Source organism: Onychomys torridus, chromosome 2 (genome assembly GCF_903995425.1).
Source record: "Onychomys torridus chromosome 2, mOncTor1.1, whole genome shotgun sequence".
In the NCBI taxonomy this organism is placed as follows: domain Eukaryota; kingdom Metazoa; phylum Chordata; class Mammalia; order Rodentia; family Cricetidae; genus Onychomys; species Onychomys torridus.
The window spans coordinates 143,527,822-143,588,769 of NC_050444.1; the positions used below are offsets into that span (position 1 = coordinate 143,527,822).

Consider the following 60,948-nt stretch of genomic DNA (forward strand, 5'->3'; position numbering starts at 1 on the left):
AAATGAACTATTGAGCGGGTTACACTCAGGCAACTGGAGCTCAGACTACAGAACATTCCAGAAACCTCCCCTAGAGAGCAAGGAGGCTGGGGATTTAGCCTCTGGTTCCCACTCTGTCCTTATCTAGGGATGCTTACCTCCCAGTACTTCTTAGGACCAGAGAATTCCCTCAAGTGGCAGGTTCAGAACACACAGGAGAGTCTACTAATGACCTCCAGGACTGGCCATAGACATATGGCCAGGCAGTGCCAGCACCATTATGGGACCTTGTCAGAGGGCTAAACCTCGGGCTGACCTCTAGTTACTGGAAATTCAGGGAGGGAGGAACAAAGGAAGGGTGCCGTGAAGAATGCATTCTGATGGAGGACACTCTACAGGACACACGATCCTCTAACAGGGTCTTCTCTGAGCTGGTTCCCACTGTGGGCAACTGGACTTGAGCCCAGTGGGACCTCTCTGAGTAAGAGAAAGCCTTCACAAGGCCGGAGGCTGAGGCATCCCTCCAGGACTCCAGCCCTGGCCTCTACTCCCTGGATTCCCTAGCTGTACCTGCTCAGGGACTTCCCAGTTAAGCCCTGGCCCGGAAAAGCTGAGGAGAGCTGCAGGGCATGGTCCAAGCGGAGCTCAGCAAGGGGCAAGCGGAGGGTTCCCCAGTGTCTTCAGTGTCTTGACAGTCTCTCTCACATGAGCTTGAAACTCGGTCATTGTAGCCAAGTGGACACCCTCTGGACACCTCAGGCAGGTGTCTCCGGCCCTCACTAAGCACAAGCATTTCTTTAAAAATATTTTTATTTTTAAAGATAGTGTTTCTGTATGTAGCCCTGATTGTCCTGAATTCACTCAGGCTGACCCCAAACTCATGGGCTCCACCTGTCTCTGCTGGGATTAAATGCATGTGCCACCACCACCCAGCTAGTGGGGGCTTTTTCTAATTTGTAGAGCTATTTAGCCAGGGTAGATTTAGCACAATCTACTCTGTTGTACCTAGGTACAGATTGCAGGGAGATTTTCACTTCCATACTATGGCTTCCTCTGGGGATATCAACAGTTCGGCTCTCTGGTAGGGAAGGCTGATGAGTGGTCATATGCCGATGGGCTCCTCAGAAAAGCTTGAGCTGGTGGGACTTGGCAGATAGTGGAGGGCTCAGTGGTTAGCGTGGCTCTTCAGCCAAGGTGGCCTGTGGCAGACACTAGAGAAGCCACAGGAGGTAAGCCGGAAGTGGGGAGGGGGTGGCCTGGATCCCTGAAGTTCCAGATGCTCATGGAGGGGTTTTAGCGACCTCTGAGCACTGATTGCCCACCTGAAAGTCCTGCAGCGTGGATTCTTTCCTCCCACATCCCCTGACCTCTGCCAAGGTCGCTGCTCTCTCCCTCCTGTCTCCCTGCTCAGAGCCCCGCGCACTTCCCCAGGGGCACACAGCTCGGGGCTTCTCAAGTCTTGTGGGACCTCTAGTTAAGGCGTACATTTATCTCCAGCTTTCCCCGGGACCTTCCCTTTTGATTTTCAAGAACATTTTCTTCTCTCTGCCAAAGCAGTCCTTCCGAATCAAAGGCTTCGCCTTTCTAAAAGCGCCGTTTCTGAAGTGGGCTTCAGATGCACTGGCTGGGAAGTTAGGGAACAATGACATGGGAACATGGGCTGTTTCTCTCTCTTTATCTTCTTGCAGTAAAAGCTCTAATTCTCCTTGAGATAAACTGGAGCCTCTGATTGACGTGAGGAAGCAGGGAAAATGAAAGCCAAATTATTATTATTTCAAGTTGTGTTCTCGCAGCGTTCCAGAATGTCTGTGGTGGGTTTGTGATCCCGGACTTTGTCGTCTTTTTACTTTATACACGCACGCCTCTGTCATTTGCAAGTTAACTGTTTTCATGTAGTCAAGTCTAGATGTGTTTCTTATCTTTCTTCTAATGCTTTTTCTGGGGTTTTATTTTTTATGATTGGTTATTTCTATCAAAGGGACTTTGTATGGGTGTCGAGCGTGAGATGGAGTTCCAATTTTGTACTTTTCGGATTGTAGGGCCACTTATTTTTGTAATGTTTATTAAATAATACCTTCACAAAGAGATTGAAATCTTAGAGTACATAGATGGATAGATGGAGTTCGTCATGTTTTATAAAATATTTTTATTTATGGCTCGACCAGTCCCTCATTTTCCGTGTGTGTGTGTGTGTGTGTGTGTGTGTGTGTGTAGGCCCGAGGAGGTCAATGTCTTCTACAGCTCTTGGCTTTATTTATTTACTTCCTTGATATGAGACAGTCTCTCCCTGAGGCTAAAGCTTGCCTTTTTTATTTCCAGTTAGGCTGGCTGGACAGCTACTCCCAGCTCGCCTCCTGTTTCTGATACTCTCAGCAGGCACAGGTGGCCACTCCCAGTTCTTTGTGTGTGTGTTTGAGATCCAGACTCACGTCTTCATGCTTTTACCACAAGCACTCTTACCCACTACTGATCCATCTCTCCATTCCCAACTCATTTTAATAATAATAAAAAAGTTAGTTTTGTTTGAGACAGGGTTCCTTTACATAGCCCTGGATTGCCTGGAACTCACTATGTAGACCAAGCTGCCTTGGAACTCAGAGCTCCTCCTGTTTCTGCCTCCTGAGTGCTTCACTCAATATTTTTCCTTCGTTGGGCATGGTGGTACATGCATGTAATCCCACCACTCTGGAAGCTGGAGGAAGAGGAGCGTTGAAGGATTTGAGTCAGGCTTATATACTGAGCTACATAGTGAGTTTGAGGCCAGTCTGGACGACGTAGCAAAACCCTGTGTCAAAACACAAAAACAGGGCTGGGGCGACAGCTCAGTGGGTAAGGGCACTTATGTGAGAACCTGAGTTCAAATCCTCAGGACCCGTGCCACCTAGTTATTTCCTGTTGCTGCTATGAACACGGTGACCAAAAGCAACTTGGGAGGAAAGAGTTCATTTGACTTGCGTGTCCCCTTCACAGTCCACCACTGAGGGAAGCAAAGACAGGAACTCGAGGCAGGAACCTGGAGGCAGGAACTGATGCAGAGGCCATGGAGGAGTGCTGCTTACTGGCTCGCTCCCATGGATTGCTCAGTCTGCTTTCTTTCTTTCTTTTTTTAAATTTATTTATTTATTATGTATACAGCGTTTCTGCCTACATGTATGTCTGCAGGTCAGAAGAGGGGCACCAGATCTCATTACAGATGGTTGTGAGCCACCATGTGGTTGCTGGGAATTGAACTCAGGACCTCTGGAAGAGCAGTCAGTTCTCTTAACCTCTGAGCCATCTCTCCAGCCCCTCAGTCTGCTTTCTTACAGAACTCAGGTCTACCTGCCCAGGGGTGGTGTGCCCACAGTGGGCTGGGCCCTCCCACATCAATCAGTAATCAAGGAAATGCTCCATAGGCATCCCTGCAGGACAAGCTGATGGAGGAACTTCTTCAATTTCTGTTCCCTCTCCCCAGGTGACCCTGGTTTGTGTCAAGTTGATTAAACTAACCAGCACATCATCTGTAGTGTGTGACACACTTGTACAAGATGGAGATGGGAGGAGAATCCTTGGACGTTCAAGGGCAGCTAGCCAGTATGCACAGCCACAAAACAACAGGCGAGCAAGGTGGAAGGTGAGGTCATCCTCTAACCTCCACGTGTGCCCGCACTCACACCCAAGATTGCATACAAACACACGGACATACAGTAGACACACAAAAATAAATAAAAAGCACAAAAATAATCTTTTTTTCTTTCTTGCAGGAGACGTGTGGAATGAGAATCAATGTTTAACAGGCGCAGAGTTTTCATTTGGTTCAGGAGAGGATGGTGCTGATGACTGCAAGGCATTCGGAATATGCTGAATGCCACCGATTCAACAATTAAACAGGTTAAAATGGTGAATGCTGTGTGTGTTTTCCTATAACAGAATACTGTATATTTTTCTGGTGTGTTTTCTTCTTGTGTAATCGGCCTTGTATCTTTTTCCCCTTCCAGATTAACTTGAGAATCAGCTTGTTCCATTCTATTAAAAGTCCCTTTGATATTTTTACTGCAATTACATCAAGTTTATAGATTGCTGTGGGGGAGACCTGACATTTTTATGGCCCTGAACCTTCCCCTAGGTGGAGCGTCTCCCTTTGACTAGGATCTCTCTTTATGCCCTGCAGTAAAGTTGTGTAATTTTATTCAGCATATTCTTAGCTATGTGATGGTTTTAGTTGCCTCTGTGATTAGAATATTGGGTCCAGTACAGGGCTCCTGTTGTAGTGACCTCAGCCCGGCCAGGGGATGCTCGGCTGACTCTGCCAGCACCTGAGACAGAAAGCACGCGCTGCCGGAGTCGTTTCAGGAAGGCAGCAAGTGGGTCTGTGCTGCAAGGCTTCATGACTGAAGGGACAGGAGGGTTGGGCTCAGCTGAAGGAGCTGGCAAGCTCCAGAGGAGGGGGCCTTCTGGAAGGCTCTTCTAGGTCAGAGGGGCCTGAATGTGTCATCAAAGGGGTCATGAAGAGGACGAGACTGAGGTGCCAGAGATGGGAGCTGTTGCTTGCCACTAACGAGGACGTGGACAAGATGCCTCTCAAGTCATGGAGCCATCGTGGCCTTGGAGCTGGGAGAACCTGTCATACACTAAGTTTCTTGGTTTCTCAGAAGGGTGAATTCTAAGGGTGGGTTTCACTGTTTCCACTAGGCTGTCACTGCACGCAACGGGGACTGTGTGAGTAGGGTTCATTTCTGTGCAGGGCTCCTGCTGGTCCCCAGGGGACAGAGATGGCTCTGAGTCCACAGCATGGCCAACGACAGGGTTGGTCCTGTGCCCCTACTCACTCTTGGGCCAGGTCCCTACCCAGTACCCAGTGTGTGCACCCCATGCTGAGCACAGGGTGGTGTGTGGGCAGCGCAGGAAAGATGACTAGATGCAGGGCTTTGGAGACACCAACGAGGTCTTTTTGTTGTTGTTGTTCCTGAAGGGCCCTAACTTATGCTCCAAAGGAAGTCCCTGCTTCCTTTGGTAGAACACCACGGAATCTTCCATTTGTCTATTGTCATCCTTTTCTCTTTTTATGAGGGGTCTCCTGTGCCCAGGCTGGTCTCTAACTGATTGTTAGGTCTCAAACCTGGGACAAAAGGCTGAAGTGCCTATTTAACATATCAAAGCAGACAGTGTCTGGCCAGGTTCTCCTTGAGTGCCCAAATCCCTACCTGTTACAGGGTCCTCCTGGTCTGCAGACCCTGCCCCTACCCTAAACTTCTGCAGCCAGGAGTTGGGCTGCCTTTCCCCAGCTGCCCTGCCCTATAATCCAGCCATGTTGGTTACCCCTCTCCATTCCCCTCCCTCTCTCCCCACATGGCCAAGCTCAGTCTGGTCGTGTCCACTCTGGACTCTCCCAGATGTCTCTGCCCCTGTCTATGCTCTCCCTTTTATCTACAATAAACTTTCTCCTCCACCTTATCCAGGACCAGTGTGTTCTTTCTTTTATTTCTTTTTTTCATTCACTGACTACATAGCCAAGGACAGCTTGAGCTTCTGAACCTTCCAGTTTATGTGGTGCTGGGGATCAAGCCTGGGAGCCCATGCATGTTAGACCCACAGTCTACAGAATGAGCTATAGCTCAACCTCACTTCATGTATTTTTTTTAAATTTATTTTTATTCTATGTGTATTGGCATTTTGCCTGCATGTCTGTGAGAGGGTGTCAGAAGCCCTGGAACTGGATTTATAGATAGTGCTGGGAATTGAACCTGGGTGCCTTGGAAGAGCAGACAGTGCTCTCAAGCGCTGAGCCATCTCTCCAAGCCCCCTATTCCATGCATTTCTGTAGAGGCCAGGGATGGCAAGAGGCCTCTGTTGGAATAGGGAAGTCGATCTGGCAGGGTCGGTGCTCCTACTTACATTAGACATGGAAACACCCATGGAGTGCACTTCTTAGGTGAGGTGGGAGTCCAGCTTGGTTAACAAAGCTTTGAACAGTCCAGGGACAGTCATAAAGAGCACCCAGGGAGGGAGGCTGTATGAGAAGTAGAAGGCCAGGTGTGGTGGCGCACACCTTTAATCCCAGCCCTGGGGAGCAGAGGCAGGCGGATCTCTGTGAGTTTGAGGCTAGCCTGGTCTACAGAGTGAGTTCCAGGGCAGCCAGGGCTATTTAGAGAGACACTGCCTCAAATAAATAAATAAATAACAAATAAGCAAACAAATGAAAGAGAAATAGAAAGTCACAGCTGAAGGACAAGGAGGCGCCGGGCCCTGAAGAGCAGAGAAGAACATTCTAGGGTAAGGTCAGACACTCAAAAGACATGAGGCTGGATGGTGACTTCTTGGTGCCTTTGGAGAGCTCAACATTAGCCAGAGTGACTGACTGTCTTCCATAGAACTATCGCAAATAGATGTCCCTTGGGATGCCCGCAGCAGTCTTACCATCTACGAGCATGGTGAGTGTGAAGAACTGATATACACCCACTGTGTCCCTGTTTTCCCTTCCCCAGAGTGTACATTACCTCTGTGTAGGTTGCTGGGGAATATTGTTTTAAGGTGTGCTCCTTTTGTTTATGTTGCATTGGTTTAACTCTGTGAAGCTGTGTTACTGTGCCTGTGTAAAACACCTGATGGTCTAATAAAGAGCTGAATGGCCAACAGTGAGGCAGGAGAAAGGATAGGCAGGGCTGGCAGGCAGAGAGCATAAATGGAAGGAGTGATCTGGGGGAGAAGTAGCCCAAGAAGGAGGATGACTCCAGGGGTCAGCCACCCAACTCCTCAGCAAGCCACAGAGTAAGAGTAAGATTTACAGACGTAAGAGAATAGGAAAAGCCCTGAGGCAAAAGGTAGATGGGATGAGTTAAGTTAAGGAAAGCTGGCAAGAAATAAGCCAAGGTAAGGCCGGGCATTCGTAAGTACGAATAAGCCTCCGTGTGTGATTTATGTGGGAGCTGGGTGGCGGGCCCCTCAAAAGAGAAAAAACAAACAACAGTAGGTGTCTGACAGACTCATCCCACAGGTCAGGTGGCAATCCCAGATCCACCCTGTGCTACCTGAGGACCCTGTCAACAACCCCCACGGTCTCCTCCACCTGTAACAGGAAATAAGAATGGCAATGCCGATGAGTTATCAGAAGATTCTGCCATTAGTAAGTGCAAGGACAGGGACAGAAGAGCTTGCCCAGTCAGTTTCGGGAAGGCCGAGTTCTGTCCTCAGCCCCCACATAACAAGCTAGGCCTGGTGGTGCACACATGTAATCCCAGTACTGGGCACAGGAACAGGATGAGCCTTAGGACTCGCAGACCAGTAGCCATGCCTGATCAGTGAGCTCCAGTTCCAGTGAGAGGCCCTGACTCGAAAAACAAGCTGGGTGGCGCGCACACACACACACACACACACACACACACACACACACACACACACATGCAGATAAATACTTTTTATATAGACAAAGGAAGCACCTACCTGATGCCTCCTTCCTCTCTCTGTCAGACATCTCTTCTCGGACCAGCTACCCTTCCTTCCTCCTACCTTCTCCTCCAGCACAAGCCAGCTCACCTCTCACCTTGGTGACATTTAGAGAAGAACTCGTCTACAGCCTTGGATGCCGGGCCCAGCACGTCCTCACATCTCCAGGCATCTATCACAGAGATCCAGGGATGAACCTTGGACTAAAACTCCTGCACACCTTTAAACATTTGCCTTTTGCATCTATACTCAACAGTTTGGCTGAAAATTAATCTTACACACACACACACACACACACACACACACACACACACACACGACTTTGTAGGTTTTTCTTTCTTTCTTTCTTTTTTTTTTTTGGTTTTTTGAGACAGGGTTTTCCTGTGTAGCCCAGGCTGGCCTCAAACTCACAAACATCCCCTGCCTCTGCCTCCCGAGTGCTGGGATTAAAGGTGAGCACCGCCACCACCACCCAGCCTCTATTGTTTCTAACATCAGAGGCTTCCATGAAGGAATCAGAGGCCAGCCTGTGGTTTCCCACTTGCCTGTCACTTGTCCTTTTTGTTTAAATGGCCAAAGGATTATTTCTTAGCTTTATAACCTCATAACTTTTTATTACAACCAATTTTCCTGAGTCTCATTAACTTTTCAGTACACCTCCCTTTTCTCTAAAACATTTTCTTTATGTCTTAGGATATTTATTTTATGTCATCTTAGTTGACTTCTTCAAATACTTCTTAAGCATGCATGATCCATGTTAGGTCTTTGTCACTGTAACAAAACACCCAAGGCAGACTACTTTATAGAGAAAAGAGGTTTGTTTATTTCACAGTTCTGAAGAGCATGGCACAGACTCTGGTGAGGGTCCTCCTGGAGTATGTCCCATCATGAGAGAAACACCGACTCTGCCTCTGTGTCACCCCTCCCCATCTCCTTGTGAAGCCACCGGGATCCAGTCAGCAGGAGGAGGAAGCTGCAGTTGCTAGTCTGCTCACAAGCGTCAATCATTTACAGACAGTTATCCAGAGTCCTGTCCTCCGGAACCCAATTGCCATCCACAAGCCCCACAGCACCCAACACTGTTACACTGGGGGCCAGCCTCCAGCAGGTGTGCGCTACTCAAAGCTCCCCCAACCACGGCTGTCATTTTCTCTCTTGTCAACTAAACTTCTGTTCACTTCCTTTCCCCTCCCCTGGGGGCCGGGATTGAACTCAGAGCCTCACTCAAGCTATGCAAGCCCTCTACCCCTTAGCTTGACTTCCAGCCCGCTTCCTCCTGGCTTTCCTGTTTTGGCAGTTTTATTTTGTGCTACTTTTTCTCTGAGTTCCCTTCTGTGTGCCTGTCATCTTCCTTCCGTACTTTCCCGAGACCCTTTGTTATCTTGTTATTATCTCGGTGAGCTCTCCTCTCTAGGCTTTTGTTTTGTTTCTTTGCTGGCATCCCGGGTTTATTTGGTTGGTTGGTTCCTCTTTTCATCTCCTTGCTTGACTTTGCCCTCCTTGGCTCTTGTATCGGCGTTCAGATCTGGAGGTGGTTTGCTGTTGATTGCTAATATTTGTGGGATGTGAACTTTCTCTAGGCAAGAGGTCGTGGTGGGGAGGAACTAGGGCTATTTTGGGATAGGAGAATTTTCCTTTTTCGTGTGAATTCTCTGAGCCTTTGCTTCCCCACAGGTAATGACTGCTTGCATTTGAGGACTCTCCTCTTCCCTACGCCTCAGTTGCCTGGGTGTGATTTTTATTTTATTTTTTTAAGATTAAACAAATTTGAACTGTGTGTGTGTATGTGTGTGTTCGAGTGCATGTCCGTGTCTGGCGTGGGATTTTGCATGTTAGTGCAGGGCCCACAGAAGCTGGAAGAAGGCATTGGATCCTCTGGAGTTAAAGGTGATTTTGAGGCACTCAACATGGTTTCTGGAAAACAGATTTGGTCCCCTTGTAAGATTAATGTGAGTTCTTCACCCTTGAACCATCTATCTAGCCTTGGACAAGTTTCTTAAACGCATGTGAGTATGTGTGTGTGTGTGTGTGTGTGTGTGTGTGTACACATGTGTACGTGCAGGCATGTGCAGGTGTGCATGAAGGACAACCTTAGGCGTCCTCCAGGAATGCTGTGCATCTTATTTTTGAGATGGAGTCTCTTACTGGTCTGGAGCTCACCAATGAGGCTAGACTGATGGCTGGTGAGCCTGGAGGATTCTCCTGTCCCCACCTCCCAACCTCTGCAATAATAATAAGCAAGTGCTACAATGCCTTGTGCTTCATTGATGGGCTGTCCTCCCAAACACAGGCAGGGTGCCTGTGGAGGTCAAAGGACAACTTAGTGGAGTCAGTTTTCCCTTCCATGTGTCCAAGGATTCCAGACATCAATACTGGGTTGTTGGGTTTGCCAGTGCCTTTACCCATTGAGCTCTTCTTCTTCTTCTTCTTCTTCTTCTTCTTCTTCTTCTTCTTCTTCTTCTTCTTCTTCTTCTTCTTCTTCTTCTTCCTCTTCTTCTTCTTCCTTTTCTTCTTCTTCTTCTTCTTCTTCTTCTTCTTCTTCTTCTTCTTCTTTCTTCTTCTTCTTCCTTTTCTTCTTCTTCTTCTTCCTCTTCTTCTTCTTCTTCTCCTCCTCCTCCTCCTCCTCCTCCTCCTCCTCCTCCTCCTCCTCCTCTTCCTCCTTCTCCTTCTTCTCTTCTTCTTTTTCGAGACAAGGTTTCTCTGTGTAGTCCTGGCTTGTCCTGGAACTCTCTCTGTAGACCAAGCTGGCCCCCAACTCTCATAGGTCTGCCTGCTTCTGCCTCTCAAGTGCCCGATGAAAGGCATGCATTACCACCACCTGGCACTACCCTGTGCACCGCTGAAACATCTTACTGGTCCCGTTTTGGTTTTTGAAACAGCATTTTACTCTGACCTGGAATTCTCTATGTAGTTCCAGTTGTCCTTGAATTTACAACAATCCTCCTGCCTTAGACTTCCAAGTGCTGGGATTACAGGTATGTGCTATCATGTCCAGAAGGTGAATGGTTCCTAATTCAGCCATTGTCCCTCCGTTCATTGAAAACTGGTGAGGTCCTGGGAAGCCCCCACACACCAGGTGGGCCTCCACTTTGTGCAGCCATGCCCTCTCCCATCCTGCTCTGAGAGGGGAATTCCCCACCCACCTCAGTTTCCTTCTGTGGCTTCCCATTGTCTTCCTTGGGGCTACTTAACTCTGCATTCCGTTGACCTCTCTGGCCTCATTTTCTGTGGGCTGCACTCTGTCTACACTGACGGACATCCTTCCTTCCTTCCTGCCTCAGCTTTACCCCAGTTCTTCTTGCCTGCTTTGTCTGTCTCCGGGCCTCAGCTGAGAAGATTGTAGGGGTGGGGGTAGGGGTGGGGGGGTGAGGTGAAGGGGGGGGCGTGGGGAGGGAGGGAGGGAGACAGAGACTCCCAGCAAGACTCAGCCACCTGCCAATGTCCCAGGACTACACAGAGTTAAGTCACTTAGGGAGTGACTGGCCTCTTCACTGTGGTGTTCAGAGTACAAGGCCGATACCCACCAAGAGCAGCCTTGGGATTCCCACAGGCAGCTCCTGGCACAAAAGGAGAGTGCTGCTGAGTAAGTGAGTGGGCAAAAGGAAGCCCTGCCAGGTCCCCCACAGGCTGGAGTTTCCATCTTCTGTTTATTTTCTTTCTTTTTTTAAGAACAGGGCCTATAATGTAGCCCAGGCTGGCCTTGAACTCATGGTCTCTCTACCTCAGCCTCCCTGTTTCCTGGGGGCTGTAAACCAATGAGGAGGGACAGAGGATAACACAGGGCTTGTAGCATAGTTCTGGCCTAACCGTGGGTGTTGGAAATGGCAGGCTGTGGCTGTGGCCCTGGGAGATCTCTGATGGAACAGGATGAAAACAGAATCTGAAGACAGCATGTGTTTTCATTGTGCAAATGGCATTTGGGCAGCAAGAGGCTGCATTTAAGAAGCAGGAAAAGCCAGTGGCCCCACGGATCTTCTGCATCTGATGTGTCAGGAAGAACTTTGGGGTCCAGTACTAAGATTGTCACCCTCTGCCGGTTCCTACCTGGTCACCTCTGGCCGGCACTGCTTACTGCCCATCTCTGTGCCTTACTCTCTCCGGTCTGGGAGCTGAGGGAATTAACTGAGGCAGTGCATTTGCGAGCCCTGGGGGTGGGGGGCAGAGAGTTCAGCCGAGGATAGACACTCGGTAATGTTTTCATTTTCATCAGCCCAGGTGAGCATTTCGCACACGGTGGCCATGCTTTAAATGTAACTTTGCGGCTATCCTGGCTTACACCCAGGCAATAGCTTCGACATTTTCCTAATTATTTCATGGTGGAACACAGTGCCGCTGGATTGACCCACCCTTATTCATGCAGGCATCTGCCTGCTCTTGGACTTTGTCTGGCGCTATAAATCATTCTGTGCTGAGTCCATACCCTGTGTACGGCGATGCATTCATTTGTATGGTTTGTGCCTCTTCTGTTGAAACTGGATTATTCTGCTGTTCATAGTTGCTGCTTCTGTCTCCTTTCTGGAATTATCTGTTCATGGCCTTGGGATGGATATCTCTTAGCAACTCAGATTTTCTTTTTTTTTTTTTTTTTTTTTTTTGTGTGTGTGTGTATAGAATCTTTGTGTAATGCAAATGCTTGGGTGAGTTTTCATTTTAGGGCTTATTTTGTTTTGTTTTGTTTTGTTTTGGGTTTTGTACTTTGAGACAGAGTTTCTCTGTGTAACCCTAGCTGTCCTGGAACTCACTCTGTAGACCAGGCTGGCCTTAAACTCAGAGATCCACCTGCCTCTGCATCTCAAGCACTGGGATTAAAGGAATACAACACCACTACCCGGCCATATCTGTTTTATGTTAGCCAGTCTCAGACAATTTGTAGATCAGGCTGGCCTCACAGAGCTCTGCCTGCCTCTGCCTTCTGAACACTTGGTTAGAGATATCTGCCACCCTTTGCTTACCTGTGTATTCACCACAGGTTCTGTGTGAAATACTACGGATATGGAGGTGAGCAAGACACTAAGGTCCCTGCCTGCTTGGAGTTCACAGTCCAATTCTGGAAGAGGCAAGAAGGAAGCTGTTTAGAATACTTTTCAATCAATTCATCAATACTCAACAAACTCTAAGACTCCTTACTGGGGCTGGAGACATGGCTCAGAAGTTAAGAGCACTGGATACTCTTCCAGAAGACCTGAGTGAGTTTGATTCCCAGTGTCAACACAGTGGCTCCCAACAGTCTGTAACTCCACTCCCAGGCTGGAACTGCAGGCTCTGCATATGCACACGGAACACAGACATACTCAAAGGCAGAATACCCATTACATATTAAATTTAAAAAATTCAATATTTAAAAAAAGATTTCTTTCAGGTTGGGGATTTAGCTCAGTGGTAGAGTGCTTGCCTAGCAAGCCCAAGGCCCTGGGTTCAAGCCTCAGCTCAAAAAAAAAAAAAAAAAAGATTTCTTTCTGCATTTTATATTATTCCTGGGAACTTGAATTCCTCCTTCCTAAAGCCCAAGCTAGCCTCCCTTGCAGCTGTGTGCAGCTGTGTGCCCTAGACCCCCCCAGTTGTACCCCCCATCTGAGGTGTTTTGGGTGTGGAAGGCATGCTGGCATCTCAGTTGTGGAATCAGCAGCGGCTCTCCCTTGAGTCCCTGCAGGGTTCGACTTGGAGAGATTCTCCAAAGCTGCATGTAGAGACTGTTACACCCCCAAGACATCCTGCTTAAACCAGCTGCCCACAAGCAGGAGTAACACATGCAAAGGGAGAAAGCCTCTATTTAGAGACTCAGGGGAATGGAGGGGTTGAGAGCTAAGAACCTGGCTCCACCCACAGAACCCAAACGCTCTAGAACGCAGAGAACAGGTGTTCCCACCCCGGTGTGCTCAGTCCAGCTTACCCACTCTCAGTTGACCCCTGCGTCTCCCTTCTTTGATGCTCATCGTGGATGCTCAGAACAAGGCTTCCCTCTCCCTTGTGAGTCACACGGGCTGCCGCTGGCTGGGAAGAGCCTCTGTTTGCGGTGCCCAGGCCCCAGCTTTGGATCTTTTACAGGAACTGCTGTTGAGTGTGGGTTGTCACGTGATCCTGTATCCAGGTCAAGGTTCATAAATGAACGAGGGGCTAGGGTTTGCAGCCTGATGGACCTGTCCCTGAAAGAAAGGACAAGTAGAGTCAATAGGCTGTCAGCTCCAGCATGTCTTGCCGAAGGCTGGCTCAGTGCCCCTGGGGGCCAGACTTGTGCCCTTGACATCACTGTGCTGATCCGCTGTGGAGAGATAAACAACCTCCACCCCCACCCCCCCCCCAAGCCCACCAGTCTAGATCTGTTTTAATGAAATCAGATTCATGTCCTGGGGGATAAAACAACTAGGAGAATGTTAGGGGAGTCAATCGCACAGACAGGTTTATCCACTGGTCCACAGCCTGTTAGCAACCCGAGATGCAAGGCTTTTTCTGTCGGATATATTTCTCTGCATTTCCCAAGGCTGGTGGATCAATAGCTACAAACAGCCAAAATAAATTTCTGTCTCTGCTCCCCATGCCCTCAGATGGAGGGATGGACTACTAGAAAACTCAGACTCTGATCCGGAGCTACGGCTGCCCAGGGGTCGGCACTCCGGATCACCCCAGCACTTTGTAGGTCAGGGCTCCAGTGCCTATTTCACAGACATGGAGACTGAGGCTAGGAGAGGACAGACCTGCACCTGATCTGCTGTCCTCAAGGCCTCTGTGAGTGTCCGTTGTTCTGAACATTGTCAGTGTCTACAGCTGGAAGCTATACCCATCACCTGGGAAGGGAAGCTCTCTGTCAAGGTCACACAGCCGGTGCATGGAAGAAACCAGCATGTGGGTTGCAGTACCCTTGTCCGGAAAGCTTGTCCTCCTGGGCCATCTGGCCTCTGTACTCAGGCTGGGGAATCAGTGGGGGGAGAAGCTGGAGGTATTCTAGAAGTCTCTGGAGGAAGGAGGAGGCCCCTTCTGGCCACAGAACCATGAGTGCCGAGGGTGTCGATTCCAAGCTTCAGAAGGACCTGATCCCCAGGGCGGCAGCTCTATTTTTCATCTCAAATCCATCAATAAATGGAGCCTGGTGGAGCCAGCCATTCCTGGCCACCTGATACCAAGAAGAGGGAGGGCCTACCTCATTTATTAGGCATTACCCATGTGGGACATCATGTGATGTCTCATGGACTATCAGCTTCTGTCTGCATAACATTGCTGTGGTCACTATGATGATCCCCATCATTGTGTACACAGAAAGAAGATGAAACTCAAAAGAATTGGGAAGTTGCTGGAGACTGTATGCCTTATACACCAAGCCATGATCCAAATACAGATCATACTCAGGTCTGTGGGCTCCGAGTCCATGCCCCATGGTCTTCATCACCATGATGAAGTAGCCCTGGCTAGTGGCAGCCTGGTCTGTGAATAGTCACAATTCTTACACACAGGAGGAGGCACGAGCTGGGTAGGGAGGGTTTCCAACTGACTCGGACCTTGGAATCCCCAGATGGAGGGAGCCTGGTGGAATGAGGCAGGAGAACAGAGCGAAGGCAAAGATGAGGTAAGACGAGCCAACGCATGTCAGGAACGGGGAGCAGTCAACAGTCCAGTGAGATTGGGGAAACAGGGAGCAGGCCAGGACAAGACTGAGAGAGATCTCAAGGACGGGCCTGGGGAGACAGCTGCTGGGAAAGTGTTTACTGTGCAAGCATGAGGACCCGAGTCCAGATCCCCAGCAGCTGTGTAAAAGCCAATGAGGCAGAGCGCTCTTGCAGTCCCAGGGTTGGGAGGCAGAGATGGGAAGATAACTGGAGCTATAGTTAGTGAGCTGAATCGGGGAGTTCCTGGGTCAGTGAGAGACCCTGTCTCAAAGAATATGATGGAGAGTCATTGAGGAAGACACCTCTACAGGAACAGGCACACATATGCACATGCACGCACACAGATCTGGAACACAGGCAGCTCTCATGTCTGTGCTTTGTGTGGAGTGTCTGTAGAGGAGGGATTTGAGGGAAAGACTAGGGGGAGAAGCTGAGACTTACAACAGCAGCAGTTTACTCCCTACTGTGTGCCATGGGCCTCACGTTAGGAGCTTTCCAGAAGTTACCACCTGGTTCCGAAAGCAGGTGCTCAACTAACGTGAGCCATTTGGAGGCCGTGGTTACCCCTCATTGACAGATGAGGGAACTGAGGCCTTGAGAGAGTAACTGGTACACTGATCGCCTCAGTGGATTCTAGTCTGGATGATTCTGGAGATGCTGCTCTGTTAAACGGGAGAGTGTGTGACAGAGGCTGTTTACTTGACATCCAGAGATGGGGACCATAAAGCAGGCTTAAGAGGTGACTGAGGCCACTTCCACTGTCTACCTGCCTTCCTCTCTGTTCTCGCATTTTTTTTTAAAGATTTATTTATTTATCATGTATACAGGGTTCGTTTGCATGTATCCCTGTAAGCCAGAAGAGGGAGCCAGATCTTATTACAGATGGTTATGAGCCACCATGTGGTTGCTGGGAAGTGAACTCAGGACCTCTGGAAGCACAGCCAATGTTCTTAACCTCTGAGCCATCTTCCCAGACCGCATTTGTTTTTTTTTTTTTTAAAGGAAGGATCATAGCCTAGGTTTGCCTCAAGAGGATGGTGACCTTGAACCCCTGACCCTTCTCATGCCACACTCAGTGCTACCACACACAGTTTCTGCAGGGCTGGGGATCAGACTCAGGGCCTCCGGAACGCTTGTCTGTGAGCACTCTCCCCACCGAGACAAACCAGCTCCTGTTTTCTGCTTTCAGTAAGTTTGTTTATACCCTCAGAGGATGGCAGTTACACTCGGAGGAAAGATCCAGCAGGGGAGCTGTGCTTTTTCTGCAGGGGTGAGGAGGAGAGGAAAGGGCAGGGTCCCAGCTCTGAAGTCCCACCACAGAGGGGCAGCCAGGGGTCAGCAATCAGACCCAACAGCAAGCATAAGAGCTAGTGGAGAGAATCAGTCTTTTTCTTAGTTGTGTTGAGGGTGACATCAAAGGTCTCTGCGATGGTAGGAAATCTCTCTCTCTCTCTCTCTCTCTCTCTCTCACACACACACACACACACACACACACACACACACACACTCACAGACACACACAGATACACACATACACGGGGTTGTGAACAAATGTCAAAGAGATTAGTCAACTAAACAGGATTTTTTGGTTTGCTTTTGTTTTGAAACAGAATTTATGTAGCCCCAGCAGGCCTCAAACTTGTTATATGACTGAAGATGACTTTGGATGTCTGAGTCTCTGGCCTCCACCTCCTGAGTGTTGGGTTTGCAAGCATAGGCGACCATAACCAATTTATGTGCTGGAGATCAAACCCAAAACATCATGCATGCTAGGTAAATACTATGCTCTGCCAACCGAGCTACCCCTCCAGACCCCAGAATAAAGAATTAAGACCCATAGATAAAACAACCCCGAGTCCACTCTGAGAGAAATCACTGACTGATGTCATCAAGGAATCGGGATAGAACTTGCCCATGAAATTCCAAATGATGTATGAAGCCTCTGCACCTGTGGGGAGGTGAGACCCAGATCCCCATTGTGGAAGACCAGGCCCCTGCCTGATGGCTTCCCCATCATTGTGGGGAGAGGTAGCACAAGAGCCACCTGTCCCGTAGAGAAGGCTGATGAGGTGATCCACTTCATCCAGGTGATCCAGGTCAACAGTGATATCACGTGTGTCTCCTCTGTCAGCCTTGGCTAGGTTGCCAGCAGCACTTGGCCATCCTGGAAAAGGGCCACCTGTCATGTGCACACACATAGCCACCTGCAGCACCTTCTCCTGGCTGTGACTGTCAATGTCCTTGCAGGATGAGGACCCCAAGTCCCTGGCTGTGTCCTTGGCTGCTGTAAACCCAGAGGCACAAAGAGTCCAGTCCCTTTACCTCTGCTCAGGACTCAGAGGCACAGCCTTGTGTGTGACACCAAAGGGCCCTGTTGAGAGGACAGCATTGCCCAGTGATTTGTAGTTGTGCGGTTGGCAGTGTCCAGTTGTAGCAGGTGTGACCTTGAGTGCAAAGGAGCAACTGTGTCTAGAAGAGTCCTCCAGGGACCAGAGGGAGGACGTCACTTGTTAACTCCAGAAGTTCCTGGGTGCAGCTATGTCTGACTGTAGATGGGGAGTCGAGCCTCAGGATGCAGAACCTCTGGATAGGGGCTTCCAGGGTCTCTTTTTGGTTTTCGAGTTCATGAGTTTGACCACTGTGAGCACATCCTTCAGCAAGCGAGGGACCCTGGGAGTGTGGCCGCCTCATTGTCATCTGGGGTTGCTTCCTGGGGTGGTTTGAATAAGAATGCCCCTCCCCCCCTAGGCTCACAGATGTGTGATCATGTTGGAGGAAAGTATGTTAATGAGAGTGGGCTTTGAGGCTTCAAAAGCCCACACTCTGGTCCAGGCCTTGGCCCAGACCCAGACTCAGTCTCTGTCTCTTTCTCTCTTTGCCTGTGGCTTAGCATGTGCCTCTCAGATACTACTCCAGTGGCATGTGTGCTGCCATACCCCCCTCCACGATGATAATGGACTAAGCCTCTGAAACTGTAAGCAAGCCCTCAGTTAAAAGCTTTCCTTTATAAGAGTTGCCTTGGAGCCGGGTGGTGGTGACATACGACTTTAATCCCAGCACTCGGGAGGTAGAGCCAGGCGGATCTTTGTGAATTCGAGGCCAGCCTGGTCTATAGAGCAAGATCCAGGAAAGGAGCAAAGCTACACACAGAAACCCTGTCTCAAAAAACCTAAAAAAAAAAAAAAAAAAAGAGTTGTCTTGGTCATGTTGTCTTTTTATAACAATAGAACACAGTGACTATGACAGAAGTTGGTACTGGGAGTAGGTATTCTGTGACAGATCTGACTGTGCTGCTGTTGACTTTGGCTTGGGAAAGCAGTTGAACATTTTAAGCAGGATGTAATGGGCCATGCTAGTCATACTTGTAGAAGCATTGAAGACAGTGATGCTAAGAGCAATGTAGATTATGACAGCCCAGCTCAAGAAGTTTCAGAGGGGAAGAATGTTAATAAGTGGTCTAGAGATTTTCTTTTGATATTTTGGCTAAGAACGTGGCTGCTTTCTGCCCTTGTCCAAAAAATCTGCCAGAGGCTAAATTGAAGAGTTTTTCATTAATGGCATTGGCAGAGACTTCAAGATAGTTTAGTACTGACTCTGCCATTTGGTTATTAGTATCACACTTATGCAGGTCTATGATGAAAAGGAAGGAGCAAGCTGGACAAAAAGGAGAAAAAGAACTCCAGCAGAACATGTCTGCTTTAGCCATTACTTTAGAGTCAAGAGTCCAAGAAAGGGGTTGTGGAATCTTCCTCCATGGCTAAGGACAAGCATGTGTCAGGGTGTGTGTGTGTGTGTGTGTGTGTGTGTGTGTGTCTTCATGGAAGCCCAGAGAGGCCACTGCATGAAGCCTTGATTGTGTTAGAGATCCCAAGATGTTAGAGTTGCCAGAGTCATGGGATACCTGCCAAGGAGAGCTGCATACTGGGTGTGAAACCAGCCCAAAAGAGAGAAGTTGCAGTCAACAAAGCTGAAAAAGAGTTGGAGATCTGAACAGCCATTTTGACACCAGACATGGAGATGCAGAGTTTGGAGTTTGCCCTGCTAGGTTTCAGATTTGCTTTGGTCCAGTTTTTTCTCTCAATGCTGCCTTTTGGAATGGTAATGTATATTCTGTGCCAGTGTATATTGGAAGTGTGTGATCTGCTTTTTTTTTTTTTTTTTTTGGTTTTTTGAGACAGGGTTTCTCTGTGTAGCTTTGCACCTTTCCTGGAACTCACTTGGTAGCTCAGGCTGGCCTTGAACTCACAGAGATCCTCCTGGCTCTGTCTCACAAGTGCTGGGATCAAAGGCATGACCACCACTGTCTGGCTGTAATCTGCTTTTTTATTTTGATCTGTAACATGGGGTTACAGTTAAGGGATTTTCTTGAGTCTCAGAAGAGACTTTGAACCTTGAAGCAGTCTTGAGACTGAATACCACGGGGACTTTAAAGCAGGCCTGAATGCATTTTGCATTATGATATGGCTACGAGCCTATGGAGACCAGGGAGTGGAATGTGGTACTTTGAGTAAGAATGGCCCCTATAGGCTCATATAGGTGTGGCCTTTCTGAAGGAAGTATGTCATTGGGGGTGGGTTTTGAGGTTTCAAAAGCCTACATCTAGGCCGAGACCCAGGTTCAGTCAGTGTCTGTCTGCCTGTCTGTCTGTGGGTCAGGACACAGCTCTCAGCTACTGCTGTGGGTTCATGTGTGCTGTTATGATAATCATGGACTAACCTCTGAAACTGTGAGCCAGCTCCCATTTAAATGCTTTCTTTTATAAGGGTTGCCTTGGCCTTGAGGTCCTATCACAGAAATAGAAGGGTGACTAAGACACTTCTCCTTTGGGTGTGCATCCTGCCCTGTCCTCGGAAAGTCACCTCTTTGTGCCATCTCGTTCCTTTCTCTACCGAGCCTTCAGCTTGCTTCCAACTGCGGCACCCCTGTTTTCACACATTCCCCTCAGCGTTCTGATGTTCCAGCCTTTCCATCCACCCAGTTACTCTGCTACAGTCGCCAACAACCCAGGACCTCAGGATGAGCCCTTTTCAGTCTTTATTTCCTAATGCCACCATGGTTATTTAACAGGAACTACTTGGAAACAGAAACTTTATTTCTACTTCTTTAAGCTAAGCGTGGTGGCGCACGCCTTTAATCCCAGCACTCGGGAGGCAGAGGCAGGTGGATCTCTGTGAGTTCGAGGCCAGCCTGGTCTACAGAGTGAGTTCCAGAATAGTTAGATCTATATAGTAAGATCCTGTCTCAAAACAATTTTTCTACTTATAAATTTAAAAGAAATACAGCAAAAAAAAAAAAAAAAAGTGAGATGTCTTCATGGCAGGAGAGGAGGGAAAAAGAGAAAGGGGGTTTAGTGGAAGGAGAGAGAGAGAAGGAACATACCACATTTACCATGTGCTGTGTAAGCCCAAGGATGCCAAGGTGCAGAGGGCATGAGGTCACTGCTGATAGAGTGCAAACTGGCACAGCCATTTGGGAACAGAGTTGGGTTTTAGTAAAGTCGATCATTCATCACTGCCAACTGGCCATCACCTCCAGTGCCAGTAGTGCCCTCCTCAGCTCCCCTCTAATTTAAGCTGTTAAGAGCGTTCCATTCCCAGCATCCATGTCTGGCATTTCCCCCCACCCCACCTATAACTCCAGCTCTAGGGGATCAGTCGCTCTTATGGCTTCTGCAGGCACACACACACACACACACACACACACACACACACACACACACGACATATGTAGACACAGAGACACAAATATATACATATATTTGAAAATAAAGTAAATCTTTTTAAAGATTTATTTATGTATTATGTATACAGTGTTCTGCCTGCCTGCATGCCTACATGCTAGAAGAGGGCACCAGATCTCACTACAGATGGTTGTAAGCCACCATGTGGTTGCTGGGAATTGAACTCAGGACCTCAGGAAGAGCAGCTGGTGCTCTTAACTGGTGAGCCATCTCTCCAGCTACAAAAATAAAGTACATCTTAACAACTACAAAAACAAACAAACAAAAAAAGAAAGGAAAAAAACCTGCCGGGTGAGGTGGCATGTGCCTTTAATTCCAGCACTCAGGAAGTAGAGGTCTGGAGAGCTTTTTGAGTCTGAGAACAGCCTGGGCTGTTCTAGGACAGCCAGGGCTACGTAGAGAGACTCTGCCTCTAAATAAATAAATAAATTCAGTCAATCGAAATAATTTTTTTAAGATTTATTTATTTATTATATATACAGAAGAGGGCGTCAGTTCTCATTACAGATGTGAGCCACCATGTGGTTGATGGGAATTGAACTTAGGACCTCTGGAAGAGCAGTCAGTGCTCTTAACCTCTGAGCCATGCCTCCAGCCCTGAAAATAAATTTTAAAAATTTCATTTCATATATATTAATTGTGGGACAATAGAAAATATAGAAAGCAAAAGCAGAATCTTAGGAAGAGCCGGGCAGCACAGAGCCGTCCATCCAGACATGGCCTTCTGCTGTTTTCCTGTGTCTGACATCACAGAATGCCACTTTGAAACAGCCTTTGAAAATCCTTCCTCTCCATCTTAATACTCTTAAAATAGTAACTTGGCTGTGACCAAGTCTGGGAAACTCTCCACCCGTGGTGAAGGCTAATGTCACTGGTAGTTGTCACATGCCCCAGGAGGACGTGACAGAAGATACTTTCCCTCAGTGGCACTCTGAAAATGTCTAATGTCAACTTAATCAGGAGGAAGCCATTGGAGGAATCCCAGCTGATAAGCACAGGACAGGGGTCTCCTGTCAAAAATGTCAGCATCATGGGAAACAAGGACTGACTGGGACTCTCCAGAACAGGAGAGAGACGAGAGAGTTAAGTGCTCTCTGCCGCCTTGCGCTGGAGCCTGGACCCAAAGGACAGAGGGGATCCAGAGGTCAGTGGACAGCCCTACCCTGGAGCTGGCTGCTTAGCTGTGGTCAGTGTTCTTCATAACACACAGTGCAAATAAGCAGGGCAACAGGCGAGGCGTACACAGAGCTTCTAGAAATATACACATTTGCACCTTTTTTTTTTTCCAAGATGGAAATTATGCTGAAATAAATAAGCTTTTAGGACAAACATTATCCTTAGGTTCCACATTAAAAAAAAAAAAGTACGGTTTTAGTAGGTTCCTAAAAAACGGTTATGAAGTATCTAAAGCAGGAATCTACAAACATAAATCCACAATTGTAATGTGAGATTTAAAAATAACGCCTATTAACGTGAGGTATTTTTAACCCATGACTGATATTTAAAAATACCCCACTGAGGGCCTAGAGAGAGTGCTTGCCTAGCACACCCGAATTCCGGCTCCGTGCCTAGCATGGCATAAACCCAGGTGTGGTGGTCCAGGCCTGTGATCCCAGCACCCTGGCTACTCACTGGTTCCTAGGCCAGCCTGGGATTCATGAGGCCCTGTCTCAAAAAACCCAAACCAAAGCAAACCAAAAATACCACGAGAGAGAAAGTGCTAAGATTAATTAGATGAAAACTATTTTCAAAGACTGCTTCCATTCTCCTATTTCAGTGTGCCTTCCCACTCTCTGGAGAGGGTGGGAGGCAGAAGCGGCTTCCCTGGGCCCCTTGCAACTGGTATTTTATTTATTCATATCTGTTTAATTTGGGACAGGGTTCTTGAGCCACCTTCACTTTTCCCTCCCTCCCTCCCTCCCTCCCTCCTTCCTTCCTTTAACTTTTTGAGACAGATCTCACCACAATGACTTAGCTGGTACCAGTGGTACCACCACCTAAGTCTATGTGGTACCTGGTACCTACTATGTAGTCAGGCTGACCTCGAACTCACAGTCTGCCTGCCTCTGCCCTCCTGAGTGCTGGGATTAAAAGTGTGTGCCACTATGCCCAACAAACTCAATTTTCAAAAATTAAAAAAAAAATATTTTAAAATAGTGGGAGGAGGGGGGAAAGAATGGTCAATGAAATCATCGCATGCGGGAATAAATACTATTAAAATTTAAAAACCAAGTGATATGGTTATGAGACTGTTACTCACAGTTATGAAATTAGGCAAACTAAGTCGACCTCAAAGAAAACCCCCAAAGTTCCCCAGAGTGGAGGGTGAGAAATGAGAAGTCTTTCTATTTCTAGGCGTTCTATTGGGCTGGAAGGCACACGTGCAGCTAGATATATTGTATTCCAGACAATCTTAAAATAACTAATTAGGAAAAACGTCAGATTTGAGTCTAACACCCCCCTGGGGTCTCGACACCTCCCCCACCCTGTTTACGTTCTCAGGCAGCTTTCAGGATCCAGCGGGCCCCGGGGCTCCTTTGCCCACGCACCCTGCCATTGCTGGGAGCCAGAGCGATTGGCACCTCCTCCCAGAAGCCCTCGGCAAGGAGCGAGCGCCGCCTGCTGGAAATGAGCGCCAACACCCCTAGCGAGCCGCTGTGGAGCATCAGTGGGCCCCGCCCCCCGGCCCCACCCCAGCCCGGGATCCTGGACCCTCTCCCCCGCATCACGTGCTCCTACCTCGCCAATTTCCCCCCCCTCCACACACACACACTTGGAGTTTTAGGCTTGGGGTTCTTGTTTCAGAATGGGCTCTGTAGGAGTGGGGTGTAGAGGTGATGGCTTTCTGCTCCATGCAGAGTTTAGAGCTTGCCTTTGCATTTCAGAGAGAATCTCCTCATTTCTGCCCTCTGGCAGTCTCTGAATTAGCTAGGCTGAAGTGAGATACTAAACAGTGTCATTGATAAGTAGTGATTTTTTTTTTTTTTTTTCTTTCCAGACAGGGTTTCTCTGTGTAGTTTTGGTGCCTGTCCTGGATCTCTCTTTGTAGTCCAGGCTGGCCTCGAACTCACAGATTATCTGCCTGGTTCTGCCTCCCGAGTGCTGGGATCAAAGGCGTGTGCCACCACTGCCTGGCGCGATAAGTAGTGATTTTTTTTTTTTTACCCTATCCTATGTAAGAGGATACTGCAAAGTTCAGAGGAACTGGCCCTGAGGGCCACCTTCTCCCCTGGGATCGCTTCCCTCCTGCAGGGCTTGAGGTGGGGCACTTCTGAGAGGTGAGGTTCCTAGCTGGACTCTAAGGGTTACTAGCACCAGGAATCTCTGCATGACTTTTTGGCCACCGGAAGCTTCAGAAATCTTTGCAATCACGGACCTTTCCAAATAGAGTGCTGGTCTGCACAGAGGGGCCAGCAGGGATGGAAGGGGCCAGCAGCCTCAGGCCTGGACAAGCTACCATGATTGAAGGAATGGATTCCCCAGAGGGCGATGGAAGAGTCTCTGCACTCATCAAGGAGGGGGTCAGTACAAGGGGCCTGTCCCCTTCTCCAGCCCCATACCCTCAGAGGGTCCGGAGAAAATCCAGGAAGTGTGGAATCTGTCCGCAGGATGAAGAGGAGGCAGGCTTTTTCTTGAGGCTTGGTCAGAGCCTTGATGGGGACTGCCATCCTATGCAGAGTGCATCTCTGGAGTCATCTGCAGGTCCCCAAAGACTTATTTCTTCTAAGGACACTGGTCCTGGAGATCCAGGTGGAAGTTGGGTAGAACCTGCCCCAGAGGCCGCGTTTGAATGCATGCTCTTTTCTAAGAATGTGGCTCAGGCAGGCAGCCTCGATCACCTTTTTGGATTCCCAGAGCTCTTTGGAGATGGGTCCCTTAGTCTGGTCATAGAGGACCCTCCCCAGAGCCCAGCGCTATACCCAGCAGTGCTGACTGAGGGTTCTACAGAGCAACAGGAAGCACAACCTGCGTTTGAGGTTGGCAGCTCTGGTTCTCCACCTGACCCAGAGGGGCCAGAGGTCAACGCCCAGCCAGTGTCCAGGCTGGGGCTGGGACAGGGACTTGCTGCTCCAGCTGAGCCCTTGGGTGGTCTAAGTGGTGCATCCCTGGGGCAGAGAAGACCCAGGCATGGGAATATGTGGCGACAGACTGGCCCAGTGTCCTGTGCCCAAAAGCAGCATACAGACAACTCCAGCCAAGATCAACCTGAGGAAGTCATTCAAAGAGGTTGCCCCAGAGTGGTAAGTTGAGCCTGATAGTTTAGTATGGGATAGTACCTGTTTCTCTCCTCAGGCCATGACACTTAACGGAGGTAACCTCCATTGTTTCTTAGTGAACATTTTCTCTCATACTTGGGCTGCTTGGTTAGCTGGGGTTCGACCCAGGGCCTCATGCACACTAGGCAGACACTCTGTGAATGACTAAGCTATTTCCCCAAACCCCTTTTACATTTTAGTTTGATAGAGGGTCTCTAAGTTGCCTAGGCTGGCTTTGAACTCACTGTAGCCTTCGCTAGCTTTGAACTTTTGATGCTAATGCTTCAGTCCCTCAAGTTCTGGATTACAGGTGTGTGCTGCTGCACCCGGCTTCCCAGATGATGCACATTGAAATTCTGGTGTCAGGAGATGGAAAAATAAACTATATTACTGAGTTCCTGTGAGGGCCATTATCTTTTGGAGGCAGCAAGTCCTGGGTTCAAATCTTGTTTCAGCCTACATCCTGGAGGGATCACCTTCTACTATTTTAATAAATTTTCTCTTATTTAAAAATAGGAAATATTGCTGGGTGGAGGTGGCACATGCCTTTAATCCCAGCACTCGAGAGGCAGAACCAGGCTGATCTCTGTGAGTTCAAGGCCAGCCTGGTCTACAGAGTGAGTTCCAGGATAGGCTCCAAAGCTACACAGAGAAACCATGTCTCAGGGGAAAAAAAAAAAGGAAATATCATAACCTGGGTGAGGTGGCTGTCTTAATTAGGGTTTACTATTGCTGTGAAGAGACACCATGACCATGGCAACTCTTATAAAGGAAACATTTAATTGAGGGTTGCTTGCTTACAGTTTTGGAGTTTTAGTCCATTATGATCATGAAGAGGAGCATGGATGGCAGCGTGCAGGCAGACGTGGTGCTGGAGCTGACAGTGCTATGTCTTGCAGGCAACAGGAAGTTGGCTGGCTGTCACATTGAGGGAAGCTTGAGCAAAAGAGACCTCAAAGCTGGGGCCCCACAGTGACACACTTCCTCCAACAAGGCCACACCTCCTAATAATGCCACTCCCTTTGGGGGCCATTCAAGATGGGGGGCATTCCATAAAGTGGAATTAGCTCCACTTCATCAGATGGGGAAACTGAGGCTCAGGGAAGTTAACTTTTCTGGCCCACACAATAATGGACAGTAGTTAACTATATTCCCTCTATTCACAGTTTCTCTTTGATTCATTGTCTGTTTAATTATGATACTAATTTTGTTAATAATCATGTCTATAAACCAGGGGCGAAAGATGGCACGTATTTTTCCACATAGTTGGCTGTTTTACAGTGCTCGAGTGTGTATGATGTGCTAGGTATTTTTGATATAATTATGTGAAGCACAGGAAGGGAAGAAAATGAGAACTGAGTCACAAACCCAGGTAGTGCTCCTGTGATCTTGAGGTGCTGCCTGCTCCCACATTTTCAGTGTTGACATCCTGGGTGCTGGGTGCTGAGTACCTGATCTGCAATCTTTGTAACAACCTTGGAGGTAGACACTGATGATACATCCATTGCACCGATGTGGTCACAGAGGCTTTCAGAGATAAAATGACTGATCAGGGCCAAGCAGCTCATTACTAAGATTGAGACAGGAGGCAGCGAGCTGCCGTGTGTTCATCCCTATTTGTAGGATAATCACATCCCAACACTATGATGTTGTTCTTGCAAGCATCTGTATTTTGGCACTTTAGGTGGTAGTTCAAGGTCTTAGGTAGCCCAGACTAGTCCCAAACTCCCTATGTAGCCAAGGCTGACCTGAATTCCTGACCCTCTAACCTTCACCTCCTAAGTGGTGGGATTGTAGGCATGTGTCACTACACCTGACTCAAAACCACTGATGTGTTTGTCGTTGTTTAGACTTATTATATGATTTACTTTGCATGTGTGTCTGTGTAGGGTGTGTGTGTACATGAGTGTGCAGGAGCCAAAGGAGACCAGAAGAGGCCATTGGATTCTGGAGCTGGAGTTACAGGTGGTTGTGAACCTTGAAATGGGTGCTGGGAACTGAGCTCAGGTCCTCTGGAAGAGCAGCAAGCAGGCTTAACCTCTGAGCCCTCTCTCCAGGCCCACCATTCATCTCTAATTTCAAAAGAATTATGAATACATCTTAGAAAATAAAGAGGAGCTGGGTGGTGGTGGCACACACCTCTCTAATCCCAGCAGAGGCAGGCAGATCTCTAAGTTTGAGGCCAGCCTGGTCTACAGAGCTAGTTCCAGGACAGCCAGGACTACACAGAGAAACCCTTCCTAAACAAACAAACAAAAACAACAACAAAAAAAAAAAAAGAAAGAAAGAAAGAAAAAAAAGGGGGGCTGGAGAGATGGCTCAGAGGTTAAGAGCACTGGTTGCTCTTCCAAAGGTCCTGAGTTCAATTCCCAGCAACCACATGGTGGCTCACAACCATCTGTAATGAGATCTGGCGCCCTCTTCTGGTCATACATGCTGTATACATAATAAATAAATAAATCTTTAAAAAAAAAGAATGAATTTAAAAAAAAGAAAGAAAGAAAAAGGAGATGAGAACCCTGTATGCTGCAGTGCCCAGCGCAGCTCCTGTGGACATCTGGAACAGACCTTTCATACATCTTTTTCCTGCGCTTATGTCTTATCTTACTCAAAACTGTGATAATTTTACCATATTTTATTTTTCTTTTTGATACTTAAAATATTTCACAATTAGAATGAAATTTAGGTCAGTTGGCAGAGCGCTTGTCTACCATGCACAAAGCTCACCGTTGGGGAGCACTGGATAAACAGGCTGTAGTGGGGTACACCTATAATTCCAGTACTTGGGATGGGGAAAGGGGATCAGGGAAGCTGAGTATGGCGTACTGTGGAGCATGGGCAGGAGGCTCATTGGAGCTTGCTGGAGACTGTCAGCTTACCTCCAGGTTCAGTGAGAGACCTTGTCTCAGGAATAAGGTGGGGACATTGATAGAGGGGGACATTGTGCACCCTCCTCTGGCCTCTGCACATGTACAGATGCTCATCCCTGTGCACACACATGTGTGTGCATGCATATACTACACAAAAAAATCATACTTAATGTTTTAGTAGAGTAAGCAGCTCTTTGAATGCCTCGGAGACTAAACACTGTCTTGGAAGTGACAGGCGTTTGAGGCTGGTGGCCTTCAGGCTCCTTTTCGTGAGTGTCTGTACAAATAGATACGGCCTTAGCCTTTTTGTGTGTGAGTAGGAGCCCACACTACATGGTATGGTTGGTTTTAGGCTCTGGACTATTTGAACCAGATCTTTCCAGTGGTGCACGCTGCTCTGCAGGAGTTCTGCCTTTCCTGACCCTGCGTCAGAGTCATCTGCAGCTGTATTTGTCACGGCCATGGGCACTGAGATGAGAGGCTGGCCAGGGACTTGCTCTTCTCATTCCCAACCCCTGCAGGGTACCTACCGAGAGCTGCCACTCTGCCTCCCTTTTCCTGATGACCCAAGCAGGTGCCTTTGCCTTCCTGGATGCCATCCTTTTATATGGAAGACGTGGGCATTAATAATACCTTGTGGGGTGATGGCGAGGAGTCAGTGCGATGACAATTTGGCATTTAACTCGGTGCTTGTGACAGGGGAGCTGCTCCGGGTTGTTCCTGAAATACGTGGTTTTGTTGTGTTGTAAAGGGTGCTGGGGGGAGGGTCCTGGTACATTTGATTTCTCCCCATTCAAGGTAACTTACTTGGATTGGATGCCAGGGTTGGGACTGCTAGTGCTGCAGTTTTGGGGGGCTTGTTGGAGTGGAGCGGTGTGACCAGGTTTCCTGCCTGACTAGATGCAGCCCACAACTGCGTGCTGCTCCACGCACCATCCTTGATAACTGCAGCATAGCCTATCATCCCACAGCTGCCCAAACAACCCGTTGCCATGGAAACTGGTGCCAGCTGCAGGAGAAGAATTGGGGCTGGGTTGTGACAGGGACAGGCAGTGGGTGGTTGAGGACAAGGCTGAGTGGGGTGTGGACAAGCATGGGCACAGAGCCCAGCGAGTTATCTACCCCAGCCTCTCGGGGACCCAGAACTTTTTCCTGGAGGTTGCCTGGGTGGAAGCAGGGGCAGATAGAAGAGTTCAAGGTCAGGCTCTTAGTACACAAAGACTCCAGGTAGAGATTTTCCTGAGTTGTAATTGCCTTCTCTGATAGACAGCATCCGCTCAGCCCGAAGGTCACTGAGCTCCGACAGGAGACCTTGGCCATGTTGTATTCCTTGAAACAGACTCTTGGAGGGGGTGGGACAGGGAGGGTGTCAGGGCGCCATTCTCTTCTCTGTCTGGAGCTCTGCGGTACCCAGAGAGGTCAAGAGCTGCTCTGGGCATGAGGTAGGAGGTGTGGGGAGGGCGGCTCTGGCGGTTTGCCCTCTTCCCTTGGATGCTCACCATAGTTCCTTTGTCCTGACCCAGACACCCTGGCCCAAGGTGCAATGGAGGCAGAGCCGGGGGGGGGGGTGGGGGGAGGTGTGTTCTCAGTGGGTGACCTAAGAATAGCTTGTTTATCTGGGAATGTAGCTCAGGGGCGGAGTAGTTATCTAGCATGCACAAGGCCCTGGGTTCAATTCCCAGCTCTGCAAACAACCAAACAACCAATTTCTCTCTCTCCTTCTCCACTCAGCTTTGTGTGTGTGTTTGTGATACAGAGTCTCATGTAGCCCAGGCTGGCCTCAAATACACTGTGGGGCCAAGGATGACTTTAAACTTCTAATCTTCCTGCTTCTACTTCCTACATGCTAGGATTGTAGGCGTGTGAACCAAGTCTGGTTTGTGAGGTGCTGGGGGCTGAACTAAGGCTTCATGGGAGCTGGGCAGATACTCTACTGGCCAAGCCACACCCCAGCTGCAGCTCTTTTTTTTTTTTTTTTTTCTTACTGTGAATTTATTTGCTCTGTCAGGAGCGTCATACTCATCATCTCATTTAACCCCCACAAGAGCACAAAAAGCCAACGTTAACATCCCCATTCAGCCGAGAGAGAAAACTGGCTTCTGGAAATTAGTGACTCACTCAAGCTTACAGGGCCACAAGGGGTGAAACCTGTGCAAGTTGAGAGGCTGGCAAAGGCCTGGATAAAGGGTTCAGATGTGTAAGGAATTGTATTGTAATTTGTGGAGTGATTAGAACGGAGCGGAGGTGTGGGGGTGTGGAGTGGGGTGGGCGTGTTCCTACCTGGATCCTGAAGGTGGATCTCATGGCATGGACGTGGTAATCAGAAAGCTGAAGTTCAGAAGACCATGGATGCCCAGAGGTTAGAGTACGGCAGAGGACCAGCCTGTCAGAGCTGGGTCTGGACAAGGGAAATAGATGCTCAGCACACAGAGGAGGTAGGAGAAACATGCGGGAAGAGGTCATGTCCGGAAGACTGAGGTGGGCATCTGGGAGTGGTACAGGATAGAGTGGTAGGTGGGGTCGGGGAGGAGTGAGAAAGACCCGCACAGGCAGCGTTGTCTGGAGGAAGTGTAGAGGTATCTGTCAGGAGGGAGTCCTTCTGGGGCAGGAGCCAAGGAACCTACAGCATCAGTGTAGAAAGAGCTTGATGTGTCTTCAGGTCATGATCTTTACATCAACACTCTGAGGTAGATGCTGGTATTATCCCCATTTCGCTGATGGGGAAACTGAGGCACAGAAAAACTGAGTAGCTTTCTCAAGATTGCGCAGATCCTAAATGCTAGCAACAGGTACTCAGTGCACACACATGCCACAGTTATATTTGCAGCATTTGGGATTTATTCCTTCCTTCCTTCCTTCCTTCCTTCCTTCCTTCCTTCCTTCCTTCCTTCTTTTCTTTTGCTATTACACATGGAGATGCTGTGCAGTTTAGCGTATGTTCTTTGTGAAATAGTCCTGGCTGTCCTAGATCTCTGTAGACCAGGCTGGCCTCAAACTCACAGAGTGCTGGGATTAAAAGCATGTGCCACTACCACCTGGCTGGTGAAATAAATTCTTAATTTTTTTGTGTGTGTCTGTAAAATATGAACAACTGCCAAGTGATGGTGGTACACACCTTTAATCCCAGCACTCAGGATGCAGAGGCAGGTGGATGGGTCTTATTGAGTTCAAAGCCAGCCTGGACTATAGAGTGAGTTCCAGGACAGCCAGGGCTATACAGAGAAACCCATTCTTGAAAAACAAAACAACAACAAAAGTACACACAATATAAAATGTTGGTCTTAATAATTTTTTAAGCATACAGGTCAGTGGCATTCATTACATTTATATAGCTGTCAGGACCTTTACACACACACACACACACACACACACACACACACACACACACACACTCCACAACTGAATCTCTCTACCTATCAAGACAGTAATTCCCCATTCCTGTTTACTTCCAGACCCTGGTAACCATATTTTACTTCTTTTCTTTCTTTCTTTCTTTTCTTTTTTTTTCCCCAAGGCAGGGTTTCTCTGTATTCCAGCCTGTCCTGGAACATGCTCTATAGACCAGGCTGGCTTCAAACTCAGAGATCTGCTTGCCTCTGCCTCCTGAGCACTGGGATTAAAGGCGTGTTCTACCATTGCCTGGCACATTTTAGTTTCAGTCTCCCTGAATTTGATTACAGTAGACACATCATTGTTTGGAGACTGAAGCTGCTTCACTTTGCAGAACATACAGGAACAGCACACTGCTGTGTGCATATACCGTGGTTTGTTTAGCATGGCAATGTATCTGCAATTGATTTTTGACTGATATGGACTAGGGATCCAGGTACAGCCTTTGTATGGAAATGTAGCTGCTCTAACACCACTTCCGGACCAATCCTGTCTTCCCTTGCTTACATGCTGTGTGAGCACCGTCACAGAACGAGCTGCTGTGTGTCGGATGGGAGTTCTAGTTTTCCCATGCTGCCCCTGCCTATGCTATGTTTATGCTGGCTCTTTCTTATACATATTAGAACTTGTTTGTCCATTTATAGCCTCCTCTGAACCTGTTGGGACTTCAGTTGGTGTAGTATTGAACTGTCAGCCAGTTTGAGGAGGAATAACATCTCCATAATACCAACCAAGTCTTTGATCTTTGAACATGGATCTCTTGCTTGTTCGAATTTTCTGGAATGTCTTTTAGTAGTTGTTGTTTTTTTAATCTTATGCATCTTTTCCCCCCAGATTTATTCCTAAACAAAATATTTATAGCTAAATTTTTATTATGGAAAATTCTCAATAGGTCTAAACATAGGTTGTAAGTGTTGGTTGGTGTGTTTTGGTTCATGAATTGGCTATGTCACCTGGCATGTAAGCAAACATGGCTATATGTTTACAATTTGCTTGTGGCTGAGTTCATGGTGGAGTGTCAGAGTTGAGCAGTTTTTGCCAATCATGTAGCCAATATCAAAGATATTTTTAAACAATTTGGTGCTGGTTAGGTGATCAGGACAGATTTTTGTCTAGTTCAGTAGAGGGAAGTATACAGCGTACATTGAGCTTCGCTCCTTTCTGTACAAAAAGCAACTGTGCATTTTAAAGAATGAGGAATACAGATGGGGCAGGCAGGGACTTAGTCTAGGAAGTGAAAATCCCAAAGTGTTGGTTGGTATAAATGTCAGCAGAATAATTTTTTTCTAGATGACAGATATCAAGTCTAGGAGCTGGGTCCTTCAGATGTTGGTGGGAACAAGCAGTGAACTTGAGGGTCTCCCGTGGGTCTCCTCGGGCAGGTGATTTAAGTCTAGGGCCATCTTAGGGATGTAGCCTTGAGCTTCTAAGTCCTTATAGACATAAGTTTGAGACTCAGTTTTGAAGAGCCCTCGAAGGGACTTGTGTAGAGTTTGGTCAAGGAGACACCATTTTTTGTTGCTGTTTTCTCTGTGACAAAAATGATTTCTGAGTCCTTTGTGTGCTCACCCACCTATAGCCACCATGTGTCCCCTTACCTTCAAGCTGGCAACAATTCCTTAATGGTATTAACAGTTCAATACTCATTCAGTGCCAGACTTCCAGCAGGTGCTCATTTATTCTATTTAGTTAATAATAATTATTATTTTTAGATAAGATTTTATGTGTCTCAGGTTTGGCCTTGAGTTTATTATAGAGCCAATGATGAGATGGAACATTTTGAGACAGGGTCTTTAATAGTCCCCACTGTCCTGAAGCTCACCATGTAGGTGAGGATGACATTGAACTCCTGATGCTCCTAAGCTGGGATTCCTGGAATGCACCGCTGTGCCCGGTTTATGTGGTGCTGGGGATTGAACCTGGGGCTTCGTGAATGCTGGGCAAGCACCTTACAATTGAGCCACATCCCCGTCTGACCTTGAACTCAGATCCTCTTCCTCCCTCCTCCTGTTATGATTATATGTGTGCATCACTGTGCCCAGTTTATGTGGTGCTGGTGATGGAACCTGGGGCTTTGTGCATGCTAGGTAAGTATTCTACCTACTGATTGACATCCCCAGCTCTAATTCTTTTATTTATGTATGTTATTTTTGAGATAGGGTCTTCCTGTGTACACCAGGCTAGCCTCAAACTCATACTCTCCCTGCCTCTGCCTCCTGAGTGCTGGGATAAAGGTGCGTACCACCATGCCCAGCTCCTGATTGATTGTTATAGTTTGCCTTTTAATGTTGGATCCAAACAAAGTCTGCACATTTTAAGTGGTTGATAAGTCTTTCATGTCTTCTTTGATCCACAGGCTCTCCCTGTCCCTTGATTTTTTTTTTTCTAGTAAGCTGAAGAAATGAGGTTGTTTAATCTATAATTTATTGCATTCCTGTTTCATAGTTAAACATGGCCCTTGTGTGTGTTTTTCCATCACTGTGAAAAATCCTGGAGAAGAGCCTCCCCAGAGAGGATTTATCTTGGCATGCGATTTCAGAGGTTTTCCGTCCGTCACATCAGGGAGGTCAAGGGTGGAGCAGAGTGGGCACACAGTGACCAGGAAGTGGAGGGATCACCATTGCTACGGACTTCCTCTTCCTCTTTGGTTCCATCTAGGCCCTCAGCCAAGGGGATGGTGCTGCTCACTTTAGGGTGGTCCTCTGGGAGTAGTTATCTTCCCCAGGAGACCCCTCACAGGCCACCTCACAGAGGTGTTCTTTGCAAGCTGTCTCTCAGTACAGTCAGGCTGCAGTCCGACTAACTCCCTCTCTTCCATTCTCTGTAGTTCCCGCAGAATGCCGTTTGAATCAGAAGTTGGGTTAGAATTAGATGCTGTTTGGGGCTTGTGCCTCTCCCTAGGTGGGGGTGTGGTGTTTCCATCAGAGGGGCCCACAATAGCTGCTTGTACGACTTTATATTCTTGATGTTTTTCTAATGTGGTAACTTTAAAAACTGCAATATCTGACTGTTGCTAGCATTAAAAAAAAAAAAAATAACATGATTGATTTTTGCCTATTGATTTTTGTGTGTAGGAATCTTGCTGAACTCTAACTAATTCGTATAATTTATCTGTTTGGCTGTTTCTGTGTTCTACAGAGACAGTTCCATGAGGACAAATGGCGTTTCCTTTACAGTCCTTTGTACCATCCCTTCCCTTCCTCACCTGCTGCATGGTAGCCCCGGGGAAAGCTGCTCTCGGGGACTTTGGTTTGTTCTGGGTCTTAAGTGAAATTGTTCATGGTTTCATGTCTGAAGTGTTTTCCTACTGATGCCCTTAGCAGGCTGGGGAAGCTTTCCTCTGTTCCCAGATTGCTAATCATTCCGGCTGCACAGTGCGTTTGGGGAGATAATCATATGACTTTTACCCCCTAATTTATTAATATGGAGAGTTAGTGAGTTTTTAAATGTTAAGCCTAGCTTGCCTTACTGAAACAATTGCAACTTGATGGTGTCCTGGCGTGTATTTGCCTGTGTGTGCGCGTTTCTTATTTTCCGAGTTCTTCTTATTAATTTGCTTGTAGATTTGCACTTCAATTGATGAGTTAACTGTCCTGAAATGACTGAACTGTGGGCTGCGTTGTCTTCTGGAGTCATTTGTATGAGGTTTGAATTATTCGGGTTTGGAACATTGTGGGAATAGAGTGTTGGTTTAAGACAAAGACCAACCCTTAGCATGGTGTAGTTCTTCAGGAGAAATGCGTCTGCCCTGTGGATGTGTCCTAGGGATGAGGTTATGTCACAGACTCAGCTAGCTGGCCGTGCTTTGTTTCTATCCAGATAGAAATGTGGGTCTCTTGAAAAACCAAACAACAACAACAACAACAAAACAAAAGAAAGAAAGAAAGAAAGAAAGAAAGAAAGAAAGAAAGAAAGAAAGAAAGAAAGAAAGAAAAGGAAAGGGAAATGGTGGGTGAGATGCGGGTCTCTGGTAGCATTAAGGGGGGCAGTGGGCAGATGGGGGTCACAGCAAGTGGTACCTTCTGCTCTGCGGTTCTGCTGTAGCCTCAGGTATTGAAACTCTTTGTCCTAGAAGGTAATGGTTTGTGGATGGGTCTGAGAAGTTGGGATTCCTTGGCCCTTGCTTGCAAATGACTTTGTGACTTCCAGATAGGCCTATGTATTGAGATTCCTCAGCCTTTGGCAGCAACCAGAGTTCCAGCCCTTCTGTAGGTCCAGGGAGGCAGGATTCCTTGGCCATTAACACCACCAGCATCCAGTGTTAGATCTCTTAGCCTTGGGCTTGAGGCCCTTGGTTCTAAGGCTCAGCTTGACAGCCTCATGGGATTCTGCTGGCAACCGGGGCCTCTAGTCACACTTCTCTGGGTCTTTACAGTCTTTTATCCACCTTCAGCCTCGGCTCTTGACCCTCTCTTGTCTCTTGCCTCCACTGTCCTGTTCTTTCTGGACTGATCGCTCTTGAATTGTTCAGGCTGCTGCTGCTGAAGTGAAGGCAGCCTGGTATGCTGGTTGCTGCCGTTCGTGCCGGCTGCTGTTTCCGCTACACCTTCCCTTGTGTTACCAGCTTGGTCTGTGCTCACAAAGCTAGACACGAAAAAAGCATTGGAGAGAAGGCTTTATTGGGCCTCATGTCACAGCATCAGAGAGGTAGCACAGGCTAGTGTCTCCCAACCACTTCTCTGGGGCTGAGTAGCTTGCTTCTGTAGATTCTAAAGCCTGAGAAAGGGTGTTTGGACCGATTACAGCTGTTTGTTTTGGACCAATCATAAACATTTCTTTTTTGGGATGCTCATAGGTGAGCCTCTTAACACCAATCACAATCATTACAACTTTTGGGAGGACCAGTCACAGCTATCTGTTTTGGATCAGTCACAAACATTTGGGTGGGCCAGTCCCAGCCTTTCCTAGCACCAGTTATAAACCTCCTTCTGACGGCACACTGGGAAAACTGCTCCCTTCTGGCCTCTGTGGAAATAGCTGCAGGGTGGTCTAGAGTTCACTGGGATGTGTGCTGGAGTCTGGTAGAGACCGTGCCTTCAGGCCCTCGGCAGTGAGCAGACATAGCCTGTAGTTGGTTTGTTTTCAAGATTTATTCCTTTTTATTTTTTATGTGTATGGTGCTTGCATATATGTCTGTGCACCATGCACATGCGTGATGCCTACAGGGGCAGGAAGAGAACATCAGATCCCCTGGAGCTGAAGTTACAGGTGGTCGTGAGCCACCATGTGGGCTCTTGAAATCAAACCCCTGTGTCCCTGGAAGAACAGTCGGTGCTCTTGCCTGCTGATCTCCCTCCAGACCATGCTGTAGCTTTTTTTTTTTTAATTTAATTTATTTATATGTATACAATATTCTGCCTGCATGTGTCCCTGCAGCCAGAAGAGGGCACCAGATCTCATGACAGATGATTGTGAGCCACCATGTGGTTGTTGGGAATTGAACTCAGGACCTCTGGAAGAATAGTCGGTGCTCTTAACCCCTGAGCCATCTCTCCAGCCCCCTGTAGCTTTTTTCAAAAGATGCTCGTGGAGCATTCTGGTACTGACAAGAGGCAGACAGGCTGCCTGTTGGACTAATAGTCTGTTTGCTCAAGGCGGCAAGCTCGAGTCCAGGGGCTGTTAACTAGGGCATCAGGTCGCCTCATCACCAGCATCTTGGTAACAGGAAAATGAACTTCAGAAGAGGTACTTAGAGTATAAACTTATAGAAGATGGGTCCAGTGAGATGGCTTAGGAAGTCAGTCAAGGTGCTTTCCTGAGTTTGATCCCTGACGTCCAAATGGTGGAAGGAGGTCACACACAAGTTGCCATCACCTCCGCATCATGCCCCCTACATAAATAGATGTAATAAAATTAAAACACCCCCAACTTATCACTAACACTAACAGTGACTTGGACAGATTTTTAGAAGCACCTTACCATTGCTTCCCACTGCCCAGTGCTTTGGGAAAGGTGAGCCAGGCTCTTGTGTGTCTCTATTATATTAATTATGCTATTAATTAATAAATAAAAAATATTTTTATCTTATGTGCATTGGTGTTTTGCCTGCATGTATGTGTGAGGGTGTCAGATCTTGGAGTTACAGACAGTTGTTAGCTGCCATGTGGATGCTAGGAATTGAACCCCAGTCCTCTCTCCACCCCCCAACTCGGAGCCACTTTTGTTAAGTTATATTTTTCTAGATATGTGTCCATGTTATCTGCGTTTACAGATTCATTGGCAAATTGGCATAAGTATTTATTTCACAATGGTGTCTTGCTTTTAACTGCTGTGTGTTCATAATTGCTCATTCCAGCTCTGTCCAGCTGTATTCTCCTCTTCTGTAATCATCCTGGCCAGGGAATTGTTTTCTTCAGAGAGTCCATGTTTCCTTTTGTTGTTCTGTTTTCTGTTTCTAATGTCTTTCTTCAGCACATTATTTCATAACACCATAAAATGGCATTAGTTCATAATTCCCCTTTTTTCCAATAAAGTCATTTAAAGCTATAAGTGAACCTTTAGAATATCACTTTTGCAGCACCCACAGACTTTAGCCTTTTCATCAGCCTCAATATTCTGTAGCTTTATTACAAATTGTGTCTGTTGAAGTCAGAGTCCCACTTTTTCCTTATTCTCCTGTCCTGGATCTCGCTCTGTAGACCAGGCTGGCCTCGAACTCACAGAGATCCGCCTGGCTCTGCCTCCTGAGTGCTGGGACTAAAGGTGCACACCACCATTGCCTGGCTTCCCTCATCTTTTTAAAAATTTATTTTTATTTTGTGTGTAAGAATGTTTTGCCTGCGTTGTTTGTAGGTGTACCATGTTGTGCAGTGCCCTCAGAGCCCAGAAGAGGGCATTAAACATTAGAATGAGTGTTCCAGACAGTTGTGAGCTGTCATGTGGATGCTGGGACCTCTGTAAGATCTGAAAGTGCTCTTGAACGCTGAGCCTTCTCCAACCTTTAATTACTTACCTATTGCTGTGAGGAAGCAACATGGTCAAGGCAACTTATAAAATAAAGTGTTGCATTTGGTTTATGGTTTTAGAGACTTCAGATTTGATGATGGGACCTGGTGGTGGCGCACACCTTTAATCCCAGCACCTGGGAGACAGAAGCAGGAAGATCTCTGAGTTCCAGGCCAGCCTGGTCTACAGAGTGAGATCCACGGCAGTGGATTGATGGTGGAGCAAAGGAACAGTTGAGAGTTCACAACCTGATCCAAAACCAGGAGGCAGAAACACACAGAATCCCACAGTCTTTTGAAACCTCAAACCTGGCCCCTAGTGGCACACCTCCAGCAAGGCCACACCTCCTAATCCTTCCCAAACAGTTCCACCAATTGGAGACCAAGCATTCAAACCTATGACCCGATGGGGCCATTCTTATTCAAACCACCACAGAGGGCTTAGTGTTCAAAGTGTTTGCTGCTCTTACAGAGGAACCAAGTTCAGTTTCCAGCACTCACCTGGGGGTTTACCTGTTAACTCCAGTTCCAGGAGATCCAGTGCCGTCTTCTGGCCATCTTACGCAATAGGTGCACACGTGGTTCCCTTACATGTAGGCACACACTCATTCAATAACACCAACTTACTTGCTGATCTTTGGTTTTTGGCCCAGCTGTGCAGTATTCTGTTCATGTATGTTACATGTACATTTGAAAAGAATGTGTGCCCTGTGGTTGTTAGGGGTAGTATTATCTACATAGGGTAAAGCGGTTGTTTGTTTTGTAAAATCTGTTTTCGTTCTTACCGATTGTTTTGTCTGCTGGATGCAGAGGTACACGCTTGTTGTGATGGTGAAATTGTCTTTTTTTCCCACAGCTCTGTCAGCGTTCACTTCCTGGCTTCTGAGATTGTGTTATTTGATGCTTGTAAGTTCCAAGCTGTAGCTCTGTGGTGGACCTGCTTGTCGCTGAGTTGTGAAGTCTTTGGTTTATATTATCCTGGCTCTGCAGTCTCTCATTGGCTGTTAATATTGCTCCAGTACTTTGTCGTGCTTGGCATATGCCTGCTCTCACATTCTCACTTAAGTCCATTTGTCTCTTGGCTTTTTTCATCATTGTATTTTAGAAATAGTGCTTATACTTCATAATTGGATTTCTCCCCTCCCCTCCTCTCCCCTCCCCTTTTTCTTCCTCCCTCTCCCTCTCTCTCTCTCTCTCTTTCTTTCTTTCATTCTTTCTCTTTCTCTTTTTCTTTTCTTTCCTTTTTTTTTTTTTTTTCCCAGACAGGATTTCTCTGGATGTAGCCTAGGCTGTCCTGGAACTCTGTAGACAAGTTAGCCTCAAACTCACAGAGAGCTACCTGCCTCTGCCTCCTGAGTGCTGGGATTACAGGTGTGCAACACCACCACCTGCCTGGATTTTCTTTCTTTTTCTGCCCTGCCTCCTCCTTGCAGTGGAGCAAATGAACATCTTTTCTAATAAGTGAATAAATAACTAAAATAAGCCAAAACTACTCAGAGAAACCCTGTCTTAAAAACAAACAAACAAATCCTAAAATAAAATGTGATAATTTTTGTGGTTGTCTGAAATATTAATTCATTTTGGTATTACTTTTTTCATTTGAGACATGATTTTATGTAGCCCAAGCTGACCTCTTGCCTTGGCATCTGAGATTGCAGGCATCTGCTACCATACCCGAGTGCGTTCTTGCAGCTGCTGGCCCTACTTGTACCTCTCAGTGGCCCTCTCGGGGATTTTACACTAATAATTCACTTACCAAAGGATACATCTTCCCCTGAGGAGTAGAAAGGCCTTGAGATGCTTTCATTCCAAGCATGCATCCTCCCAGTTTGTGTACTATTCTTACCCGGTAAATTGGTCCTTTCTTAAGCTTTTAATCCCCCAAATTACACACCATCATTGTAATTCTAGACAATGTTTAGGTTCAACACAATATTTTTCTTTTTCTTGGCTCCAAGTTCCTCATTACACTCATCCTTTCCTGTGTAGAGTATTTTTTGTCTTTCCTTCCAATTCAGGTTCCTCCTTTAGCATTTTTAAATTTTTGGGTTATTTGGGTTCATTTTGCCTTAAGTACATTTTGTTTACTGAGTAGCATACAATTATCCAGAAAAGCAACTTCTGTTTTTCTCTACGGTGCTTTTTCTCATTTTATGCTCAAGAAAGATTTTGCCATGGTCTACAGTGGACTGTGGATGATTGCTTTATTTGAGCAATTTGAAAATAATTTCCTGCTGTCTTCCGGCTTTCCTTCGCGACATTGGGGAGCCAGCTTTGGGTAAGCACGCATCCCCTTTGTAGGCATGTGGCATTTAGTGAATGAGTGAAGGCGGCATCTTCTAGAATCAGACTGGCTGAGTTTAAATGTCAGCTCTTTGGCTTGCTAGGTAATTAATCTCTGCGCCTCAGTTTCCTCTTGTGTCAGATGTGTTAATGACAGTATCGACGCTGACCTGAAGATGGAGAAGGGGGTTCAGAGCACCAACACTGTTCTCCACAGTAGGGACCATTTTAATGTTCTTGCTGGCCATTATTTTTTCTTTTTGGTTTTTAAAGTTATATGTTTATTTTTTAAAAGGTTTCTGTGTCTGTATGTGCACTATATGTGTCTAACTGCCCCATGCATGCTGGTGCCTATGGAGCCAGAAAGGGTGTCAGGTCCCCTGGAGCTGGAGTTACAGGTGGTTGTGAGTTGCTTAAAGTGGGTGCTGGGAACTGAACCCCAGTCTTCAGCAAGAGCATTAAGTTCTCTTAATCCACGAGCCGTCTCACCAGCACCCCCACCCCTTTTAGACTGTGTGCGTGTGTTCGAGAACTTTTGGAAGACGAAGAGGGCATCAGCTCTCCCTGTAGCTGGAGTCAGGGGCATTTGGGGGCCGTTCGATGTGGATGCTGGAAGCAGAACCCAGGTCCTCTGAAAGAGCTGTTGAACCCCCTCCCCAGCCCCCTCTTGATGCTTTTTGAATCCCCTTACTGGGGATTGATGTCTGTAGGTGTGAGATTCCTTTAATTTCCTGTTTGAACTCCACAGAACTTTTCAAAACTGTGAATTGTTCTCTTTTACCATCGGCCCTGGAAACACCCTTAGCTGTGTACCTTCAAGTGTTGCTTCCACCGAATTTTCTTTGCTCTCTCCTAATTAGTTAGATTAATTAGACCTGCTCACTCCCATCATTTGCATCTTCTTGACTTTGCTCCACAGTCTCAGTGCTCTGACTAGTCTGGATAATTTCTTGAAATCCATCTCCCAGCTCATTAATTGGCTTCAGCTGTGTCTAATGTGCTATTAAACCTATACACGGAGTTTTTTATTTTAATTATGTTTTTATTTCCAGAAATTGTGTTTGGTTCCCAGCTGAATCTGATTGTTTTGGTCTTTCCCTTCACTCTTTTCTCCCTCCAACTGTAGTTCTTGTACATTCATCCTGTTCTGTGTTCTGTTGGCTACGTCGAAAGACTGAGCCTCTGGGGGCTGGCAGAAGGACCCCTGAGGCCAGAGCCAGCCAAAGGCCTTCGACTGTGAAGGAAAGCCTGGTCTGTACCTCTCCTGCTCCCCTGCCCCCAATGTCCCCTTTTCCTTTTTCCTCCTTCATTCTCAATTACTTTTTTTTTCCTGAAAGGCTGATTCATCCCATGGTTTGAAGAGGAAGCCAAGGGTAGAGTCTCTCTCCCAGCACCCAGTGCCTTTCCCGCCGGCAGCCAGGACTGTTAGGATCTGCAGAGACTTCCAGATATATTTTATGTGTAGTCAAGCAAATACACATTTAAAAATTCATTCTCTCTGTAACGCAAATGGTAGCATGCTACATATATTGTTCTGCACTTGCTTTTTAATAAAAAATATGTTTCTGGTTATGAAAGAAATACATGCTCATTTTGAATAACATCAATTCCCAAGTGTACACATGTAGAGAGTGAAAGTCTCCCCGGAATTCATTCCCTAGAGATAACATCTATTTTGCATCTATAAATATATATTTACATAAATGGGCTTATGCAACAGACACTATTTTCTAACCTATTTTTCCCCCTTTTCTCCCAATAACACATCATGATATCGTTCCATGAATCTTTCTTTCTACAGCTCCACATAGCCCCACAGTATAGGGCTAGGGTGTGGAATGGGAAAGAATTAAGTTCCAACATTAACTGCGCAGGTCAGTAGCGCAGGACTTTTTATAGCCGATTAAAGCCTCAGTCTCCTCATCTGTGAGGTGGTAACATAGTGTACACTTCGTCATGGTCTGAAACAGCAATGAGACCATGCAAGACATGTGTACCCTCCAGGGCCCCAGGAGAATGTCTTTTCTTTGTTTTGTTTTGTTTTGTTTTTTTTCGAGACAGGGTTTCTCTGTGTAGCTTTAGAGCCTGTCCTGGCTAGCTCTGCCTGCCTCTGCCTCCCGAGTGCTGGGATTACAGGCATGTGCCACCACTGCCTGGCGAGAATGTCATTTTTAAATGACTCCCTCCCCTGTTAACAATCACATAGAATTTATAATCTGGATGTGTCCTAATGTATTGACAATGCCCCCATTAGAAGACACTGGGTTATGCCCAGTGTCTTTGTTACAAATGCCAGCACACCATTCCTGTGAATTCTCTGGGAGTGGGGTGGGTTACTGGGTCCTCTGGATTTTAATCTCTGTACCCCTTTATTTTTTCTCCAAGGAGAAGATGAGAGTGCCCTGTGGAGTGAAGCTCGTGTACTATGTAGGTGTTCATCATCACCGCCCCTCCTCTTTGTTTGCCCTGGGATGTGGGTGGGCTGGTCCTCCTCAGCAGAGGCTCTGAGCCCTCTCCCCCTACCCCCTTACCTCAGGGATGCTGAAGCTTAGACTTCCGTTTCTCTCCAACCTTTCAGCCCAACTCCCCCCTACACACAGACACACACACACTTGCTTCCAACACAATTCCTGTGATTTCTAACATACTGAAAAAATTTAAATGCACCTTTTTTTTTTGAGCTGAGGATCGAACCAAGGACTTTGCGCTTGCTAGGCAAGTGCTCTACCACTGAGCTGAATCCACAACCCTAAAATGCACCTTTTAAAAGGAGAGAAAAGTCCAAAGGAAGCAAGAAAAGGAGAAAGCACTGGGTATCTTGTACAACAAGCCCCTCACCCTCTATCTACCAATCCTGAAAAGGCACAACTTGTAGGCTCCAAAGAAGCGCTGAGTTTCCCAGCAGTAGCGGTAAAAAGAGAGCAATATGTCAGACATGTCGAAGCTACTCATCACTTCTAAATAATTTTGAAGAAGTTTCTCTTAGGGACACACACGGTGGTAGTTGCTTTAGCTTCAGAGTTCCTGAAAGAGATCTTTGAGCAGGAGGAGGTGGAGTCAGGACAGGTGTGTCCTATCTGATGGGGGGTCAGGAGGACAGTGGCAAGGGTCCTAGTGTAGAGCCTGTTTATGCAGGGGCGGGAGGTTAGAGGGGAAGTAGAGAGAGTGGGCACAGAGACAGGTGGCTTTGTTTCTGGGCCAGAGGCTGGCCAGGCAGCAGACACTTAGTGAGCCCTACTATGTGCCAGGTCTTTGTGGACACTGGGGGTATAGTACTGACCCTGTCTTTATGGAGGTCTGGCTGGTGGAGGCCAGCGACAATAAGTAATAGAAGCCGAGGCAGGGACTAGTTTGGACAGAGCGTGCTCTGTTCCTGCAGGTCTGCTCTGGGCCAGTGATCCAGCTCCTAGGGGCCTTCAGCAACAGCCATCCAGGGAGACAGCTTGAAACTCTGGAGGACTTGAAGGTCAGCTCAGCCAAGAGACAGAGAAAGCCCATGACTTCTCACCCCGCCAATTATCAGGTACAAAGCTAACTTCTTTGTCTAGGTGCTAGTGATTAATCTTGCTTCCATGAGTACCTTCGACATGATGTCACTGAGGCCCAGGATAGGGTTAAAGTCACACAGACCAGTGTTTAGAGGTAGGTTAGCCCCACTTGGCTGCTGGCCTGGGCTCCTGGCCTGGGCTCTGTGGATGGTCTTCTTACTAGGTATGGGAGTTTGGGGGCACAGGGGAACTGGGCCTCCATTGTGTTTGGAAAGGTTCTATTGTGATCTTGGCTGACCCACACGTCCCACTGCACCAGGGTTCCCAGCCATCTATTGGATATAGGACCATAGAGTGCTCTTAGATGCCTCCTTCACCCCAGAGCTCCTTGGGGAACTCTCCGTAGAGGCTGAGTGGCCATGGGTAAATGGAGCCCTCCTGGTACAAGGTAGCGCCGGCTGGAGTAGTCCTCTTTACCTTGTTCATCTCTCTTCACAGTGTGACCTCATGGAGACTGAGAAGCCTCTTCAGGAGAGGACCGAGGACCCAGGTGATGGTCCACAGAGCCTGGGGGAGGATTCTCACCCCACGCCTGGCTTCGGCTAGGATCCTTTTCTTCACTCACCATCAGCCCAAAGTTCTCCTCCAAAGGAACTGGGGTCCTAGGTCCTTAAGGAGGGATCCAAGTCCCCTCAAATCTGCCCCTCCTCATGTTCCATGAAGTCACCTGGGATCACATGGCACATTCCCCCTACCCCAGGTGAGCAGGAGTCTGTGCTTCTGGATGCTGGAGTGCGCTCTACCGTGGTCCGTGCCATGCAGGAGGTGCTGTGGACCCGGTAAGGCTTTGCTCCCTACCTCCCAGATGTGCTGACAGCTGTCCTGTGTAGCTCTGGGCCAGGCCACATTTGAGAGAGAGAAGGGGGAGGGAGGGAGGGGAGGAGGGAGGGAGAGAGAGAGAGAGAGAATGAATATGTGTGTATCTAAACACATTTAGACATTTAGTACATGGAGGTCACTGACTCCCACAGCCAGTAGTGAGCTGAAATGTAAACCTGGGTGTCTGTAATACATGGCTTCAGTTGCAGTGTGAGTGTGGGCTGGGAGGGTCGCAAAGATCTGAGCTGAAGGTTCTCGCTTACAGATGGTGAGACCAAGCTCAGAGAGGGCAGGAGTTGGCAAAGGCCGCCCAGCAGATCAGGAGTAGATTGGGGGTTGATGTTTCACTTCCGCACCCCAGCTTGGTTCTGTGCTCTAGTTGATTCCTTATCCCCCAACTTCAGGCTTGATCCTTTCCACACAGACCCAGAGGCCTGGCTTTGACACTTGTATTGCCCCTGGCCCATTGTGTAGCCTTAGGGTGAGCCCTGAACTCTGAGCTCTCCCTTTGTAAATGGAAGATATACCATTTCTTCTTCACAGAGCTGGGGTGGGAGAGTCACCAGGTCCATGGGGAAGCACCTGTAACAGAATGGAGGTAGCCCAGCCTCTGTCCCCTACCCCTGCCTTTCCTTCTGAGGCTGTGAGTGGACAGCTTCCCTGCTCAGGACTTTCTTTTGCTCACAGTGTCCAGGAGCTTCCGGACCTGTTGCTGAGGGAAGAAGAGGTAGCGGGCATTGCAGAGGGCATTGAGGCCGCCCTCTTCCATCTGACCCAGGACACCAACCTCCGCTACAAGACCAAGTTCCGCAGCCTGCTCTTCAACCTGAGAGATCCCCGGAACTCTGTGAGCTGGGGGAGGTGCAGCCGGCTCAGCCCTCCCTTGGGGACACTCAGAGCAGACAGCAGGTTGAAGTGGGTGCTCCCAGGGTGAAAGGGTGCATTCTTTTTCCCCCAGGACCTGTTTCTCAAAGTGGCTCACTGTGATGTCAGCCCTCACGACCTGGTACAGATGAGCTCAGTCCAGCTGGCCCCTAAGGAGCTGTCCCGCTGGCGGGACCAAGAGAAAAAACGGGTGAGCTGTGGAGACAAATTACATGAAGTGGGAGGGCCTGTGTGTGTGTGTGGGGGGCGCTAAAATGGAAGATAGTAACAGAGGAAAAAGGACAGATGGACAGTCAGGACTGAGGAGGAGCTGGAGAAACAGAAAGCAGGCTGGAGGGAGAGAGTCTTCCAGGACAAAGGTAAAAAAAGAGCCACACTTGTGTTTTTTCTGTGGAGTTAGGCTGGGTGGGGGGGTGGGAGGACTTCCATGAAGAAGTTCCCAGTGCTCTTCCCATCTCAACCTCAGGTTTGAAGGAAGGGATCCTACAGCTCCACCCTCCTCGGGCAAATCATCCTATGCCCTGCCCATGCCCGTGGACCTCGCCCTGCGAGGAACTCTTGGGTGCAGGGAAGGCGTGACATTGAGCGGGCTTTTGGGAAGGCTGGCCTAATGTTTGGTGGTCAGAGGTGGACCGAACTGGTCCAGGGCTGAGGTGCTGAGGAGGAGAGGGTCCTAAGTGCTCTTCTGGGAGAGCTAATAGCCCAAGTCCAGCCAGTGACTCCAGTTTCTCAGCTAAGTTTCTGTCCAGGCACTGGTGGTGTCGTAGGACGGGAACAGCTGTGTAGTTCAGAGGTCAGTGCAGCCTCTGTGCAACAGCCATTAAGAATTCCAAGGTGGGGAGCTGGCCACATACGCATGAAGCCCTGCGTTTGAGCTCCAGCATCCATGCAAAAAGTCTGGCATGGTGGCATGTGTTTATAATCCCAGGGTTGGCTGGGCGGTGGAGATAGGCAGATCCCTAGGGCTTGCTAACAAGCCTCGCCTAGTGAGAGACCTTGTCTCAAAAAGTAAGGTGGATGGCTCCTGAGGAAGCACATCAAAGATCAATCTCTGGCTTCCACGAGCACTTGTACACACGTGCACATGCATCCAGCCAGCCACTAACATGCGTGCCTGCATGTGAAGAATTTCAAGGTAATGAACACAGAACCTGAATTGAGTGAGGGCCTCTTGGAGTACAAGGCCCAGCATTCATGTCCTCATCGTGGAGCCCCCTGCCTGGGAGTGGGGGTGCAGGACCCCTGTCTTCCTGCACCATTAGAAAAGGAGAGGCAGGCCTCCAGTTTAGGTGACATTGATCAGCAAGGAGAATGACAGCTAGCTTGGGGTTGCTATGAACCTCGGAGTAGGCTGGGCCTTCTCCATGTGCTGTTTAATACCGTGTTCTTAATCCCCAGAGAATAGATAAACTGAGGCTTAGGGCCACTAAGTGGTGGCCCAAAGTCAAACTAATCCTTAAATCTTTATTAATGGCCCATCTGGGACTCAGCCTGTTCCAGACGCCACAGCTTCCCCCCTGGGGTGGAGGTGGGAGGGGCAGCCAGAGGCATAATTGACTTGGGCGAAGGCCAAGTCCAGGAACACTTCCTAGAGGAGGCAAGGCTTCAGTGAGTGGAACCTGGAGGGGAGGTAGGGCTCAGGGAGGGGGGCTTGCTTTCTAAGTGAGCAGAGAGAGGCTGGAAAACAAGTGGGTGCCAAGGGAGGAACTTTGGGGGAGGGAAGGGAGTTGACTGGTTGCTTGGGGGCCCTGGCTGAGTCTGCCATGGCCTCTGTAGGGCCTGGACATCCTTGAGCAACAACAGAAGGAGCTGTCTAGACTTCCCGCCTCCAAACTGACTCACAAGGGTGAGGTGGAGATCCCACGGGACTCAGACCAGATGCTGACCCTGGAGGACCTGATGGTAAGGGACAACCTGACTTAGCCACAGGTACCCCACTGCCTACTCCATGGGCTCCATGTTCAAGGTTTAACAAGCTCTGTGATCCTGGCTGTTGATGGTCGAGGCCTGAGAACAGGTGGTAGCAGTCGGCCTGGGGGCTGGGCTTCCTTCTTTTGTGTTCAGAACACTCACCGTGAGTGGCACTAAGGCTTGTCATTGTGGTCACCCCAGCCCCAGCAATTCTGGCTTCAGGCACTAGCTTTTCTAGATGTGAAAGACAAAGGCCTGTTTTATTAGTGGGTTTATTTGCTTGGGGATGCCACAGGCAGGGAATGGCCCCACACCCTAGGCCATCCAGGCAGAGAACCTCCTGAGCTTGCCCTTGTACCCGGAGAAGGCCCAACATCTAAGTCTCTCATTGATGGGTCAGCTCCATTCCCTGGCACATCCTGTACCATCCTGCAGCGGAGCGCCCCCATCTTGCCCAGAGCCTGGTTGTTATAGTGGCTCCTCTGCCCCGGCTTGGCTAACTGGCATCTCCATGTCCTGTGGCCAGCAGGACCTTCCCCTTGCCCCACATCCGACACTCTCAGAAGGCCACTCTGGCGTGGTTGGGGGTGGAGGGCAGGCAGGTCCCTTGGCTTATGTTCATTCCCTCAGTACAGATTGGTTGGACCCCTGCTGGGTATTAGGCCCCCGGAGGAAATGACAGCAGGTGTGACAAGACAAACTCCAGGCCCCACCCCCCGCCCCCCCCCCCTGGCATCCAAGCCAAGAAGAATCAGTGCCAGTGCAGAGAGGAGCCCTCAGGGGGTGCAGCTGCTCCCCAGTCCACCCCAGCCACGTTCCCTCAAGAGGCTGAATGTCAGCACTCGAGAGGGACTGGAGACACAGAGAAGAGGGTCAGGAGAAGGGAAGAGAGGAGATGGCAGAGGAGAAGGTGACAGAGAAGAGCAATCTACCCCATATTGAGCATCTGCCCTGTGCCCCTCTTATAAACAGCACCTCATTTGAACATGGCGGTTACTGACACAGTACGTGCTACAGCCTTCCAGAAACCCGAACCATTGACCCAGCTTAGTGTAGTGGGCAGGAGTGGCATGGAGATGTGAACCTGGTAGCGTTTCAAGGATCCCTCTGAACCCTCCAAATGCAGCCTGCATCTGTACTTGGAAGGGATTTCTAATGTGAGGGGAAAGATGGTTAAAGGTTTGTTCTTGCGGATTCTGTCCTCTGCTTCTGAGAACTTGACTTAAGGAAAGGTTGCAAAATTTAGGAAAATACTTTGTGTATGAGGATGCCTTCAGGGCTCTGTAACAGCTGGAGGTGATCAGAAAATGTCTAGCAACAGAGGTGACAATCTGCCCATAGTCTGTCCACAGGGTCTAGAGAAGGGGGCAAATGTCTTTATTGCAATTAACGGGCAAAATGAGGGTATAAAGGATATTTGACCCTAGCTGTTCTAGAAAGGACCCCCAGACTCTCTGCACAGAAAAACTCTGACAACGGGCACCCAGTGACTCAACAGTTGTTGTTGTTGTTTTTAAAATTACAATTTTTCAATTTTTTTTTGAGACAGGGTTTCTCTGTGTAGCATTGGAGCCTTTCCTGGAACTCACTCTGTAGCCCAGGCTGGCCTCGAACTCACAGAGATCTGCCTGGCTCTGCCTCCTGAGTGCTGGGATTAAAGGCATGCACCACCACCACCTGGCAATTTTTTTTTTTAAATTTTTTTATTTCCCAAGTTTTCTTTACAAATTTTCAATAAAATTATAAAAATTATTATAAAATTAGAAAAGAAGCATATTTAGAAAAATAAACAACATTCCTGAGACTCTCTACCCATAGAGGACTCTTGACCTCCCTGGCCACATTGCCATCTGTCTCGCTCTGCCCCCTTGCTTTCCAGGAACCCATGATGCCCCAAGAGTGCAGCCCACAGGCCCTGAAGAGCCCCCTGGAGGACACCACAGATCAGCATCAGCACCACATCTGGGACTCCAACTGCCACATCTGCAAGGGTGGGTAGGATGGCAGGAAGGGCGCCAGCAGTGGCTGGCTGGAGCCACATGTGGGCATCAGCCACAACCTGGGTGGGTAGCCCGGTTCGAAGGAGGCAGAATGGGAGAGCCTGTGCTGCAGGCCACCTTGGGATGAAGCTGGCTGAAGACTGGTCGTCAGGCTGTGGCTGTCTTCTGTCTCTGCTCATTTTTCAGTTCTTGTTTCTGCTCTTTGCAGACAGGAAATCCTCAACTGAACTGCCAGGCCTCTCCAGAGCCATCATGAACAAGGAGGAAAATGCCATCTGGAAAGCCCCAAGTCCAGCTCCTGTGTCCTCTCCAGAGATGCGCACAGCAGGGGAGACACCTTCCAAGGAACCACAGGACAGGTATGGGACTGGGAACCTTCAGGGTTCCATGCTAGTGACAGGCGAGGTGAGCATGGATGGGAGAGGCCACCAGCTGGCGCTATAACATATACACACGCTGCAGGAGCTCTGTTATGACCTTAAGTCTTCCCATGTCTGTGAGCCTCTGTTTTTCTATCTGTGAAATGGAACTCATGCAGCCTCCTGGTTCCCTCCTGCACGATGCCATACTTGGATCAGTGCTCAGGTCTCTGCAGTGAGAATGCAGTACTGGCTGTGCAAAGGAGGGGGTGCTGGGGACATCCTAATGAATAACTTTGCCTGGCCTTGCCCTGTTGTCCCTCCTTCTAGACTCCAGATGCCTGTTGGGCCCAAAAATGTCCCACCCAGCCCTCCGCCCTGGGAGGGCTCACTAGACATGTTCTCCATCAAGCATTTCCGGGTCAAGGCCCAGTTGATCTCGGGACACAGCTGTCAGCTTGTCCAGGTACTCACTTCCACCTACAAGGACTCCCTTCCATACTGCCCAGCCCAGTTGCTAATTCATCCATCGGTTCTACACATCACCAGCAAGCCTTGTGCCAACTATGAGGCCAGATGACATACTAGCCTGATCCTGAGACACACTGAGCATGACAGCTCTCTCTACCTCAAGGCATAAGGCAAGAGAGGTTCTGGGAGAGCATCCTGGGGCCTCTCAGCTCACAGGAGGGTTTAGGAGTGATTGTCGAATGACTGACTGATGAGCTAAACTGTTAGGTGGGGAGTGAGCATGAACCTGTGAGACTTTGGCCAGAACAACCTGTAGGCCTTCAGGGGCAGTTAGAACTCTCTGGGGAGTCCCTGAGAGTCTGGATACTTTGTCTGCCCTTCTCCTCAGGCTTTGGCCTATGATAATGGGAAATGAAACTGTCTAAAAGGGTGGGAAGCTGGGTGCTGACCAATCACCTACCCCTAGGCTCTGCCGGATGTCATTCGCTCAGCAGGCTGCCTCCCACCGAAGGACCTCTGGGATCTTCTAGACCTCATGTGCCCAGCCAGAGCAAAGGTAAACAGCCTGCTGTTAGGGCACCCTCTCAATTGGCCTCTCCTTCCCATTACCTTCCCTCCCCACCTAGATCCTAGGCTCATCAATGACTCTGGGCAAGATCCCCCCTCTCTGTCTTCTTCCTAGAACAGTGGTTCTCAACCAGTGGGTCGCAACCCCAGGGACGTCAAATGAACTTTTCACAGGGGTCCCATATCAGATATCCTGCATATCAAATATTTACACTATGATTCATAACTTAAGTTGCAAAAAATCACAATTATGAAGCTGTAACAAAAATAATTTTATGCTGGGCGGTGGTGGCGCACGCCTGTAATCCCAGCACTCAGGAGGCAGAGGCAGGCGGATCTCTGTGAGTTCGAGGCCAGCTCGTCCAGGACAGGCTCCAAAGCTACAGAGAAACCCTGTCTCAAAAACCAAAACAAACAAACAAGCAAAAATTATGGTTGGGGGTCACCACAACATGAGGAACTGTATTAAAGGGTGGTAGCGTTAGGAAGGTTGAGAACCCCTGTCCTGTTGAGTCTGAGTGTGCCTGCAGGCCAAGAGGATGAGGCTGCTTTGACACTTCCTGTTGTGTCCCAGGACATCTGCGTGGTCAGACTGTGTCCCCATGGGTCTCGGGACATCCAGAACTACCGCATGCTCTACTGCTACCTCAACAACAAGCAGCGGCACTGCCTGGCGACTGTGCAGCATGTGAAGATGGTCCTGCTGCCCCTACCTGCCTTCCAGCCTCTGCCAGCCAGGCTGCGCCCTCTGGGAGGCCCAGGTGAGAACCGAGTGTGTACCTGAATAGCATTGCAGCTGCTTTTGAGCCCAGGGTAGCCGGACAGAGGCAGATGCAGACAACTGACTGAAAAAGTTAGGAGGATGGGCCTGACTCTGCAGCTGCCTTAGCCAGGCCTGGCTTCAGGGCAAGGATCAGTCTAGGTGTAGCCCTAGGAAGGCACCTATGGAAGAGGACCTTAGGGACTCAAGAGTGGCCTTAAGACCTTTCTGGGCTGCAGCTCCCAGTATTGGAAGCAGATTGACATGTCCTCCATCAGGCGGTTCTGGGCAAAAGCCCAGCTTGTCTTGGGACATAGCTGCTAGCTAGTCCAGATCCACCTTCTATGTTCATGAGGTCTCCCTAAATGATACTGCTCAGCCCACAGCCATTCACCCCTCATTCATTCATAAGTCATTGCCTCACTTTGTGGTAGCCACAAGACAGATGATACACCAACCCCCGGGATGGTATAGAATTTCTTCATTAAGCCTTGAGGTCAAGCCATCCATGCGTTACCCTCTACCAGGTGACCCTTGATCACCTAGACCAAGCATTCTGAGATAGGCTCACTTGCCTGCTTGCTTTTCCCCATCTCACTGCCAGGAAGTTCTCATGAGCAAACTTCCAGACCTACGGCAGCTTTTAGGGAATCCATGTTGACTTCCTCCAGGTCTTGAGACTCTTCTTTCTCCTTTTCCCAGGTCTCGAAACCACTCACACGAGCCTGTTACTGGCTGTACTCTTCCCTAAGGATGGGCTTCCAGACACAGCCCTGTCCAGTGCCGTGGGGAACAAGGTTCCCAAGACTGCCTCCTTCAGCAAAAATGTGGAGAGGAGATGCTACAAGCCAGAGGACAAGACACCAGAGACAGCCCTGAGAGGATCACCTTCCCAAGGGGAGGCCCCAAAACAGAACTTGGCCAAGGGTAACCTGGCTCCAAGGAGTGGTTGTGCTTGGCAGGGCCTCCCCAGAGGCAGGGGGAGGCAGGGACCTGGCTGGGGACAGCAGTCCCCAGAAGCAAGTTGGTGCCACCCCCAACATCCCAATTCAGGTGGATCAGTTTTTTCCCCTGCCATTGGCCATGAACAGCACCTCCACAGGGACTCCTGTTTCCACCAAGACCTACTCCAGCACCTCAAGGTCTTAGTGACCATGAGTCACCAGTTCCAGGCCTCTCTGTGGCCCCCAGGTCAGGAGCCCCTCCCCCCACCCGCTGCAGTATCTGCAGTTCGGGATCCCCCTAGGCCAATCCCAGACCTTTCTCTGGGCCCTATGGATGGAGGTGGCTCTGAGTGTCTTTGGCCGGAGAGGCCTGACCCTTCGGACCCACCAGAACAGAAGTGTTCATTCCCTTTCTCTCAATGCTGAATGAGAGGAAAGGCCAGTCAGCTCTCCCCCACCTGCCCAGTTTGTATCTGATCTGCAGCCTGTTGGATGGTGATTTTTGGTTCAATAAAAATTTGGCAAAATAAGAATTGTATCTGATGGCTGTGTAGGAGCATCTCTAGTCTCATCCAGATGTGGCTTGAGGTGTCTTTGAAATTTTTTTCCACAAATGCATGACCTCCCCTATTGCTGATTGGGGGTTCTGAACCATCAGTTTGCCCCAGAATGAAGGTTTTGCTATGTGGCTTCTGGAGGCATTTTAAAAAATACTCTGAGTTGAGTGTGGGCATGTACACATTTAATCCCAGCACTCCAGAGGCAGAGGCAGGCAGATCTCAGAGTTTGAGGCCAGCCTGATCTACATAGCGAGTTCCAGGACAGCCAGTGTTACACAGTGAAATCCTGTTTGTGATGGCTATATTATTTTATTTTTACCTACTTACTTATTTGTGTTTTGTAGACAAGGTTTCTTTGTGTAACCCTGGCTGCCTGGGAACTTGCTCTGAAAACCGTTCTGGCCTTGAACTCAGAGGCCTGCCTGCCTCCTGAGTGCTGGGATTAAAGGCATGTACTACTACTGCCCAATGTGATGGCTGTTCTTGACTTGACTACATCTGGAATTAACTAAAACCCAAATGGCTGGGCACACCTTGTGAGGAGTTTTTTTTTTTTTTGTTTGTTTGTTTTTGATTTTGTTTTTTAACTAAATCATTTGAAGTGGGAAGACCCATTTCTAATCTGGATCTTTGAGGTGGGAAGGTACACCTTTAATCTGGGCCACACCTTCTCTGCTGGCAGCCTACAGAAAGGACGCAGAAGAAGGGAGCTTGCTGTCTTTGCCTGTTTACCCTTGCTAGTAAGTCCATTCCTTCACTGGCTTTGGAGCCTACTTCTTCAGATTCTGGCATGTACTGAAGACCAGCTGAGACATCCTCCCGTAGACGGAGCAGCTACTGGATTCTTGGACTCTCCATTGATGGACAGTCATTATTGGACAGTCAGACCATGGCTTGTAAGCTGCTCTAATAAATATATGATATATATATATATTCATTCTATAAATTCTGTCTCCAAAAACAAACAAACAAAAACAAAAACCAACCAAACAAACAAACAAAAACCAAAATCTGGATTAAGGGGAAGAATCAGTGGTGGGAGAGAAGTCAGCCTGGGGCTGGAAGAGAGAAATTGACGGACGCGAGGAGGTGGAGGTAATATTTTTCTTCATTTCCTTATGGTGTGCCAGCGTATCTGTGAGTCACGGAGGTCAGAGCAGGGCTTTGGCATCTTCCTCCATCACTGTCCTCTTGACTGCTTTGAGACAGGATTTCTCACTGAACTGGAAGCTCACCCTTTTGGCTAGGCTGGCTGGCTAGCCATCGAGCTTTGTAAATTAGCTAGGTGCTACTCCCTCCCTCTAATGCCGGGGTTAATAGGCTCTTAGCCATTGGGGCCTTCTCTCCAGCTCTAGGAGTGATTTAAAATTTCTGAAGTCAATTTTTCTTTTGGGTAAGTCAAGGGATGGCACAAGATACCACAGTATTCTCTAAGTGTTTGTGTCCATGTGCATCTGTGAGGGCCTGTCAGTCCACGCGTGTGACTGAAGGTTTGTGCACTGGGTCTCTGTTGAAGGGGACTGCTTTCTGCAGATCCTGACAACTCCCAGAGACAGCCAGGGTCTAAGCCTGAGAAGACACTCAAGTCTGGTGAGGTGGAATGTGAGTTGACCATTGCTGCCTTGCCTTGGATCTCGAGTGAGCTTCTCATAGCAGCTGTGAGTCTGGGGACTGACTTAGGAACCCGCAGCCCCAGGCTGATTCGCGCAGGACCCCGCCCTTCACTGCAGTATCCGAAGCAAGCCTCATTCTGGAGCCTGCTGGACTGGAAAGGGAGAGGAGATGATTAATAAGAGGAGCCCCTCTATCTACCCCAAGAGCTCTGCCGCTGCCCTACCCCCAGCCGACAGCAGAGGGGGCCCTCTGCCTTGGGATGGAGGTCGGGGCTGGCAGGACCGATGGATGCTGAGCTGGGGGCGGGTGAGAGAAAGTGGGAGGGGTTGGGAGCGGGGGTGGTGGGCGAGGGTGGGTTGTAAGTGAGAGCAGAGAGAAGGTTCTGGACAGGTGAACCAGGGAAAGGAACAGGGCTCTTGAGGGAACTCCTTTGGCTCAGAGGGCATGGGAATGCCGCAGCCTCAGCGCTAAATGCAAATTTTGTAAATTACTATGCAAACCTGCAGCTCCTCTAGGAGCCTGCAACTTGGGTGGCTTTCCTAACGTAGCGGGGTTGGGGACACCGCGGCGCATGCCTCCTCCTAGCCAGCCACAGCTTTCTCCTGGGGAGACAGGAGAGGCATCGGGGGAGAGCTAGCCTCTGCCCTCCGCCAGGGCCTGCCTTTAGAGCTTCAGTTTGCTCTTCCCTGGGTGGGGGTGCAAACGCGGCCTTCTGACAACTCGCCCCAGGAAATGGGATATATATATGTCCTCCGAAATCCTGTATACTGCCTCGGGCTGGGGGCTGGGCACCATGACCCCCATCAACCTCCTGTTCGTAGTTCACAAGACCTTTGCTTATCTCTTGATAGGGACCAGGAACGCAGCTTGGCATGACGTTGCTAGGGGGTGTGATCGGCGGTTGCTAGGTTCTAGGAATGTTGCTATGCAACGCCGGGCGGGGCCCTGGTTGCTAGGCCGAGGAGGAGTCGCCCGCTGCCCAAAGGGTTTTAGCGGACACCGCCCGCCCCCAACCAGGACCGGCGTCGGCACCCCCAGGCTGGGCGCAGTCTCCGGGGTTCCTTCCGGTTCACACCCTCTGTTACTCCGTGATCCTCTGGGCTCCAGAGCGAGGAACCCTGGGTCTTTGTACACGTGTCTGTGCGCCTGCTGGTGCGGGGGGTGGGGGGAAGAATGTCTCTTTTGAATTTCCATAGCAACTGCTCCCGTGTCACCCTATTGCTCCCAAAGGTTTAAGCAGTTGCGTGTGCAAATTTACATATATCTGCATGTCATTAACATAGAGGCGGAGCCGGAACTTGTTTGGGCAACTATCCCTGGACAGTTCCCCTGGCTTTGCTTTCATCCCGTCCGATGGCCACCTGGACTGCGCATGCGTGAGTGTTTTGCGTCTCCGTGTTCTCGGATTTGAGGTGGGTGGGAGACCTCTGACAGTGACTATCAGTTCTGGTCCACTCATGCCCTTACAGAAACATCCCAACCGAAGACTCAGTTCCCTAAGCAACACTGAGACTTGTTGGACCCCAGTCCTGCCTTTCCTGGCTGTGTCATCTTAGGTTGGTGCCCTTTTCTGTGACTCAGTTTCCTTCTCCGTAAATAGGCATACTAATCTCTAACTCACTAGGTGAGGGTTGGTGGGATGCCACTTCGGCACATGGTCGTTGATGTTCTGGTGGACGGTAGGCAGTGTGTGGTTGCTCCTTGACTCCCTCCTTAGAGTCCAGTTCCATCCACTCAGAACCTAGCTAAAGCAAATGAACTCCCGTTGCAGCTCCAGATATGACAGGAAGAACTTCCGTATGTCAGGGCAGACTGGATTCCAGGCATGGGATGAGAAATACTGGCCAAGCCAGGTTGGTGTACCCTGGAGCCTGACCTCCTACACCGCCACCATTGCTCTCAAGGAGTTCACTGAGTCAGGAACCCTTGTATTCCTATCCAGGCACTGTACCGTAGGGTGGCTGCTGGGCAGCAGCTGACTGGGAGGCTGGACTAAGATGCCTGTGATGGGGTAGGAAAGGAGAGCAGGAACTTTGCTCAGAGTTGCCTGTCTGAGCTTTCACCAGAGAGGATCAAAGAACTCTGGGGCAACTACCTTGCCCTTCTTGGACCTCAGTTTCCCTACTGAGGACACTTAGGAGTCTCTGCTACAACACAGGGAGGGGATGGGGGAGGATGAAAAGCCATTCCCCCCCTCCCTTCAACAGCAGTGCAGGGAGTGAGTTCCCCATTCTTGGGACTATGCAAGCAGAAGTGTGGTTGGAATGGAACAGAACTTCCTGGAAGCTGCCTCCTTGAAAGGTGGGGAGTCCTTCCTGGGTCTGATTTCTGCCCTTCACGTTCTGGTAGAGACTCTTGCCTTTCTTTCTCCTAGTGTCCTTCTATCCTTAACCAGCCTTGACTGCTGGAGCCACAAGGAGGCAGAAGAGGCATTGAAGGGTAAACCCAGTTTCCAGTCTGTGCTGGGGGTAGCTCTCATTAGGCTTAATTAACATAAATGGGATTGCTTCCTGTCTTGGGTAGACTATGGTTGTTGGTGATGAAGAAAGGCGTAGGAGCTTGGCTCTGATTGGTCAGTTGGCTTCTGGGAGGAGGAAGGACTATCTGGGACTTGGTAGTAGTCCTTCTGACTGCTGTATCCAGGACTACTCTTGGCTGCCAGTAGGCCAGGCCTTTTCCGGGAGCCACCTGTGCTCCCCAGGTGAGAGTTCCAGGGACAGGCTGAGAGCCTGGCAGTGCCCGGCTGGCCCGCCTGTGTCCCACTCTAGGGGCCAATTAAGTCTCTATCCCTAGCTGCGCCGATTAACAGTTAATAAGGCAGCAAACACCTGCAGCTATGGAGGCGAATTAAGAGCAACAGTCGGCATAATACACAACCCGATAAGTGAGCAATTAACAACCGGAGAAAGATTAATAGAAGCAATTATGTCCTACTCGGAGCTCTGTAAATACGAGTGTCAACCGCTGGGGAATTCAGTCCAGTCTCACCTGGCCCCACCCCGGCCATAGCCTCTGCTGGCAGTGGAGACACTTGAGCTAGCCTATACAGTCTGGACCACAGAGCCATTGACACATGGGGCATGCCCAGATATGTACACATGGGCATATACATCCAGGCACACAGAGGGATGGTCCATAGGACATAGTTACACAGACACACCCCAACCATAAAGCTCACATCCACACAGATGGATAGACACAGACACAAAGAAGTCCTTCCAGAAATAAACACAGACATGTGGAAAAATACGCAGTGTCACAGAGACACTCACATGTCACACAGAGCTAGAATTACACAGATGATGAAATTCATAATGATCTAAATGTAGACATTATAAACACAGCTTCCTACACATGGGGTCCTATTGGCATAGCATGTTTGCAGTCTTCTGATGCCCACCTTGCATGGGGTCTTCTCGGTGAGAGCTAAAGCCTGTGAGAAGTGGACTGAGGGTAGGGAGGGACCTGAAGGGCAGACTGTACCTGAGTGTATATGCAAGAACTATGCACGCTGATGGTTCTAAGCGTTCATATCTGTGTGTGCCTGTATGTATGTTATCAGTTTGTAGATATGTTCCAACATGTGAATATGCATGCACCTATATGTTTACATTTATATTAAGCTCTATTGGTGTGTCATGATATAAACATGATTGTGTGTTCACCATATGCTTGGGTCTGATGGATTTGGGATTCTGTGTGTATGTCTTTGACTCATACACAGTTCTGCATGATATACCACTGTACATAAGAGAGGATTTATATCTGACCTCCCTCTCTGTGGGGGTGTGTGAGGGGAGGATTCCTTAAGGAACCCAGGAACTCTGGTGATCTCTGGATCCAGGAAGCTAGAGCCCACCTCTAGGAAGTGGGACTCAGGGGAGTTAGGGATGCCGTAGAGCTCCTTGGCTGACCCGGATTCCCTCATAGGATCTTTCAGCCACTTAAAAAACAAAACAAACAGATCTGAAGGTTCAGTTTCTCCTGATCTGAGAAAGGTCCTCATGGAAAACCCTAGACTGGGAATCTGGGTGCAGAAGGATGGTGTCTTTTTTTTTTTTTTTTTTTTTTGAGACAGGGTTTCTCTGTTTCTTTGGAGGCTGTCCTAGATCTCACTCTGTAGACTAGGCTGGCCTTGAACTCACAGAGATCTGCCTGGCTCTGCCTCTGGAGTGCTGGGATTAAAGGCATGTGCTACCACCGCCCGACAAGGATGGTGTCTTAGTTAGGGTTTCTATTGCTGTGATGAAACCTCAGACCGAAAGCAAGTTGGGGAGGAAAGGGTTTATTTGGCTTATATTTCCACATCCTAGTCCATCATTGAAGGAAGCCAGGACAGGAACTCAAACGGGGCAGGAACCTGGAGGCAGGAGCCAATGTAGAGGCCATGGTGGGGGAGCTGTTACTGGCTTGCTCCCCATGGCTTGTTCAGCCTGATTTCTTATAGAACCCAGGACCACCAGCCCAGGACTGGCCCCACCCACATGGACTGGGCCCTCCCCCATCACTAATTAAGAAAACGACTCACAGCAGGATGTTATGGAGGCATTTTCTCAATTGAGGCTCCCCCTTTCAGATGACTCCAGCTTGTGTCAAGTTGACATGAAACTAGCCAGCACAGATGACAAGTTCGAGGCCAGCCTAGGTTACAGAGTACGTTCAAGGCCAAAACTGTACAAACAAAACTGATATCCCAGGCTGGGAATATAGTTCAATTAGTCAAATACGTGCTGTGCCAGCAATGAGGACCTGAGTTCAACCTTCAGCACCCACGTGAAAAGCTAGTTATGACATATGCTTATAGTTCCAGTGTGGGAGAGTCAGGAATAGGAGGATCCCTGGCCTCAGTGGCCAGCAAACCTTGCATATTCTGCAAGTCCTGTATTCCAGTGAGGGACCTTGCCTTGTTTCAAAAACAAACAACAAAATGAACAGTTTCTGAGAATCAATACCCAAGCTTGCCCTCTGACATTCATATGCATATATACATCCAACAAACACACACACACACACACACACACACACACACACACACACACACAAACTAATAGCTCCCCACCCCCCCTAAGGAAAATCTCCACACCAAGTCTCCAGTCTGGGAACATGCCATCATACACAAAAATCCTACTGTAAAAGGACACAGGCCAACATGTAAACATAGAAAGTCATGAATATAGACATATGAAATGCTCCTCACAGGTGCACCAGGACCTTACCACCATGCCTAGGCTCACACACACACAATATCACTCCCATAGGCCCCCACACCATCGTTGTCTGAAGCAAGCCTAGGGCTAGGCCTAGCAGTGAGGAGGATGTCCTCTGACAGGTTCCCCACCTCCTTCAACCTCAGACTGGCCAGATGGTGAAAGCTGGCGGATCCCAAGAGGGCTCTCCATCACTGCTAGTCTGCCTGCTGACAGGCAGGTGCACTGAGGCCTGGCTGTGCTGAAGGGCTGGGGTGGAGATAAGGAGGTGACAGGGCCCACCAGCATCTCCCCCAGCCTCCCTGCCCCACACCAAGATGGACAGTGAGTCAGCTCAGAGCCACCCCCTACACTTAGGCCTTTGCAGGATCTATAGGTTACAAAGGGACCCAGGGCTTAGGTGGACGCTCTAACTCCCACAGGGAAGAGCCACCTCCCAAAGCCAGGACTGACTTGCAGAGACCACAGTAGCCTGCTGCTCCCCTGCTGACCAGCGTCCAACGAAAGTCTACAGAAAGTGATGCTGGGTGACATAGATCCGAGGACCCCACAGATCCACTGTCAGACCCTCCCACCCAGTCCTGCCAGCCTGCTCTTTCTTTGACTCCACTTGGTCTCTGGTTTTCATTCATTTGTTCATCCATTCATTTGTTTGTCTTCTCATTTATTCAGCCAATAAAGACATTAAAGAGACCACGACATTTAGCGCCCTGCTTTTCTGGATGCTGGGCATAGAGAGTGGGTGAGGGGCAGAGGCCGTCTGGAGTATAGGGTTATCCCAGACCCTGTTTCTTCCTTAGTTTCTTGAAATGAAAGAGAAG

General features: G+C 48.6%; 1 protein-coding gene across 1 annotated transcript; it reads left to right on the plus strand.

Moving 5' to 3' along the window:
- Window positions 1–29,200: 29,200 nt before the first annotated feature.
- Spocd1 (SPOC domain containing 1) lies at window positions 29,201–53,261 on the plus strand. Its single transcript, XM_036177311.1, has 14 exons — window positions 29,201–29,307; window positions 42,868–42,909; window positions 43,862–44,005; window positions 44,469–44,520; window positions 44,731–44,809; window positions 45,537–45,696; window positions 45,808–45,924; window positions 47,511–47,636; window positions 49,525–49,636; window positions 49,854–50,004; window positions 50,335–50,470; window positions 50,942–51,031; window positions 51,617–51,803; window positions 52,505–53,261. Exons 2-14 carry the CDS (start codon window positions 42,874–42,876, stop codon window positions 53,170–53,172), a joined length of 2,058 nt encoding a protein of 685 aa, XP_036033204.1. The 5' UTR covers window positions 29,201–29,307; window positions 42,868–42,873; the 3' UTR covers window positions 53,173–53,261.
- The last annotated feature ends 7,687 nt before the right edge of the window (window positions 53,262–60,948 follow it).

What these genes read in the sequence shown, in the direction of transcription:
- Spocd1 (XM_036177311.1), top strand. Translation starts at nt 42,874, where the DNA reads ATGAGAGTGCCCTGTGGAGTGAAGCTCGTGTACTAT. An exon ending in TGACCCTGGAGGACCTGATG is followed by an intron (nt 47,637 to 49,524) that starts GTAAGGGACAAC and finishes CTTGCTTTCCAG; the next exon opens with GAACCCATGATGCCCCAAGA. An exon ending in CAACTGCCACATCTGCAAGG is followed by an intron (nt 49,637 to 49,853) that starts GTGGGTAGGATG and finishes TGCTCTTTGCAG; the next exon opens with ACAGGAAATCCTCAACTGAA.